This window comes from Rhamphochromis longiceps, linkage group LG19 (assembly GCF_057381845.1).
Source record: "Rhamphochromis longiceps isolate RC_006_pf linkage group LG19, R_longiceps_female_GT1.1, whole genome shotgun sequence".
In the NCBI taxonomy this organism is placed as follows: Eukaryota; Metazoa; Chordata; class Actinopteri; order Cichliformes; family Cichlidae; genus Rhamphochromis; species Rhamphochromis longiceps.
The window spans coordinates 604,752-664,013 of NC_140575.1; the positions used below are offsets into that span (position 1 = coordinate 604,752).

A 59,262-nucleotide genomic window follows, 5' to 3' on the forward strand; every position below is an offset into this window, starting at 1 on the left:
ACACTTCGAATGCTTCAGGAGCTCGACTCTATGAGGGTCAAAGTTTGCAGAACTACGAACGCAGCGGAAATCCATAGCTGTGCATGTTCATGGAGCTTTTTCACCTGCTGGACATCACTCCCAGTCAAGTTTTACTGTCTTCAGTGTTACGGCCGAGCGGGCCAGGCTGTGGGTGTGGACTCAAATGCAGACACAGAGGGAAGAAAAACGGGTGTGAACACAGTGCTTTATTTGCTGTGCCTAGTGAACTTAAAAAGCAGGAAACTATGAATGGTATGAACTGTGGAAGCTATGAACTGAGAACTGTGAGGCCAAACTGTGAACATGAAACTCGGAGTGCTATGACTAGGTGCTAGATTTCACGGATGGATCCGGGGAATGGGAAAAAGGGGCAGCGGCTTGGATGGAGGTACGCAGTCACTATAATGAGAGGAGACAAGTTGTCAGTGGCAGTCTAGTGAATCACAGCTGAAGGATTAGACTATGGTGGTTAGGGCTTACGCGTTGCAGGTTTAAAGTGTCATGCGAGGAGGGGGTGTCCAGAGAGGATCCAGAATATGCTTGGAGTGAGGGGCTTGGCAGGGAGGCAGGCAGGTGTAGTCCGATGATGGAAAGGAAGCAACCAGATGACAGAACCAGCGTCCAGGCGGAGATGTGAGTAATCTAGGTTGGGAAGCGCGACTGCCAGGTGGGTCCTATGACAAAGAAAACACGGTGAGGAGAAAAGCAGTAGTTAAGGGTTCTCACAAGGGCTTGGCGGCCTAGCACTAACATGAGTTAGCAGAAGATCTGGCAGAGGTCTGTTGTGAATGCTGGTCTTATATGCTGGTGACTTGATTGGAACCAGGTGTGGAAGCTGATTGGAGTCTCTGCCTGAAGGTGGAGCCCAGCGGAGTGGAAAAACCCCGTACTCACCTGGACCATGACATTCAGAACATTGCAGAGGCCTTATTGACAGTATTTGGCTCTACATATCTGTGTGAGCAGATTTTCTCTCACACAAAAAGTGTCGTGAGGTAGCCATCTGAATGGTGGACACTCATAGACCTGTGTCGCTGATTGGAAGACCAGAGATCACATTAACATGTTTATCCCTGTATTAACAAACATGCCATATTGGCCCAGTTTATTTCTCTTATCATTGTTGTGAGGAGACCATAAATAGCATTTATATTTTCTTTTGTACAGTTCATTTGCTGTTACTTTTTATCCATAACAAGAACTCTGTATCTTTTTTTGTTTCAAAATAGCTGATAACTATTCGCTGATAGCTGCCAACATCTGCGAACAAATACTGTATAATTCTATTAAGTTGTTCTATATAGTGTGTAACTGTCAATATAGAGCATTGTTAAATTTATTACTAATGCAATCATACAGCACACTGACTTCTGAGGACATTTTAGATGGCACTCATCATCTGAAAGGTTGCCGACCCCTGCTATAAGGCAAACAGGTCCACTGAGAAAGCAATTTCCACTGCCCTCCACTCTGCTCTGCATAACCTGGAGAATGCTGGGACTTCAGTAAGGATGCTCATCATTGATTTCAGCTCAGCCTTTAATAGCATCATCCCAGACATTCTTATAGTCAAGCTGGTAAACTTAGACTTCCCCCTTGCTACATGTGCGTGGTTCAAAAACGTTCTCACAGACCAATCACAAAGAGTCAAGGTGGGCAACCAGAGATCATCCACCCAGCACTGGCTCACCACAAGGATGTGTGTTGTGTCCACTCCTATACACCATCTATACCAGTGACTGCACCCTCACACATCCCTGCAACATCATCATCAAATTTGCAGATGACTCCACTCTGATGGGGCTCATCACCGATGATGACGACACCGCCTACAGAGATGAGATCCAATGTCTGACAGAATGGTGTGACTACAATAACCTAACCATAAACACCAGGAAAACCAAGTAAATGGTCATGGACTTCTGCAAGAAAAAAAACTCATCCCCCTCCCCTATCCATAAAAGGTGACCACATTTCCGAGGACCTATACTGGACAACTAACACATCAGCCCTGGTGAAGAAATGCATGATGCAACCATACTGTTCCAATGCAATGTGTGCACACGTGTGTATGTGTGCACAAGTCTATGTTTGTGATCGGGAATGAAGGATAAAAAGCGCTGCCGTAAAGGCTGGTGTAGAAGCACAGAAATGATGGCTCACTTGACCGCGGTCTGAATTTTAATTGAATTAAAGAAGTCCAGTTGCTTTCATTCCAAGCTCCTTAGGCTACCATGACCTGAATGACTTAGAACCTACACAGCTATAGTTCAGTATTAATATGTGTTTATAGGTAAAATTGTCTTTTTACAGTGCATTCAGCAAAGTATTCACAGCATTTTGTTCGTTCTACATTGTGTAATGATACAGCCTCAGTCTAAAATTCATTGCATTCATTTTTTTCAACTCATAATTCTACGCACAATACCCCATAGTAGCAAAGTAAAAAAGGTTTACTCGAAATTATTGCAAATTTATTAAAAATTAAAAAAAATTATATCATGTACATAAATATTCATAACCTTTCCTCAATTCTTTGTTTAAGCATGTTTGGCTGCAATGGCACCTTCAAGTCCTGTTGAGTACAATGCTACAAGCTTGGCACACCTGTTTTTCTGCAGTTTGTCCCATTCTTCTTTCCTAGACTATTTAAAAGTGGAATGAGAGGCAGAGTGTTGCGACTTTCATCCGTAAATAAAGCTGCAGCCGGCTGAGTTGGTTGTGTCCCTGTGACGCGCCTCCAATAATCCATAGTGAGTCATACTAGTACTTTGCGCATTTATTTTAAGAACAAAACAAGAACAAACATTTGCGCTTTCAATCAATTTCCAACTAGCGCATGGATTAACTGGTGTGCCAAAAAATGACGGTCAACAGAAAAGTTTGCCCACAAACCACTCACCCAACACACCTGCTGCGAACACCGACATCAGGTAAATAGACTGTGACCACACCCACATACCATCACCTGAGACGCAGGTAAAGCTATACACCTGTGCCACCAAAACAAAAAGGAAAAACATAAACATTGACTTTGGCTCTTACACAGAGCCTTCAGTTTTCAAGCCCCTCTTCTGTGGAACCAACTTCCAGGTTGGATTCAGAAGACAGTGCTGTGGAGCAGGCAGGATAAGGGACCCAAATGCAGGACTCAGAAATGGAAAGTTAAACTCAGAGCACAGATTTATTGCTGGGAAAACTCTTCATAGAAATGAACTCAATCAGAAACACGGAAATAGACACTAAAGTGTGCAATGGAACCTAAAACAAGAAAAAAGGAAATGAACCAGAACTAAAAGCAAGTCTGAGCTCTGTCTGGACAGCACCTTTCTTATCTTAGCTGTGTGCTTAGAGTTGTTGCACTGTTGGAAGATAAACCTTCGTCCCAGTCTGAGGTCCAGAGTGTTCTGGAGCAGGTTAGGATTTCAAGGATATCACTATACATTGCAGCATTTATCTTTCCTTCAACAATTACTAGTCTCCCAGTTCCTCCTTCTGAAAGTCATCCCCATAGCATGATTCTATATCACCGTGATTCCCTGTAGCAATGGTGTTGAGCATATAATGCGCCGTGGCTGGTTTCTTCTAGACGCGATGCTTGGCAGTCAGGCCAAAAAGCTCAATCTTCATTTCCTCAGACCAAAGAATTTTGTTACTCATGGTCTGAGAGTCCTTGGTATGCTGTTTAGCAAACTCTTGATCCTTTTACTGAGGAATCTCTTCCATCTGGCCACGCTACCATACAGGTCTGATTGGTGGAGTGCTGCAAAAATGGCTGTCTTTCTGGAAGGTTCTCGTCTCTCCACAAAGCAACCATGGAGCTCTGTTAGATTGAGCATTAGGTTCTTGGTGACCTCTATAAGTAAGGACTTCTAGCCCATTCCTTCAGCTCCCTAACGGTTTGCTGAGCAGCCAGGTTTAGGAAGAGTAATAGTGGTTCTAAACGTCTATTTATGAATAATGCAGGCCGCTGTGCTCATTTGGGATCTTTAGAAATGTTTCTGTTCCAGATCCGTGCCTCAATACAGTCCAGGCTCAAAGGTCTACAAACAATTCCTCCTTATAGCTACATGTTATTTGTTTGTATTTTAATTTTTAATAAATTTGCAAGACTTTAAGGGAAACTCATTTTACTTTGTCATTATAGGGTATTCTGTGTAAAAATTTGAGGTGAAAAATGATTTTAATCCATTTTGGAATAAGGCTCTAATATATGGGCAGAAATCTGTGCCATCAGAAACTGAATTTGAATGAGTTCAATTTGAATTTGAATTGCTCAGATTGAATCTGAATTGTAACTTGAATAAATGCTTTTGAAAACTGAATTTGAATTAGTCTAATTTGAAATTGAATTTATGGTTTGAAAATGAATTGATTTGCTTTGAAACTGCATTTTATCCTTTAAAAATTCAGCTCTCGAATAATTTCAGATTCACTTCTCACCATTCAGTTTCAGTTCTACAATTCAATTTCAGTTCCAAAATTCAGTTTTTTGGAACTTACATCCGGTTCCGGTTCAAGCGCCGATTAATAGAACTACGTTTTACTGGCGGACCGAAAGTGTTACTGACGGGAATCTACAGCGTCTTGAGCTGAATTAAGACTTCAGAAGTCATTCGTCATGTCGAATGACCAGCGGATGAACTCTCAGGTTGGTAATAAATGTATTACATGTATAAGACCTGTCTCTACGTCATTGCCGCCGTTGCCTTCCACGCGGCCGGCCTCCGGACCCGCTCTGTAGCCGCTGCCGTCTTCCACGCGGCCGGCCTCCGGACCCGCTCTGTAGCTGCCGCCGTCTTCCACGCGGCCGGCCTCCGGACCCGCTCTGTAGCAGCCGCCGTCTTCCACGCGGCCGGCCTCCGGACCCGCTCTGTAGCCGCCGCCGTCTTCCACGCGGCCGGCCTCCGGACCCGCTCTGTAGCCGCCGCCGTCTTCCACGCGGCCGGCCTCCGGATCTGTTCTGCCGGCCACTGCCACTTTTTCCGGCCCCGGAACAGCTGAATTGTGAACTTTTGTGCTGTCGCCCCCCAGGTTGACCTTCTGACCTCTTTGGACATTTGCCTCCCTGTTTTGAACTGTTTTTGTGTCTTTGTGGGCTCAGTTTTGGTTCATGCTCCTCGTCTTTGTTTGGTTTTGTTCCCTCCGTCCGGGTCCCCCGCCTCCCGCCCTGGGTGGGTTGTTCTGTTTGTCTTGTGTTTTGGTTCTCGGGTTTGGGCTGTCGGGAGCCGGCCCTTGGGGGGGGGGGGGGGTGATGTCATGATCCTGGGCCATGTTGGCCCAGCAGTCTTAGTATTCATGTCTTTTTGTGTATTGTTCCTTATTTGATTTCCCCTTGTGACTTTTAATATGCAAAACACACTAACATTTTTATTGCAGGATTATAGGTCCAGGGTGGTGCTGCTCCAGGGGAGGAGATGCCCTGCTGTTGCCTGGGACATGATCTGGCTACCCTTTTTCTTTCAGACAGGAATCTGAGTTTGATGAGTTGACGCATGAGAGTGTCCATGCGTCAAGTGGTGGGGTCCAGAATTAACACTAAACAATGTTTACTATTATTGTTGCAGTGAGTTGTGTGATTAACCGTTTATTTACATGTTCAGATGAGGCTTTGATGGCCTATAAGTGAAGTTCACTGAACTAAAGAATGTGGTTTGATGATTGTTGACGTGCTCTCCAAATAGAAGTTTTTCTGAAATACAGGTGCAGCAGTGAGACGCGAGAAACATTCCAGGCATAGCGGACAGCCCAGGCAGTGGTTGAGGTCAAAGGTCAAGCTGGTTGGGGCCCATCATGAGATCAGACCTTGAAGCCACAGCAAGGACCATTTCAACTGCCTGCAAAATAGCGAGAGACCCTCCTGGATTTATCAGAGCCACTGCAAAGAGGTCGAGGTCCCAGGAAACCCCGGCACCCCCAAGACAGCACAATAGAGAAATCTCACACTTGGTTGTTTCAGTGGTGAGGGGGGAGTGCTGATTGAGCCCCCGTAGGGTAAGCTCGCACTTCAACCTCCAGCCTCTGATCAACTCTAGGGCAACCAAGTGCGAGGCGTGACGCACCTGTGTGCAACCATGGGAAGGTGGACCCTCTTGGTTACCTTGACTACGACGCTCACCTTTACAGGACCCCAGCTGGTGCCGGAATCAGCTGAACCAGGAGGAAGGCAGAGAGGATGGACACATGACAACTCTCACCTAAGAGACATGATGCAAGACCACATCCCTCCATGGATGAATAATGCCTGGTACCGTTATATCCACGACAGAACAAAAGCAGAATCGGCAAATACAGACTATTATGTCTGTTCCCATCTACCCAGCACGGCAACATACCCCACACTATATATGTTCCTGGACCAACTCTCAGGGAAGAACTACTCTATGATATTAGCAGAGAAAGGGGACTTTGTGTCCTCTTCAACAACACATGCTGCATTTACATAAAGAAGACGCACATTCATCAAACATGACTGACGCCCTGAATGTTTTGAGACAGATCCAGCAGGCCCAAAATCAGGACTATCCATGACGAAAAGGAGTGCCTGAGAGGATCGTCCACAAGATGGGAGCTGAGGCCAGGAGAGAGACTTCAGGAGGATCAGAGATCATCTTCAGCACAGCAGACATCACACAGAGAGCTGTGCTACTGAGCTTCCAGGAGATCAAGAGGAGACTTCCCACAGCAAGATTTTAAATACAATGAAAGATTCAATGTTGACGCTGAGGAAGACAACTAAGGTGTACGACGTGCTCTGCCTTAAACCTTCAGCAGCGTTGGAAGGAGTCTAAGGATGACATCATGATTCTGTGAAAAGCACAGGAACCAGAAGCTATGGTGGTGATAACAGCAGTTTCCTATGAGGTCTGCAGCTTTGGAAATAGCTGAGACCCATGTTGACAAACAACAAAACTAACTGGTATGTTTGAATGTCTATTCTACATACATTTGGACTCTGGTCCTATGGACAGTGATGGAAACAACTGGAAGAGACATTTATGACACCCTGCAGAACTCAAACCACTCTGCAGAGAGACATGTGATTGCACACCCGGAGGAAGCATCACCAAGATGGGATGTTTTTGAAAATGTTATCTTCTTATTTTCACTATTAAATTAACAATTTCTTTGTTTGTTTGTAGGATGCAGTTTGCCATGAGATGAGATCAATGGGGAATGGGATATCCGCTAATACCTTTGTTAAACTCTGTACTTTTACAGTGATTTAGGGTGATTTGACGTATGCTGAGTATAACAATGTTGGCATTGAAACTGTCAGACATGAGGTATTCATAACTGGAAACTTTTCTAGCATAAAGGTCAATAAAGGGGGGAATGTTAGGTTTTGTATTGTTGATTGTCATTTATGCTTAGAAACATTTACTCATATATGCTTAGAAGTGTATAATCAATTGTAGATTGAAAGAATGTCTCATCCTAGGAGGTCTGTAACAACTCTGTGTAGCATGAAGAGGGGAGTGCGTTCACTCCTCTACAGAGTGTGTTCTGGCATAGATCACACCCCCTAGGAGAGGTTTTATCTTTTCTTGATATATGGTATAGCAAACACATGTATATCTGTTTGAGTGTAAGAGCCTTTTGTTTAGATGGACCTGTTAGACTCCTGGCACCAGCTTTGGGGAGTCTTCACAGGGTCACATCTTGACCTCACACACACAGTATTCTTTGTTCACATGTATACCTATGTAAGATGTTATATGTTAATGACCCAATGCATATTCATGTCACCACAATAAAAGGAGTGCTCTGGGGAGTCTGGCTGAGAGTCTGACGGAGGTCAAGTGGTGGGACGACACTTGGCTCCAGCCAGATCTCCCTCATGCATGAGTGAACCAGAGAACTTTGGTGCCTTGAGTCTTGCTTTTTGCTGCGTAGCAGATTGTCCTTAACGTTCCAGCGAATAGGTTTATGCTACAAACCTATCATTCCCCATCACATTCATCACCTGTTCCTCTGGTGTCTCTGATTGGAGCACGCAGGTGTGTGGAGCAGAGTGAAATCACACACCTAATGCTGTTTTATTCAACCTGGATCTTAGAAGTTTTGATTAACATTAAACATCGTTTAAACTGTATGTGTCTGTATCATGGGATGGATACACCCTTAACAAAACAAAGAAAATATGACAAAACCAAGTTTCCCCTCATGCTGTCGGACGCGCCTCGAGGAACCAGCTCCATTTAAAACATCACAGTCAGCTGTAAAGTGTCGTTTCAGTTTTTATACAACGTCAAAGAGCTTCATGTTTGAACAATCAGCTTATGAACAGGAATAAGAACTGCACGGTCTGGTTCTGGTTGGATGCAAACAAACAGCTGTGTGTTAATCCAGCAGCAGGACATGCTGGAGGATGGAGCTCAGCTGAAACGACCCATGAAGTCCTCACCGACTCTCATGTTTACCATCAGGACCAATCCCTGCAACTGAAATATAATCTACTAAATATCAGAGTTGAGAAGGTTGTGTTAGCGTGTGGTGAGTGCAGGATGGGGAACTCCATCCTAACGACAAATTTCATTTCCTTAAAAAGGCATCAAGAGAAGCTTTGAAGGTAAAATGAAGGTTTTAGTGTGAAACTGTTTTATCACAGCTGCAGGAAGCTGCAGATTTATGAATACACAGAAGGATTTAGTTTCACATATTTCCAGACAAAGCCATAAATGCTTCTTAATCAATGCCAGTAATATACTGCTTCCTGCTTTTAAGCTTGGGCGAGCCGTAGATGCTGAAATATTGCACCGTTCTTACAAATAAAGCAAACAAATGAAGAAATGTATTTCTATGATCTTACTCCATGGCCACATTCATACATGTGAAAGTCTCCATCCTGTGTCCTTCACTTATCTTCATCCCAGGTGTGAATTGTTCACAGGACTTAAAAGGAGGACGTGTCTGTGGAAAAGCCTCCGGTCAACCTAAACTCCTCCCTCATCAGGACACAGAAGAGCCGCTGAGGCAGCGCCTTGGAGTACGCTGCTGGTCGCGGCACACAGGTGCGCAACAAGATCTCCCGGCCTGCTGGAGGAGGGAAGTCTGGTACTCTGCTACTTCCCCCAGTTTGCTTCTTGTCAGATCCCAAGTCCTCATCGACGGGCGCCAGAAGGGCAGCCTAAAAGGGCAAAGGTCAAATGTTAGCAAACAGCAACCGATTCTGAAGAAATGTGCTGTGTGAGGTGGACACGTGGATATTCAGAAGTACTGTAACCGAGTCTCCCACAGAGACCTGATCCAGACTACAGCTCACAAACACAGCTCCTCTACTAACACCTCACTGCAGCTGCACGCTGCTGATCCTGTCTGTGATTAGAAATGATTTCAATAAAGTAAAACAGAGGCTCGTTTTCTATGAGCGTAAACAGGGATCTCTGTTTCAGTCTCAGTGTAACAAACATGTTTACTGAATAAGTCTTTCAGTAAATATGTTTTTGTTAATTCAGTAAAATCTGCAAAGATGACTTGTACTGTTGGCAGCAACAAACAGAGACAGAGTGTGGGACAGACAGGAAGTCAGGACACGTCTATGTGCTTCACAGTGGGACTAGAACATGAACATTTCTACACACACCACAGGCAGCAACTGTGCAAACCTCCACGTCACCAAAAACACCCTGCAGGTCCCATCAGAGCAACGGCAGAGAAAACAGATGAAACATCTGTTAGAGAGAAAAACGCTTCGCTGCTTTCTTACCTGTATGACACTAAAAGGGTTTTGTTTTTTTAATAATAAAGGCTTCATGTTTTACAGTTAAAGCTCATGCAAACATGCAGGCTTATTTGTCTGATCAATGCAAAAGTTCAAACATGTCTCTTTCAAGCCTCATTATCAGCTGAGATCATAGTAAAGACACAGACAGGATCCTGATCCATCTGTTCTTTATATAATTACTGTTTTTACTGTAATGTACAGTGGGGCAAAAAAGTATTTAGTCAGCCACCGATTGTGCAAGTTCCCCCACCTAAAATGATGACAGAGGTCAGTAATTTGCACCAGAGGTACACTTCAACTGTGAGAGACAGAATGTGAAAAAAAAATCCATGAATCCACATGGTAGGATTTGTAAAGAATTTATTCGTAAATTAGGGTGGAAAATAAGTATTTGGTCAATAACAAAAATACAACTCAATACTTTGTAACATAACCTTTGTTGGCAATAACAGAGGTCAAACGTTTACTATAGGTCTTTACCAGGTTTGCACACACAGTAGCTGGTATTTTGGCCCATTCCTCCATGCAGATCTTCTCGAGAGCAGTGATGTTTTGGGGCTGTCGCCGAGCAACACGGACTTTCAACTCCCGCCACAGATTTTCTATGGGGTTGAGGTCTGGAGACTGGCTAGGCCACTCCAGGACTTTCAAATGCTTCTTACGGAGCCACTCCTTTGTTGCCCGGGCGGTGTGTTTTGGATCATTGTCATGTTGGAAGACCCAGCCTCGTTTCATCTTCAAAGTTCTCACTGATGGAAGGAGGTTTTGGCTCAAAATCTCACGATACATGGCCCCATTCATTCTGTCCTTAACACGGATCAGTGGTCCTGTCCCCTTGGCAGAAAAACAGCCCCATAGCATGATGTTCCCACCCCCATGCTTCACAGTAGGTATGGTGTTCTTGGGATGCAACTCAGTATTCTTCTTCCTCCAAACACGACGAGTTGAGTTTATACCAAAAAGTTCTACTTTGGTTTCATCTGACCACATGACATTCTCCCAATCCTCTGCTGTATCATCCATGTGCTCTCTGGCAAACTTCAGACGGGCCTGGACATGCACTGGCTTCAGCAGCGGTACACGTCTGGCACTGCGGGATTTGATTCCCTGCCGTTGTAGTGTGTTACTGATGGTGACCTTTGTTACTTTGGTCCCAGCTCTCTGCAGGTCATTCACCAGGTCCCCCCGTGTGCTTCTGGGATCTTTGCTCACCGTTCTCATGATCATTTTGACCCCACGGGATGAGATCTTGCGTGGAGCCCCAGATCAAGGGAGATTATCAGTGGTCTTGTATGTCTTCCATTTTCTGATGATTGCTCCCACAGTTGATTTTTTCACACCAAGCTGCTTGCCTATTGTAGATTCACTCTTCCCAGTCTGGTGCAGGTCTACAATACTTTTCCTGGTGTCCTTCGAAAGCTCTTTGGTCTTGGCCATGGCGGAGTTTGGAGTCTGACTGTTTGAGGCTGTGGACAGGTGTCTTTTATACAGATGATGAGTTCAAACAGGTGCCATTCATACAGGTAACGAGTGGGGGACAGAAAAGCGTCTTACAGAAGACGTTACAGGTCTGTGATAGCCAGAGATTTTCCATGTTTGAGGTGACCAAATACTTATTTGCCACCCTGATTTACCAATAAATTCTTTACAAATCCTACCATGTGGATTCATGGATTTTCTTTTTCACATTCTGTCTCTCACAGTTGAAGTGTACCTCTGGTGCAAATTACTGACCTCTGTCATCATTTTAATCAGAATCAGAATCAGAATCAGAATACTTTATTGATCCCTGGGGGAAATTATTTTTTGTTACAGTGCTCCATTTTAAACCAACATTAAGACAAGACAGACAATACGCTAACTAAGAATAGTACAATATATACATATATATACATACATACATACATAAGTCACTTATAAATAAATATTTGGAAAAGAAACATGTGTAGCTGTAGCAGCAAACAGTGTGTTAAGTGGATGCGTTGTACAGGGAGATGGCCACAGGCAGGAATGATTTCCTGTGTCGTTCAGTGGTGCTTTTCAGTAATCTCAGTCTCTCACTGAACGAGCTCCTGTGACTGACCAACATGTCATGGAGTGGGTGGGAGGTGTTATCCAACATTGTCTTTATCTTGGACAGCATCCGCCTCTCCGACACCACCTTGAGGGAGTCCAGCTCCATCCCCACAACATTACTGGCCTTACGGATCAGTTTATTAAGTCTGTTGGCATCTGCGACCCTCAGCCTGCTCCCCCAGCATGCAACAGCATAGAGGATCGCACTGGCCACCACAGACTCATAGAAAATCCTCAGCATTTTCTGGCAGATGTTGAAGGACCTCAGTCGCCTCAAAAAATAGAGACGACTCTGGCCCTTCCTGTAAAGTGCTGTGGTGTTTTTAGCCCAGTCCAGTTTATTGTCAATGTGTACTCCAAGGTATTTATAGTCCTCCACAATGTCAACACTGACCCCCTGGATTGAAACAGGGGTCAAGTGTTTCCTGGTCTTCCTGAAGTCCACGATCAGTTCCTTGGTCTTTGCCACGTTGAGCTGCAGATGATTCTGCTCACACCACGTGACAAAGGAGTCGACCACAGCCCGGTACTCTGTCTCATCATCCCTGCTGATGCATCCAACCACCGCAGAGTCATCAGAAAACTTCTGAAGATGGCAGGTCTCTGTGCAGTGGCTGAAGTCTGTGGTGTAGAGGGTGAAGAGGAAGGGGGAGAGGACAGTCCCCTGTGGTGCCCCTGTGTTGCTAATCACCTTGTCAGACACACACTGTGGGAGACGTAAATATTGTGGTCTTCCTGTCAGGTAATCAGGTAATCAGGTAAGTGGGGGAACTTGCACAATCGGTGGCTGACTAAATACTTTTTTGCCCCACTGTAGAATATCATGGACATAATACACAGACTGCAGCCTAAATACTGCTAAAAACAGCCCTTTTTATTTTTAAGGTTTTACGTATTAACCTTTTATTATAAGAGTCACCTGATCCTTAGCAGGTGTGTATACAGAAATACACCAGGTCATTATTTAAGCAAAGCGAAGCCAAACTGCTCCTGTGTGACAGATGAAGTCCACCTTTAAACAGCATTTAGATGCTGCTAATGAAACTCGATTAGTGGCAGCACTGGTCTGTGGGCTGGGGACACTGGTGCCACCAGTACAGCGCGCACTTTTCACAGCGCCATCATGTGGATCAAACTGTATTCTGGGTCAAACCTGATGTTTTATCATTTACACTGAACAAAAATATAAACGCAACACTTTTGTTTTTGCTCCTGTTTTCCATGAGCTCAACTCAAAGATATGAAACATTTTCTACAAACACAAAAGACCCGACACTCGCAAGCAATGTTCCCTCTAAGCTGCGCGCGTGCACAATTGCGCACTGCTGGCACAATTGCGCACTGCTGGCACGGTCTCTGCACAGAAAATCTGCGTTGCGCACAAAAAAAAAAAAAAAAGAAAAATCACCTGAATTGAAATTAAAATGAAAACTTTAACGATTCTGTTTTGCAGTGTTAGTCAGTGACTGGCTGCTCCCGTATGGGATCAGAACGAGGCCACCTTATCCCGTAGTCCAGCCAATCACGCGATTCACATTCGTATATACGCAGCTGATCAACGTGGCTGACAGGCTATGACAGCGTCCTTATGTGCGACACCGGTGTTTTAGCAAAGCGGCTGATGTGGAGTGAAGCCACGTTAATGACAACGTGTACAACCATTGGAGATGTGAGCAGGACAGACGGAACAACTGACGGACAAAGTGTGGACTTTATACCAGTTTTTGAATTGTGTTGATCGGCCACGTAAAACCAGAGTTATGATAAAATATCTGCAATGTTTGGTTTTCTTCCTGAATACTGTCGTTGTTTATATTTACTGCAGGAAGAAACGGTAAAAACGCCGTTTTATAAGGAAAACGCTCGAAAGCCTGTGAGCAAAAACAACACCAAAACAAACCCCCACCAGCCTTTCCTATTGGTGGAAAAATGCACCATGTCGACCAATCAAAAAATGATATGGCAACATGACATTTAGTTGTTTAGGAAGGGGGAAGTTTTAGGAGTGACGGCGTGTTTGAGATGCGATTGCCAAGTTTAGCACAAATCTTGTGTAGTTAGAGTGTAGTTAGTGTGTAGTTAAGAGTGTAGTTAGTGTGTAGTTAGTGTGTAGTGTAGTCAATAGTTTTGTTGTGTGTGTCAGAACAATGGTTTACAGGTGTTGCAGCAGTGACACATCTGCTGCTGTCAGGCCTGCAGGTATCAGGCTGTTGTTCTCCTTCATCTCATAGTGGACAGAAATTATTTTTTGCAGCGGCACAAATAATTTGTGTGGCATCAGATTTGATGCAGAACAGCTGATTGTTCTGCAAATAGTTTGAAATGTTTATTTAAAAAACACCTCGGCTGCATTTTTAGGTAAACAGCTGCAAAAAACTCTGTTTGCAAAACTCAGTTACTTTTTTGAAGAAGTCTTGTTGTGTAAAAGTATTCTTGGATGCTGGTGTGACCACAGTGCACACGTCTGCTGTTGCTCACAGTGGTCCAAGGGACGCTCAGGGAGTTTGTGTGTTCAGACACGTGAAACATTACAGGGAACATTGCTCGCAAACACTGCTCACAAATCTGTCTAAATGTGTGTTAGTGAGAACTTCTCGTTAGCTGAGATAATCCATCCCACCTCACAGGTGTGGCATGTCAAGGTGCTGATTAGACAGCATGAATATTGCACAGGTGTGTCTGAGACTGCCCACAATAAAAGGCCACTCTGAAATATGCCGTACATGTGTAGCACAATGACACACATGTCGCAAAACCAGTCAGGATCCGGTTCAGCTCATGGAAACAAAAGTGTTGTGTTTATATTTGTGTTCAGTGTAACAAATACTGAGACGTGTAATAATGTCGTGTGTTGTTCATCTGAGGACGCTGCAAAGAACCAGATTATTTTTATTATCCTGTTTGTCTGTTATGTGAACCTTTAGAGGATGTACCTTATAATGACTGAGTGTGTTTATCGCACTATGTTAAATGTAACTGTGAGCGACACGAGGCTTACTGCTCATGGTTACCTCATCAGTGGTGAAGTCAGCCAGCTTGATGCAAGAAACAGGAAGAAGAAAAGGATGAAAGAGCAACACACAGATGAAAAACAAAAACAGACTTTCTAACCGACAGAGCTGAAATCTGAACATGTCACCAGCTGCAGGAGGCAACGCTCTGAACCACGTCGTTCCTCCTCCAGATGGAGCTTTCACTGCCTATAGTCTCTTGACATACAATGGTTGGATTCTCCTATGATACTGTATCAGCTGAGCCTCAAATTCTTATTGTAGCCAGATGGGCTACTCGCCTTCCGTTGTTTTTCTTCTCTCATTCTCTCTCTCTCTCGCTCGCTCTACCACCCTCGCTCTCTTTCCACTGCACTCGCTCCTTGTATCAGGTGATCGGGTTAATTGGGAACCCACCTGCACATTGATTGCAGGGTGGCGCTAGCCTGTATAAAGCTAAGCCGATGTCTTGTTGGATTAATTCCTCCCGAGCTTCTGGTACGATACAGCAGTAAATGCTGGCGTACTGCGACGGACTGATCAGCAAGAGCCGATTATACGACAGCTACAGGTATGCTCTCGCTTAACCTTGGATTCCCTCCGAATACTGGAATTGGTGTTAATATCCTTTTCCGGCCTGTTGTAGCGCAGCAGTCTGTTTAATTCTGCCATTGCGGAGAGAGGTGTTCGTGGTATCTCCACCAATGAGAGTATAGTGCCTCCGGTCCTGGGGTAAGCTGTTAGAACTACTTTTATTAGCATTCATAGCTATAAGAGTTTAAGGTTACACTTATCTGTTTCAGGGTTCACTGCTGTACTCACCTCTCCATGGTAAATTGTCCAACCTAAATTGGAAGAGTGGACTGCCTTCTCAGTTGCTGTTGTGAACTCCTCCTTGGTGGAGTCTGCTGTCTTGTCTTGTTTTGTCTTATCTTGTTTTTATTAAGTAGGCTTACCTTTTTTTTGGGTTCGCCTGGTGTTCTATTTTACCCTGGACTGTTGCTCGTACCCACACTTCTGTGATCGGGCTGAAGTGATTCTCTGCCCGAGTGTCGTGCTGGGACTCTAAATCGCCTGGGTGGCCGGTCTCAGCCGGTGGGGAGCCAGACCGGCCTACGCCTGAGAATAATTATTACCAGCACGAGTGGTAGTTTGACCCGTGGGGAATAAGCCTTTCCCGTGTGTGTGTGTGTGTGTGTGTGTGTGATTTCTTTTATTAAAGTTATTAAAGTGTGTTTTAGTCTTTTTATGATTTGTAGCGAGCCTGACGCTCAGTGTCCTTTTATTCTTTTAACATACTTTTCTGTGTTTTATTTCAGTGAAGGAGGACGAGCCAGTGGCCCTGGGACCTCAGGTGGTGGGTCGTTTTCACACTTTCTTTTGTACAGCACTGGGTGGTCTGCAGTGATTCTTTTGGTGTGATTTTCTTTTGGTTCCACGGCTGCTGGTAAGTCCAAGTTCCACGATTGTTTATTTTTACTGTAGGACACTGTCAATAATGACGCTACATCTTGACTTTTAATATTTTATTTATAAAATATTATTTATAATATTTTATTTATTTCTATAAATAAAACTGTTTTAATATTGGAAGCCAACCTGCCTCAGTGTGCATCCTTGAATCTGTGCGGTCTTCTTTTATTCCTTTTATTTATTTTTCTTAAATATATTTCCTGGGGGTGTAATTCCCCTAGGTGGCGTTGTCAAGTTTATTTATTTTGTGCATAACCCCGCCGACCACTTGGTCACATTATGATCTCGAGCTTCTTCAGTCTCAGTGAATCCTTAGTTGGCTCAGATGCATCATCTGGTGTTTGAGTGTAACAAGGTGGTTGTAACACAAAAGGAGTGTAAACAGGTGAGTGTGGTTTGTAGTGTAAACTAAAGCAGCGTGTCTAACTAACCACATCTCCATCGCTCCACAGCTGCTGAGGGAGCTACAACCCTCATTCAGCCTTTCACAGACATACAGCAATGAACTGTATGAACAATAAACTTTATTCATACACACAAATCCCTTTAGGGTTGTGTCAGCGAGGGCAAACGTGCCGCATCAAATACATGGAGCTACAAGCTGTGGTGACCCACTGTCAGTAAGGGAGCTTTATTACACACACACAGCATCACAACAACAGTTACCTCAAGCTGCTTCTATGTTATAAGGCAAAGACCCTGCAGTTACACAGGAAACATTAGGTGACCATCTGTGAGCGACAGTGGGAACCAAAGCCTCTAACATCCATCGATAGATGAGGGGCAGACGGACTGAATGCAGAGAGGTGTACTAACACATGTTGAGTGAAGAAGAAACACCCAGTGCATTATGGGGAACTTAGACCTATAACTTAGACCTGTGCGCCTTAGCATATGCTACTTCCGGCGCATAGCGCTTAGTTTCCGGTGTGATATTCGCTCCTTGTTCAAGGTCGGGTTTTTCAACCAAATGGACGAATCAAGTGGCGATTTACATTTCTCGAGATGTCGAATGTATCTGTAGATGATGTTGATCGACTTGTCGATATTTTTTCCCCCCGCACCTCAGAGAGAGACAGGATTCAAATTTTATACTTCTCAGTATTTGTATACAGCGCTCCCTCGTTTATCGCGGGAGTTACGTTCTAAAAATAACCTGCGATTGGTGAAATCTGAAGTAGCCAACTTTATTTTTTACAATTATTATAGATGTGTTAAGGTAAAACCCGTCACTACACACTTTATACACTCAGACCGACATGAAAATTTTCACACGTTTCTCTCCTGTTTAAGCTCTCAAAGTTCAAACCTTCGTAGACAAATAAGTCCAGTATTACAGAAACCAAAGATCAAACCGTGTTTTCAGGTCCAGCACATGAGAACAGAGCAGCTGAGAGATAATTCAACATCAATGAATCATTAATGAACCAATGAATAAGCGATTCTGTACTGTACAGGAGAGACGGCACGGAGGAGATCAACAATAGTCTGCAGCCAATCAGGACGCAGAACACAAAGCGCTGTGATTCATCCGTGAAGCGCACACCTCTCCAACGTGCCAGACGCCATCGAATGTGAGCATTTGCCCACACAAGTCTGTTACGGCGACGAGCTGGAGTCAGGTCAAGACCCCGATGAGGACGACGGGCATGCAGTTGAGCGTCCCTGAGACGGTTTCTGACAGTTTGTGCAGAAATTGTTTGGTTGTGCAAACCAATTGTTCCAGCAGCTGTCTGGGTGGCTGGTCTCAGACGATCTTGGAGGTGAACCTGCTGGATGTGGAGGTCCTGGGCTGGTGTGGTTACACGAGGTCTGCGGTTGTGAGGCCGGTTGGATGTGCTGCCATATTCTCTGAAACGCCTGTGGAGACGGCTTATGGTTGAGAAATGAACATTCAATGCACGGGCGACAGATCTGGTTGACATTCCTGCTGTCAGCATGCCAATTGCACGCTCCCTCATTGCTTGTGGCATCTGTGGCATTTTGCTGTGAGACAAAACTGCACATTCCAGGGTGGCCTTTTGTTGTGGGCAGTCTGAGGTACACCTGTGCACTACTCATGATGTCAGATCAGCATCCTGATGTGGCACACCTGTGAGGTGGGATGGATTATCTCAATATAGCAGATGTGCCCACTACCACACATTTGGACTGATTTGTGACCACTGTTTGGGAGGGATGGTTATATTGTGTATCTGGAATGAATTTTAGGTCTCTACGTCCATCCCATGGGGAATGGGAGCAGTAACAAAGGTGTTGCGTTTATATTTTTGTTGAGTGTATGTAAGCTCTGCTCCAGTGTAATGCATAGGTACAACAATATGCTTTATCTTTAATATAGTTTGGTCACAAAAGACCAAAACTGAACTCTTTGAAGGCTGTAAACACACCATGTTTGGGTGGCTTCACCCCAAAAACACCACAGCAACACTGAAGTCTGGAGGCGGGAGCATCATGGGGGGGGGGGCTGTTTATTCAGCGTACAGCACTGAGACATTAAACATAACTCCAGGAAGGATGAATGGAGACATTGTTGATTAGAATCTGCTGCCATCTACCAGGATGATGAAGATGAAACAAGGATGGATGTTTCAGCAAGACCATGATCACAAACACAGCCAATGGAAACGGTTGGTTTCAGAGAAATCAAGTAAAGCTGCTGGAACGGCCCAGCCAATCACCTGAGCTGAATCTGTGGGAAGGATCCACGGAGCATTCGGGATTTATAGACTGTTTGTGTGGTGAGTGGGTCAAAGTCATGAGCAATGATGGGACTGGTTTCTCCATACAGACGCTGCCATGAACTGTCATCACCAACATTTGTATAAAGTAATAAATAAATGTCCCTGTGTCACTTTGTATTATTACACAACTTCATCTGTGGTTTGATTCCTTTGCACGTCTGGATTGGAAGTGTTGTTACCGACATCTGGTGATAATTTCACATCAAAGCACCTTTAGAAATATATTTACTTAGAGAACAGCCCGCAGCCCACCGTAGTAATAGTTGAACAGACACACACACAGAGCCAGACGGTAGGTCAGACTGTCACTGGGGGCCGACTTCAGCTGGTGGAAAAGGTTCTACAACGAGGGAAAAGACCATGAAATCAATAAAAATCCTGACAAAGTACTGACAGCACTGAGCCTGTCTTCACTCTGAAACTTATATTGGACCTGACCTGAGTGTAACCTTGAGTGTGCGAGTGGTGAAGAGGCAAACATACATAATCAGAGGTTTTCTCTTGCTCCGATGTCCCACTGGAGTTGGACAGCTGAGTGTTATTCTTACAGTCAGACTTCTCCACAGCAGCATCTGGAAACAGAGACACAAACACAAATAAATAAGTCTGTCATTTAGAAACTCTGTTGTTTTCTAGATGTTAGAAGAATTAAACAAGTGCAGCTCACGTAGTCATCACTTCATGATAAAACACAGGATGCTGATCGCTCAGTGGCAAAAGCAGGATGTGACCAGAAGTAGACAATAAAAATAAGAACGCTGCCTGATATCCTGTTTAAGATGACGCTCTTGTGCTTTACTGAGCTGCTGTCAGATGGGATCAATATCTGTGGCCAGCACTCTAAGACATAAATGCAATTACGGCTGTAGTTTTAAGATTCAAGGCTGTCTTAGCTCGAGCTCGAGCTGCTGAGTGTGACGGGCTCAACAGTAACCAGGAAGGAAAAACTGTTTGTGAAAAGAAGCAGAGGAGCCACATCAGTACGAGTCAAACTACCACACGCTCCGAGGTCTCTGCTGCTCTGAATATCACGCTCACCGTCTCCTAACACGGGATCCACACCTCTTCTGTCAGAATCAGTTTCCTCATAAAATGAGCTGAAACCATTAAAACTCAGTCAAGTATTAGTCAACTCCGACTAGTTAATGCCTTTTAAACAGGTTACATGATTAACTCTTACCAGAAGGACAGAATTGAGTATCTCGGTGTTAAGGGGCGACTCATCGATGCGTCGATGGCGGCGAATGTGCTTCCGGGCACTGTGCACCATGTTGGAGACAGACAGTTTGGAAATGGGCACAGTTGCTGCTGGCTCGGTCAGCTTGGACAAAGCAGAGCTGATATCACTGTTTTCTACAGACGACAAACACATCCAAGAGTTTCTGTTCAATTGCTGAGGCCCGGGTCAGCACAGATGCCCAGATCTCCCAGTAAGCTACGCACGTTTCCAGAATGCAGTATGGTCACTCAACAAGTAAAGCCAGGAACCTGACCTTTGCCCTCATCTTCAGCGTATCCTCTTCCAGGAATCTCCTCTGTACACTCAGTCCTACAGCAGAGTTTAAAGAGCTCTGTCACAGCCTCACCTACAGGGAACACAAACAGTTACTGACCTGATATTTTCTTATTCAAACTTTTCATGAAGCACACGCTTCAGCACAGCGAAGCAGGACAACATCTGTGTAACATTTTCTAAATCATGGACGTGGCAACAAAAGAAAAGTCCACTTTACATCACATGTAAAGTGCTTGGGGCTGTCATGAGAGGCGGGGCACACCCTGGACAGGTCGCCAGTCTGCCGCAGGGCAAACACAGAGACAGACATTCACACCGTGGGAAATTTAGGGCCCCAATGAACCTGTCCCCACTAACTGCATGTCTTTGGACTGTGGGAGGAAGTAGGAGGCCCACACATAGAACAATGAGGAAAAAAAGACACTTTATTTGTCCTTTACTATGTTCTTTCTATCGGTAGCTTGATTACATCCGTCTTATCTGCTGCGTATCATTTGATGCATGAATTTTAGCTTAGAAATAGTTTCCTCTGTGCTTATCTTAATGACCTTGTAGTACCATATCACCCTATTAGAGCACTTCGCTCTCACACTGCAGGCCTACTTGTTGTTCCTAGAGTATTTAAAAGTAGAATGGGAGGCAGAGCCTTCAGTTTTCAGGCCCCTCTTCTGTGGAACCAGCTTCCAGTTTGGATTCAGGAGACAGACACTATCTCTACTTTCAAGATTAGGCTTCAAACTTTCCTATTTGCTAAAGCATATAGTTAGGGCTGGACCAGGTGACCCTGAATCCTCCCTTAGTTATGCTGCAATAGACGCAGGCTGCCGGGGGATTCCCATGATGCATTGAGTGTTTCTTCTTCACTCACTATGTGTTAACAGACCTCTCTGCATTGAATCACATCTGTTATTAATCTCTGTCTCTCTTCCACAGCATGTCTTTATCCTGTCTTCCTTCTCTCACCCCAACCAATCACAGCAGATGGCTCCGCCCCTCCCTGAGCCTGGTTCTGCTGGAGGTTTCTTCCTGTTTAAAGGGAGTTTTTCCTTCCCACTGTCCCCAAAGTGCTTGCTCATAGGGGGTCATATGATTGTTGGGTTTTTCTCTGTATCTATTATTGTACGATCTACTGTGCAATATAAAGCACCTTGAGGCGACTGTTGTTGTGATTTGGTGCTGTATAAATAAAACTGAACTGAACTGAACAGGTAAAAATATGGCGACATCAGGAGTTTCAGACGGTGAGAGAATGAATCTCGCTGCAAAAGAAATGATGTTTTAAACCCTGCATGTCAACGTCTCCCTGCACACCAAGCAAACATTAAATAAACTGTTTTATAGTCACTGTCTCGACTTGTTTCTGTAATTTGATGTCATCCATTTTTTTTATTTTGCCATTTTTATAGGAACAACAGAGCAGCTTTTTCATTTCAGTCGTTTTATTTTGACTCATGATTTTTTTCTTGACGTCGTTTTTTGTTGCTGTGATCTTTTGATGTTAAAGTCTAGTGTTGACCACAGAAAGAGACTTACTGTGATTATACTGTAATCTGTGAAAATCCTCTGTGTGCAGCTGATGGTTAAAAGAAAACATTTCAGTTCATTCAGATCATTTTTATGTTGACAATAGAAAACCATCCTGAATGGTCGGTTTGAATAAGTGCAAATTTAGATCCTATATGGTTGAAAATAACTTAAACATATCGTGATTTATTTCGTGTTTTGTGATATAGCAAAAAAATATTGTGATATTACATTTTCCTCATATCACCCAGCGCCACCATAGATGTCCATACATGACGTCTAACAATGAAGAATGACACGGGGGAAATGTATTGGACAGAAAGAAAGGTGCAAAAAGACACATTTATGAGTAATTACAGAGCAATCCTGCCACTTAGTGCAAATTAATATCAGCCGGTTCAGTCCCAACTATGGCCTCATTAGCCAGGTTTCACACAAGAAGCGTCTCATGATGGGTAAAACCAACAAGCTCTCTCAAGACCTTTGCACACTTAAGACTGATGGCATCGGCTACAGAAGAACTTCTAAGTTACTGAAGGTTCCAGTGAGCACTGTTGGGGCCATAAACCTGGCGTTGCCCCTGCAGGGTTTTTATTTATTTACGATAAACCAGCCACGACCAAGCGCTCCCCACACGATTTCAGACAGACGAGTGAAAAGACTTATCAGAAGAACGACCTGGAACCAGCAGGTACAATCGTTCCACAGGAAACAACAACATGACCTGCATCACACACACGACTCCTAAAAGCCACTGGCAGGGTTTCTGGATGTCAGCCACTTGCTGACATGTATTTAAAAAAATTTTAATAATTTCTTAATAATAATATTACATTTTTCTATTTGTGTATTAATGACATGACATGTACTGCCTACCTGGAGGCTGCTGTGGCCATGAATACTGCTGCCAGTCTTGGAGCACGTAGGTGAAGCGAATGGCGATGTTGACTGGAGGCAGAGGGAACAGGGAACAACCCTGATGACAACAGGAAGACATCAGCTCATGTTTATGGTAACAAGCTGCAGCATTAATCTCTCTGTACAGGCGTGGATTACACCTCGTCATTGTCGGCTGTTTCTGGGAACATACTGAACACATTTAACCCTCATGTGTGGATGATGACAACATCAATCAGGATTTTTATTCTTCTTTAGGAATGAATATAAGATTTTTGAACTTCATTTTTTAAATGTCCACTTAGGTGGACAACATCGGTTTTGACTTATGAAGGGTATGGAGACATCAGTGTGTAGTGTTTCTGTGCAAGTTTACCATCAACACCAACACAAATACAAGAAAACAGCCTTTGAATAGCTGCAGACCACTGTGCATGAAAGGGTTAAACAACGTGATGTCTGGGAATCCATTGTGTTTCCAGGAATAGGAATAAACAAAGTTCAAACAAACTGATCATTAAACCGACATCCACTTCCTAACAGTCTTTATTTTATTCACAAATTAACTCCACAAAAATCCAGAAACCGAATTTACACAGAATTAGACGTCTTCTTCTTCCTCTTCTGTTTTCCCAATGTTCACATAACTAAGCAGTGTGCTGTACTGTTATCAACCTGCTCTTTGACGAACTATTACAAGAATATATTCTTATTATAAGATAAGATGTTTGTGTTATTTTCAAGTTGAATACAGTTTTTGTGTGACTGTCAGAGCACAGCAGGAGGAGGAGGAGGAGGAGAGACTGTACATGAGCAGGAAAAACCAGATGAATAAATGTTTTAGAAAATACATTTACATGCACTTCGTGGATGCTTTTATGATTATTAGTTGCATTTAACAGGATTCACATCGTCCTAAAATCGTCTGGAACAGGATGCTGAGGTGATACTTGTAGAACATGGGTACATGACGCTCTGTGGCTGCACAATTTTAATTTTTCTTTATTAAAAACAAACAAACAACCTTGAAATATGATCCATATAAAGATGTTTGTTCCAGAGCACTTACTATCTTAGATTTGAAGATGTCGAGCAGGCCGGACAGGTGGTTGTACTGCACGGGCGCTCGACGCAGGTGAACGATCTCAAAGTCGGTGCGCACGCCTGGTCCTTTGCACTCTCCGGCATACATCCGCCTCCACTTCTGCTGGATCTGCACAAACATCGGCACCTGACTGAACACAAGATAAACAGCAGAAGGCATTACTAGCAGGATCTCTGGTACACGCCCGACATCCAGCTTCAGTTTCTCTCAACCAGCAACAATCCAGCTAAACTAAACAGTCCGACTGAAACACAGAGCAACAAGCTGCAGAACTGCATTGTACTGGCATGTATGTCAGCACTGTCACTGCACGGACCACTGAGTGCTACACAGACTGGTTTTAATATGTTGTGTTCATTGGCGTAATCTGGGGCTGCAGCAATTCATCACTTCTAAAAAAATCCTCCAAACCCATTCTTTGCTGCGATGCAGCGATGCAGCGATGCAGCGATGCAGCGATGCAGCGATGCAGCGATGCAGCGTGCTCTGTGGCACAGACTTGTTCAACGATGTAAACGTGTGTGAGGGATAGGTCAGTAGGTAGAGTGGCTGCCCCGGGATCAGAAGGTTGGGGGTTTGAATCAAGTGAAAAGCTAAGCTGAGGTACCCCTGAGCAAGGTCCCTACACGTCTGCTACCCACCAGCTCGATAGCTAGCCGGGAGCTCGAGGGTCACTGAAGCCGCAGAGAACGGCACAACTCCCGGCACATCATATTCAGATCACCGCAGACTTTCGCTACTCAGGTTAAACGTGATATATAAGTCACTTAGACAACCTAAAAATGTTATTGTTGGACTTTTTTCAGTGTTTTATTTGTTCGTGAGTAAATCGGTTTGGCTGAGATTAAAGTTATTAGATTAGATAAAATAAAACTTTATTAATCCCCCAGGTGGGTTCCTCCTTGGTTTTCACACAGCTGAATAAACGTCAAACAGAAAACTGATTAAACAGAAGTGTGAGATGGTCGAGAGTTTACTCCAGTGTCCTGTTATATTTTAGACAGCAAGGAGCAGACGGCCGAGTTTATTAAACTCCACCGAGACAGCAGTGACGCTAATCCGAAGGCGAGACCGTCCAATTTAACAGCCGTTTACTTCCGGCCTACCCGACCTTCTCAGGACCCGGCCCACATAGACCGCGAAGGCCGGGTCCTCAGGAGGATGCAGCCCATGAATTTGGACACGACCACTGACATGTTACAAAACAAACTCACATCGCTATCAGCAGCCATGTTGTTGCCTTTGGCTGCCTGATCGGTTCAGGAAATTAGGATGTTTTTCTACGCATGTGCGAAAAGGTGGTCGCTTCCTCTATAGTTCTTTCACAATAAAATAAAACAAACAAATTCTAAATTCATCCATCCATCTTCATCCGCTTTATCCGAGGCCGGGTCGCGGGGGCAGCAGCCTAAGCAAAGAGGCCCAGACCTCCCTCTCCCCAGCCACCTCCTCCAGCTTATCCGGGGGAATACCAAGGCGTTCCCAGGCCAGCCGAGAGATATAATCTCTCCAGCGTGTCCTGGGTCTGCCCCGGGGCCTCCTCCCGGTGGGACATGCCTGGAACACCTCACCCAGGAGGCGCCCAGGAGGCTCCAATCTCTAAGGGAGAGGCCAGCCACCCTTCGGTGGAAGCTCATTTCTGCCGCTTCTATCCGCGATCTCGTTCTTTCGGTCACTACCCACAGCTCGTGGCCATAGGTGAGGGTAGGGACGTAGATCGACCGGTAAATGGAGAGCTTCGCTTTTACACTCAGCTCCCTCTTCACCACGACGGACCGGTGCAGCGTCCGCATTACTGCAGCCCCAATCCGTCTGTCGATCTCCGGCTCCCTTCTCCCATCACTCGCGAACAAGACCCCGAGATACTTGAACTCCTCCACTTGGGGCAGGAACTCATCCCCGACCCGGAGTGGGCACTCCACCCTTTTCCGGCTGAGAACCATGGCCTCAGATTTGGAGGTGCTGATCCTCATTCCCGCTGCTTCACACTCGGCTGCGAAACGTTCCAGTGCGAGCTGGGTGCATTGTGTGCCGGGTGGCGGCCAGGAGCGGAGGCCCTGGCGGACTGACCCCCGGCTGCCAAGACTGGCAATAGGGACAATTCTAAATTCAATTCAATTTTATTTGTGTAGCGCCAAATCACAACAACAGTCGTTGTGCAAAACTCATTCAGGCATTTGATGACAGGTTTCAAGATGTGAAGAATATCCAAAAGGAACTGGAGATGTTTGCTACGCCGTTTAATGTGCAACCATCTGTGCCAGACACTTTCCAAGTGGAAATAATTGGGCTGCAAAACAACTACGAGCTCAAAGCTAAGTATAACAGCCTCTCTCTGCTGGACTTTCACAAACTGTACGTTCATGCTGAGGCTTTTCCCATCCTGGCGAGACATGCCCTGAAATTTGCATCTCTGTTTGGGACAACGTACCACTTTGAACAGGTCTTTTCAAAACTGACTCTTGCAAAGAGGCGCTTCCACTCAAGACTAACTGAATCAAACTTGAAAAAGCAGCTTCGAGTGGCATCATCATCATCACTGCCAGCTGACATCAGACACCTCGCCAAAAAGAAACAGTTCCAGCCATCTCATTAGGTGAGTCTGATGAGCAGAAATGCAGCAGTAACACAGCAGCAGCCCAAGCAGAGAAGCCTCCTCCAGCTTGTCCGGGGAACGCCAACCCATTCTCAGACCAGCCAAGAGATGTTAATATAAGCAATTAGCAGGGTGTGTCAAAGAGTGAACAGAACATCGCCGAGTCAGCTGACAGCTCCATAAAACGTGTTTCCTACAGCAGCAAACAGGCTTCAAGAAGTGACAGTAAGGAGAGGTGTCAAGATCTGTGGGCCAGTCAGCCTCTTGTGTAAAGGACACAGTGATGCTGAAGTCATAGAGGCTGTGGTCAGGTCAGTCAGCCCAGGTTTCAGTATTCCTGACATGCCTGAGATAAAAGGACCTCACTCCCCGTTAGTTAAAGGAAATATTGAAAGCTCATCAAAAAACTGCTGACTTAACTCTTTGTGCTTGCATTGGCTCTCAGGAAGGCATCAGTGCAGCACCGTACCAGTGACAGTGAGGAAAGCTGCTCATCATTGGTTATGGCTCAAGAACTGCTCCAAAATCGAATTACCACCTCATTCCTGAAAAGCAGGCAGTTTATGAAAGATTTTGAGAATATATCAGTGATTCTTGAGATAAGGGACAAAACATGTCCAAAGTTTCTGTCAACACCATCAGATTTTTTAAAAAGTACAAAAAAATAAGGAATTATTGTGGGTAACTTACACTGTGAGGACCCCTTTACCACTTCCTGTTTGATACACATGCCATGAGGTCACTGCTCTGGTGAGTTTTTTTAATTTTTATTTCATTTATTGCATACCTTTCTGATAAAACTCTGTGTCACAACCATAGTGCATCAACACCACAGTAGAGGCCATAAGCAACTGATGAACAACAAGATGGCGTCTGTCAGAAAAACGTGCTATGAGAGAAAGTAGGGTATTTTGTCAGCACCATCAGGATTTTTGCCTGACGGTGTTGACCCTTTTTCTAATGATTTTGGCAAATGTCACAAAAGTGTCCTATTCACTAATTATATTAAGTTATTTTTATTACTATTTCAGTCATATTACTTCCTGTGCATTTTACTGATATTTCTGCTTTACAGATGTGTCGAATATTATGGAATTTGCCTGATCTTGAATCTCATAGTTAATGTATACTTTATTAATCCTGTAGGAAAATGCTTAGTCCTCTGCATTTAACCCATTTACTCAGTGAAGCAGTGGGCAGCTACCAATCCATGACCCGGGGAGCAGTGTGTAGAGACGGTACCTTGCTCAAGGGTATCTCAGGATAGCCGCTGTTTGGTGGATTTGAACCCCCAACAGGGCTCTAGAGTGCGACCAAATTTTTCAGTGGTGCGACTAAAAAAAAATATTTGGTTGCACCTGTGCGACCAACTGTTCGGGTAGCAAAAAAAAAAAAAAAAAAATCTGCAACCTTCCCTGTGGTCAACAACAGACACACATTTTGTCCCTATCGTGGACTAAACCAATCAGAGATAGTAAGGGGCGGGACCTCTCTGATTGGCCGTGGTCCAGTTGAAAGTGCAGGTGGAAGTGGGAGGTGAGTAGCTTGAATAAAGCGATATCAATTCATTAAATCCTGAATCGACTTTTAAATATAACTGTGTTTTGCCAGAAACGCCAGATTCTCAGATTAAAGCTCACAAAACCAGTTCAACAACAACCAAACAGCAAATCAGAGCAGGTACACGGACTCCACACAAAGACGTAAACACAGAGCGGACCCGACCCATCAGAATTAACTTTGTCTTTCTCGGCTTTCTCACCCGACGGCCCGTAGACGGACACGCTGTCGGAGCTTAGCGAATCTGATGCGTCCGGTCCGCGATGTGTTTACGTCTTTTTGCGCTGATTCTGAGCTGCAGGTTTTGTCTCTCTCCAACCAAAATTCACCGAGCTGAATTTTGCTGTTTTGCTTCCACGACTATTAAAATCACATCCATGCACAGCTAGCTCTCTCTCTATCTCTCTCTTTACTTCAAGAACAGTTTCCCGTCTCCAATCTCTGTTTTCTGTATTATTTATTCGCTTATTACCCACCAGTCTACCGTTGTTTACAGTGCTGTCGGCTACTGTCTTTTTCTTCAAGAAAGCCTATTTTTTCTGTTGTTCAATACTGAAGAAATTTAAACTTTATATGCAGAACATTGTAGAATATTTTTAAGGTTATCTGCTATAAAAAGCCAGACCAGGAAAATCTCCTTCATGTTTTTCTGTGTTTTATTCTCAGTTACTTTCACACAAAGGAATCTGCTGTGATGTTCACAATTCTGATGAAGTCAGTACTGATAAATGATCAGAATTATAATATTTCTGACTGTCTGAGGCTAAGTTGAATCGAATCGGGACTTTGAAAACCGGAATCGAATGGATTATAGAAATCAGTGATGATACCCAGCCCTAGTGAGCAGCCTGGGCACGACAGAAGTGGATGTAGCTGTAACAGGAAAAGAACTATTGCTAACTTTTCTGTTAAGGCCTGATCCTTCTGAAATTCATAGCCAGTGCTCTGACACGGTGTCATCAATCTTTGAATGCTGAAAAAGCACAGTGTATCCAGAAAAACACATTATATTATATAAATTATTATAAAACTTGTGTGCGCCTAACTTTTGTGCCGGTACGCGTACGCCCATGGCAAAAAGTTAGTCTAGAGCCCTGCCCAACGATCATGGGGCAAACACTATCTACTGAGCTATCTCTGCCCCGAGAGCTGGTCTTTTAAGTGATGATGTATGAACCCTGCTTTCGGGTCCAAACTACTCTGTGTTTATTAAGGCTGTTGTGTTTTAACATGTTTTTATTCTTTTTTATCTTGTTCTATTTAATCTGAACAAGCCCCTAAAAACAGTCAGTGATCACTGTCAGCCTAACCATCGGGAACCCTCACGTTAACTTTTATCAAGTGGAAAAAAGTTTCACTGTGTTTATGTTACGCTAACATAGCTGTGTTGCTAGCAATCACGTAGCACATCATTATACACCAGCTAGTCCAACATCAGTAACCCTACAAACGCCAGTGCTGTTTAGTTTTGTCTTCATTTATGTTGGAAGTGATAGCAGAGCTGGTGTTAAGGTGGAAACCGGCGAGCTAACTTCTAACTCTGTTAAATTTCATATATTCTGTTTTCATGGATGCCTGGATGTTACACCTGGTAAAACAGCCACACTGATCATTTTATTAAAGATGAAAGAATTTAGACAGTTTGTAACTCTCAGTGATGCCGCAGAGTTCCTTTGACTTTGGGATCTGCAGCGGAGTTTGGACCTGGAAACGGCTAATGACATCAGACTTAAAGACCGGATAGCATTTCTGTTGCTTAATACATATTTGTGTTGTGAATATTCATCCTTAATATGTGTAAATGCATATGCTTCAGAAAAATTATAGCAATTACAAAATGGTACATTTCAGGCTAGAATAGCAAAGAGGAAGCTGTCAGTAGAGGAACAAAAGAGAAGGAACAGGGATGATCAAAAAATAAGTAGAGAAAAAATTAACAGCCAGCCTGAGTTTCTCATAAAGGGAAAGATGGAGAAATAGAGTGAAAGAGGGAAAAATAAAGAACATCAGTGATCTGAAAGGAAGAGAAAAAAAGGCAGAAGAGAAGGTTTTGGAAACAAGCACAGAGAGTCAAAAGGAGAGAAAGTCCAGCAGCGTCTAAACACACAACCACAGAGTACTTTAGGAATCAAGGAGCAGTAGGCAGCTACTTGCTGGTGAACTATTAAGATGTAGAACTTGACATGTGCAAAAACAGAATTGTTATGATGTGTCTTGTGATATTACAAAGGTTGTTAAGGTTTAATGGTCATTTTGAAAGAAATAATATCCTGTTTTCTACTCATGTGTCACCACTTGTCAACTCCATAATATGGATTTTTTGTTTATTTTTCTGTTTTGAAGAACCATATATTTTCCTCCCTCATGATCTTCCAATAAAAATACGTAATTTTCTAAATAAATATGTAATTTTCACGCTGCTAAATATGATCGTTTCTTATGGAGATTAAATACAAGCTTCTGAAAATATGTATGACTGTAACTCTAATAATCCATGCATCCATCCATCCATTCGCTTCCGCTTATCCTTTTCAGGGTCGCGGGGGGCGCTGGAGCCTATCCCAGCTGTCATAGGGCGAAAGGCGGGGTACACCCTGAACAGGTCGCCAGTCTGTCGCAGGGCCAACATACAGGGACAGACAACCATTCACACTCACATTCACTCGCACATTCACACCTAGTGGCAATTTGGATTATCCAATTAACCTATCCCCACAAGCTTCATGTCTTTGGACGGTGGGAGGAAGCCGGAGTACCCGGAGGGAACCCATGCAAACACGGGGAGAACATGCAAACTCCACACAGAAAGACCCCAGCCTGATGTTGGAATTGAACTCAGGACCTTCTTGCTGTGCGGCAACAGTGCTAACCACCGTGCTGCCTAACTCTAATAATAAAAAGCCAAAACAATCTTACTTTTAAATGTGGTATAATTACTTTGAAAACATATGTGCATAAACAGTAGAACAGAGAAGCTGGTAATAGTCAAAATAGCTGAAACAACTTAATTTAAAATATATATTTTTACATTTCTTTGTGTCTGATGGTGTTGACTAAAACCTTGCACTTCTCCAGCAAAAACATGATTAAAAATTGTTACACCTGGCAGATTGTACCAAAACAAGGTGAGACAGCCAAAACTTTGTGTAACAATTATATGTAAATATGTCTTTAAGAGAGTAAAGAGAGGTTAGTTTATTTTGGAGTAGAGCTCCATTTATTAAGAAAAATTAAAAAAGACAGGAACACTCTTTAGAGGTTTGTGGGTGGCTCTCAAAAGAGCCGTTGTGGGGAAGTCACTCAGACTTCAAACAGGCTACTCCTTTGGTTGCCAAGACACGGCTCCCTCCGCCGAGAAGTGGGCCATGAACTTCTCCCCCACCAGGACAGCCTCTCTGGAGGAGTTGTTTGCTGCTACACGACCCAGGCCTTGCAACGGCTCCACCACAGTAGGTGCCACACCCCTCACAGCAGGTGCCACACCCCTCACAGCAGGTGCCACACCCCTCACAGCAGGTGCCCCTCTCTTGTCCAAACAGCACAGAAAATTGTGGAGAACACACGTTGCCTTCACACACTTCTCCGCAATTTCAGGACGGAGCTCCATGGAGCGCAGATACAACCTCTACTGTGAGGGAGAGAGGGAAGTTCCAGCGCTCCTGGAATCCCTCTGCAATGCACCGCCAGTCTTCAGATGGACGTCGCTACCTGGGGGGTGATCTGGCTCACCAAGGACACGCCAACTCGAAAACTGAATGCGATGGTCCTGAAGGAGTCCTCGGTGGCAAGGAACCTGGACAAAATGCTGCAGTTACAAAATACATTATTCAAATTCCAAAATACTTTTGTGATGTCAGATTTAAATTACAAAACATAAATCTTACATAAAACCTTTTGTAATTACAAGGATAATTACATGATATATATTAGATATAATCTAAAACAGTCTGCTGGGATTATATACAAATATTCAACTATCCCAGAATTAAACCAGGTCTAAATAAAAAGAAAGGAGTGAGTATCACTACAAAGATTAACCCACAGTGGTCCTCATACCACAGTTTGATATCAGCAAACAGCGAGAGCATACATTGATATGACACCACAGCCATGCTATCATTCAAACACTGATAACGGCATAAATCGAATTACAGTGGGGCAAAAAAGTATTTAGTCAGCCAACGATTGTGCAAGTTCCCCCACCTAAAATGATGACAGAGGTCAGTAATTTGCACCAGAGGTACACTTCAACTGTGAGAGACAGAATGTGAAAAAAAAATCCATGAATCCACATGGTAGGATTTGTAAAGAATTTATTCGTAAATTAGGGTGGAAAATAAGTATTTGGTCAATAACAAAAATACAACTCAATACTTTGTAACATAACCTTTGTTGGCAATAACAGAGGTCAAACGTTTACTATAGGTCTTTACCAGGTTTGCACACACAGTAGCTGGTATTTTGGCCCATTCCTCCATGCAGATCTTCTCGAGAGCAGTGATGTTTTGGGGCTGTCGCCGAGCAACACGGACTTTCAACTCCCGCCACAGATTTTCTATGGGGTTGAGGTCTGGAGACTGGCTAGGCCACTCCAGGACTTTCAAATGCTTCTTACGGAGCCACTCCTTTGTTGCCCGGGCGGTGTGTTTTGGATCATTGTCATGTTGGAAGACCCAGCCTCGTTTCATCTTCAAAGTTCTCACTGATGGAAGGAGGTTTTGGCTCAAAATCTCACGATACATGGCCCCATTCATTCTGTCCTTAACACAGATCAGTGGTCCTGTCCCCTTGGCAGAAAAACAGCCCCATAGCATGATGTTTCCACCCCCATGCTTCACAGTAGGTATGGTGTTCTTGGGATGCAACTCAGTATTCTTCGTCCTCCAAACACGACGAGTTGAGTTTATACCAAAAAGTTCTACTTTGGTTTCATCTGACCACATGACATTCTCCCAATCCTCTGCTGTATCATCCATGTGCTCTCTGGCAAACTTCAGACGGGCCTGGACATGCACTGGCTTCAGCAGCGGAACACGTCTGGCACTGCGGGATTTGATTCCCTGCCGTTGTAGTGTGTTACTGATGGTGACCTTTGTTACTTTGGTCCCAGCTCTCTGCAGGTCATTCACCAGGTCCCCCCGTGTGGTTCTGGGATCTTTGCTCACCGTTCTCATGATCATTTTGACCCCACGGGATGAGATCTTGCGTGGAGCCCCAGATCGAGGGAGATTATCAGTGGTCTTGTATGTCTTCCATTTTCTGATGATTGCTCCCACAGTTGATTTTTTCACACCAAGCTGCTTGCCTATTGTAGATTCACTCTTCCCAGTCTGGTGCAGGTCTACAATACTTTTCCTGGTGTCCTTCGAAAGCTCTTTGGTCTTGGCCATGGCGGAGTTTGGAGTCTGACTGTTTGAGGCTGTGGACAGGTGTCTTTTATACAGATGATGAGTTCAAACAGGTGCCATTCATACAGGTAACGAGTGGGGGACAGAAAAGCGTCTTACAGAAGACGTTACAGGTCTGTGAGAGCCAGAGATTTTCCATGTTTGAGGTGACCAAATACTTATTTTCCACCCTGATTTACGAATAAATTCTTTACAAATCCTACCATGTGAATTCATGGATTTTTTTTTTCACATTCTGTCTCTCACAGTTGAAGTGTACCTCTGGTGCAAATTACTGACCTCTGTCATCATTTTAAGTGGGGGAACTTGCACAATCGGTGGCTGACTAAATACTTTTTTGCCCCACTGTAAATCGGGACTTGATGAGACCCGAGTATCACTAGAAATATTATAAACAGTCGTCTCCGTACCACAGCTTGCTATCAGTAAACACCGACAGCATTCATTGATAGCATAGCACATCCATGTTAGCACAGGTATCAATAAAGGACTACCGTATTAAACACTTTTACTAACCTTAGGGAGATGGACAGGCGCTCTGCAGGTGGGATTGAGCGTCTGTAGTTGGTGTCAAGGCGGGCAATGCTGGGACCAACGCGGGACAGCAGGTCCTCAAACTGGGCGAGTGAAAGACGGTGGTATTGCTGGAATCTGCCGTCATCCAGGCGCAGCTCCTGGAGCAAATGGTGAAACTCACCAAACTGCTCACGCGTCTGGAGGACCTGATGGACCCAGGTACGGCGAGGACGTCCTTAACGCCGCTGCTCTGCTCCTTTTTGGCTCCTACCTTAAAGCACACTGTGCGCTGTCGATCTTACGTGCTGCACAATAATGTTTAACATTTAGTATTTACTGTTATATTCCCATAGATCATCATGGTGTTGTTTATTTTATTGCTCTAGTCTTCTTCTGCTTGTTTTCTTTTTTCTTTCTCAACAGGTGATCCAGGAAAAAAAAAAAAAAAAGACCCCAACGTATTAGCCAGAGGTCCCTTTACTACGGTTCGGAGCCGCGGACCTGTTTTATCACTGCAAAAAGTGCAGCCTTACCTAATGTGCACCTACTGTTACTCATTTATATTAAGATTTAAACATCTAGTTGGTGTTGGTATGGAGAGTAACCTTCGGTAATAGTAATAAATCACACAGCAATAGGATATTCATGTAGTTGTAAAGTATTCAGAATATGTTACTTCTATTATCTTTGGTGGAATACATTTTAAAATTAACACTGTCAACAGGTTAGCACCTCATACCACAGTGCAGCAAAGCAGTCTCATGAGCGCTGGGAAGGACACTTAAGGACACTTTAAGGAAAACTTAAACTGAAAGCGAGCCTTTATTTGGGCTGATGCAGAAGGGAGTAGACAAAACATAACAGGGACTGAGACTGCAACTAACCAAAAACCTAAACTGGAAAAACACTAACCTGACTGAAAGGCATAACTATGATCACTGTGAACAGAATGCTGTGCAGATGCATGGAAACTGTGAACCAAGTGGCGTGACGAAAGAGACATGAACATGACCTGCACGGAACCTCATCGTGCGGCTGCATGAAAAACAACATAAACCAAATGGCAAACATGAACTGCACAGAATCCTGAAAAACACTTAACTTGACCGGGGGGAGCGACACAGACTGTATGAAACACAGAGACTAAATACACATGAGGGATGATCAGGGGAAGTGGCCACACATGGGAGCACAGCTGACACACATGAACCTAACGACAGGACAGGAGAAATGAAACTGAATACACTGACATTGAATACAGACTTTCAAAGTAAAACAGAAAACATGGAGATTAGATGTGACATGAACTTGACAAACAAAGAAAACTTGGACATGAAACATGGCAGAATGTAACTAGATCAGGGGTGCCCAATCCCGGTCCTCGAGAGCTACCGTCCTGCAGCTTTTAGATGCATCCCTACTCCAACACAGCTGAATCAAATGAATGGCTTGTTATCAGGCCTTTGCCAAACACGATGGCATGCTGAAGAGGTAATCAAACCATTTGATTCAGCTGTGTTGGAGTAGGGATGCATCTAAAAGCTGCAGGACGGTAGCTCTCGAGGACCGGGATTGGGCACCCCTGAACTAGATAAACCGAAATGAAACTAGACTAAAAAGAATAACAAAACACCAAGAAACTCAGAATACTGGGTCACATGACCCAGGGCCATGACAATACGGAGGTGTTATCAGCTCAGTATTGAACAAGAAATATTAATGCTTCAAATTATTTGTCCTAAAGGATGCAAGCTATACAGAGTACTGCACATGTGACTTTGTGAACATACCTCATTAAATATAATTCGGACAGTTTTTTAACCTGAATATTTGCAACAAACAAAAAATATACAGAGTCAGTGCTAAAAAAATAATCAGAGGAAAAAATTAACATTTTAACTTAAGCTGCCAAGCGGAAGTAGTTGGTTTCAGTACATAAGTATCGGGCTTTGCTATTTAATCCGTAGCTATTGACTAATGAGGGGTTACTGAAGTGCCAGATTTTTAAAAGTTGGCGTTAATGTCGTTCCACATGTGGAAAGCGACAGAAAACATGCTGCTGTTTGCACATATTTAATAATCAGCTCTGCACAGGAGCAGAAGCAGAGTCCAGCCTGTTGCTCTTACAGTATAATACTCATAAAGAAAGTACAGTAACCGTGGTTAGTCACTGAGCAGCCCGGTGCGTTTCTCTTGATTTCTTTAGTCAGGGTAAATTCATTCACCTGCACGGGTTAGCTAAACGAACTTTACAAAACAAGTTTCCCCGACAGCCGAGTGCTCACCTAAGGACCTAAGTTACGGATTAGCTTACACACACATTTAACTTACCGAAAATAATACGGTGGGGCCTCAGGTCCTCCTGTCTGGTAGTCCAATTTACTGAAGAACACCTCAGGCTGTCACTTTGAAATAGCCGGTAATGTAAACGCTGGACCTCTCAGCATCTGCCATTCCCGAACAGACACATGCAAGTTTGTCCGTGACTGCAGCCGCGCTGTACATTTATTTCAGTTTCAATATTTTTTTCAGTTTCAATATTTTTTTCGGTTTCATTTCAAGGTGGCATCGTTCTGATCCCATACACACACAAATCCTGATTTACAAGTACAAAATATTTATGACCACAATTTGAGCCCATATACTCTCTCTACCACAGCTGCCTTTGAACTTGCCTGGCCAGGTCTGAGTCCAGCTTTGCTACTCCTGCCAGGTCACATGACACAGGGGTGTGCTCTGATGTCAGCAGGCAGGTCAGTGGAGCCCTCTGGTGGTGGATATATGGCAGTGAAACAGGAGGAGGCCTGAGAACAGACAGCAGGCTTAACTAGCAGGACAAAGTAGCATGTAGTACTTGAAGGAGTCATCACAGCCAATCAGCTCTCAGGAAAATGGAACATCACATAAATATTTCTCTTCTTTGATTTTCATCAATGTATTTCCTTTGATAGATTTTCCGTCAACACTTCTGCTTGATTAGAAGCTCATAGGCAGTTCCTGTCACTCTACAATAAAACAATGTAAAGGCTGCCCTCTCTGCCCTCCCACTAGCTGACACAAGTAAACTGTGCTAAGATGCCCTACATGGACTAAGGTTCTTGGCCACACACATATAGATTTGCTTGGCTGTAGAAATCCATGCCATGAAGCTCCCAGCGCACATTTTTGATGCTTCTGTCTGTGGCAGAGCAGGTTTGGAGCTCTGCAGAGCCTTGGTGACTTTTACTGACTATGCACCCCTACCCATTTATTATGGGTAGGGGTGCATAGTCAACAAAATAGTCAACAAAATATGTAATTTGACATATTTTGTTGTTTTGTGTGTGTGTTTGTCTGTGTGAAGTTTTGATGTGTATGTGAAAAACACAATTTTGAAAACACTGGAAAAAGACCTCAAGACATGTTTTCCTTTACTTTCTATGAAACAAAAATTCCCACCAAGGCTTTTCAGTGTGAAATTTAGTGTATAGAAAATACCTGTGCCAGGTTGTCTCCATCTAGTGGTGAACATGGCCTCACCACTACATCAGGTGAGCTTTTCACTGTGCACAGTGACACAAAAGTCATTTAACAATTTTAAAAAAAGCAATGTTACAGATTCAGTAAGAACTGAAGTTTATCATAATCCTTCAAGTTTCACTCAGTAACAGCAGCTTTTTATTATTGGCTATATTTTAGAGTCACATTTATATGAAATGTCAAACAATCACAGAGTGACACTGAACTAAACAATCAATGCCATGTGAGTTGTTCTTGTTTGTTCTTTATCTCGGATTTATTGTAAGCAGCGGGAGTAAAAGCTAAAGAAAAATAGTAAAGATATGAATGAATCTCTGCTCTTACAGCTTTTATTGTGCCATAATGTCTGCTTTGAAACCGTCCTCTTGCTCGTCTCTTGGATGCTCACCTCTTCTTCACCTGTTCCTTTCACCAAACTGCTGCACTCTCGTTCTCTGCTCTCGCCTCCTCTTCTGATTATAATTAGATGCAGTCAGCATGTGCCAAACAAACTCCCCCCAAATCGATCATGTTTGATATGATGATGACGTTTTTAACATCTTATTTATGCACTTGTTGGGTGGGAAAGAGTAAACAAAGATGGGGCATAGAAGCAGAACTGAGTCCTACGTGTGGAGGGACAGTAACTGTGTGTGTATATGTAAGCATTTAAACACTGCAGAGAGTCAAATTAACAGTAACACTATTTTGTCTAAGTCCGCCATTGTAGAAATTCATTTCACCGAAACAATAACATGGCGCACAATGTGACAATAAACGTATAAAACACAAATTCTTACCTAGCAGGAGAATAAATAATCAGTATTTTAAGGCTACTGCATGTATAGATGTCACTGCTGGCTCACATAAGCTAGCTCTGAGACCCGCCAGAGTTTACGCCACAGTTGACTGTCGCGAAAGAGTCGTAAATCACCGGCATTGTAAAACTTAAAATGATTCCAGGGCATGTTATAAAACACCCAATAGATGTACTGGATATTAAACGGTATCAAACGACTAAATGAACACAGGGTTACAATTACATGCTCACGTCGTCACATCGAGAGTTTATTCATTAATCATCAGAGTTCAACAATGTTACATCCAGTTGAAAACAGCTTCACTAACGCCAGCAAAACAGGCTAACAGTATATAAGAGCACAAAAACAGCCGTGCTTATCGACAGCTCGACATATCCTCAACAACTCACCTCAGTATGTGTAACCCGTTCATGTGTTACGCCTGTTGTTCTTGCGTTGTGTTCTGGCGTGAAAGTAAGAGGCAGGAGACAGTACTGGGTCTTTGGCTCTTTACTGCACATCTGCAACACAGAAACATGTGTCTGATCTGTGTGTGTCACGCGACTGCCAGTACACCTCTCCTCCGGCCATGCTGAAAGCAGCTGTGTCTGCAGCTTCATTAACACTACAATAATATAATGAATCAAATACAACAAATTGTTTTAAAACATTAACTTAAGCTCTCAAAAACAAAAAGCACAAAATAAATAATATGTCACTGAAAAAACATCAAAAACAACTTATAAGAACAATAAACAAAATAATTCAAAAACAAATAAACAGTCAGATAAATACAATTCAATAACCAGGACCCAATATTCTGGTACTTATAGTTCAAACATTATACTTCAGTACAATTATATTAATAACCGCCATCTAACAGGCAGTACAACACTGTACTTATAAAAACAATGACTGAAAGACTGCATCTCCAAAACATAAGAACATCTCCATATCTGCAACACAGAAATATGTGTCTGATCTGTGTGTGTCACGCGACTGCCAGTACACCTCTCCTGACGAAGGAAAAAAGAGTGCATGCTGTTAAAAAAAGACTGCCGCGAGTAGCCGCTAGCAATCAGGCTAACTTAGCATGCTAGCATTTTAGCTGCGTTCTCGGCTAAAACTCATTATAAGTGTATATTAGTGAACTCCGCCCTCCACAAAACTTATCCCGAATGAGTCTCTTAATGACAAACAAAAACGCGGCGGTTTGGCTGTATTCACATTGCAGCTTGGGATCTGAACAAACTTTAATTAGCTGAGAGCAACGTGGCAGTGACTTACCTCCGGCCATGCTGAAAGGAGCTGTGACCGGGGCACACATGCACGCGCCTACGTTACCACGCAGCGCACACACACACATGAACGCACTATACACATATGCAGCATATTTATTTTACTTGGTTTTAGAGTTGGAGTATTTACATATTGATCTGAAATATTTTGCTGCTGAGCAGCAGAGCTCCAAAGCGTCCCCCTGTAACCATGGTTACGCAGATGCGTTCCGACTGTCACGTCACAGAGGAGAACCTGTTTCAAATGTATACCTGGATCAACCTGCAATCAGTTTGAAAAGTTTTCTGCTGAGATCCGCAGCTCGACTTCCTGGCACCCCGGGATAAGATGAGTTGCTGTGTTTTTCACGGAGAAAAAATAATTAACATGGAATAACGTCAGTGTTAGATGAAAAAAAAAAGATGCAAGCAGAAGAGGACAGCAGATTGAGAAGAGATTTCTTCAAACGGTAAGGAGCTTCTAACAAGTGATATCTGATAAGCTTAAATCTTAAATCTAATGTCCAGATTCATGCTAAACTTTTCTGATTACTCCGTGTATCTGCACCGTTAGACTTTTCATCGCCACTTTACGGTAACATACTGGCGTCACTGCTGCCAGCGTCATACCGTGACGCCGTGTTACGCTAGCTTACCTTTCTGCAGGATGATACCGTTTTTTGCTGGTGTGGTATAATACTCTTGGACAAATTATGGTAACGCACCGTAGCCTTTTTTACGGTATCTCACTGGCGACAGTTATGTCAGTGAGATACCGTTATGTCGTTATGTCGTAAATTACGTCAACAAAGTAACATCATACTGTGATTAAGAAATTGGTATACTACCGCTTATTCACGGTATGTCACTGTAAGCCCGCTGCAAGGTAATAAACTGCAATATATTAACCAGTAACTTACCGTTATCACGCATCATCAGTACCAAAAATATTCATCTCTGCTAGAGGATACCGTGTCCCAACAGGCGGTCATTTACTCTTTTAACAGGTCGTAATTTACCGTAATTTCAGTTAACAGTAACATACTGTAAGAGACTGGAGGGTTCCAAAAAAATTGGATGGATGGATAGACACACACACACACACACACAAAATATAATTCATGTGCTTTGCACCACTTTATTTCAATTCTGATTCTTCCCTGCTGAAATACACATTTCCAAAATCAAAAACTGAAAAGAACTGAAAACATATTTTCATTGAGGAAGCACTTGTTTTTACTAAACCATGTAATCCATTATTTTCTCAGATGGTTGTACAAACAATAACGATATTATGTCATATCCATATCATGGCAGACAACACATGCTCAAGTGTTGGGTTTCCTTACTTATATTTTGTAGGGTCTCAAACCTACAATGTGAAGTGCCTTGGCATTCATTTTGTTGGCACCATACAAATAAACTGAATTGTAATGGATATAATATCAAGCCCCACACGTCTGCCTTTATATACACTTTGTCCAAAATACTGGCTCACACGACCAAATCATTGCACAAAACAGGGTCCACAAGGACATGGATGAGCGTGTGTGGTGTGAAGGAACTTGACTGACCTGCACTGAACCCTGATCTTGCTTTGTGGACTGAGTTCATTGATTTGTAGGGTGAGCCAATACATGTGACAATTAAAGTGTAAGTAGCTGAAATAATTTTTAACAAACGGGTAAAAGAAGGTTAGCACTGGTGCTGCACAGCAAGAAGGTCCTGAGTTCAATTCCACCATCAGGTCTTTCTGTGTGGAGTTTGCATGTTCTCCCCGTGTTTGCGTGGGTTCTCTCCGGGTACTCCGGCTTCCTCCCACCGTCCAAAGACATGCAGCTTGTGGGGATAGGTTAATTGGATAATCCAAATTGCCACTAGGTGTGAATGTGCGAGTGAATGTGAGTGTGAATGGTTGTCTGTCCCTATGTGTTGGCCCTGCGACAGACTGGCGACCTGTCCAGGGTGTACCCCGCCTTTCGCCCTATGACAGCTGGGATAGGCTCCAGCGCCCCCCGCGACCCTGAAAAAGGATAAGCGGAAGCGAATGGATGGATGGATGGATGGGTAAAAGAAGGAAAAAAAATCAAAACTGTTGCACTCAAAAAAACCTATTGGACAGAGACAGCGTCTTGCAAGATGGCGAGAGAGCTTGTCTTCATTGTTGCTCGTCTTGTGTAAATGTCCAGAAAGCATGGGCCATGGATCATCTGTGGAGACATGGGTAACAACACATTGGTCACTTAAATTATACAAGAAATTTACTAATTTCCCTAATTTGAAGTTCTCCACTCAAATTCAGTAAGCCACTGGAGGAAAGTTGTGACATGAGGGTTAATGTGAACAACCTTTCGCTTCACAGTGGTCCCAGTCTTCCTGCTTGTCCCAACCTTGGAGGTACATTTTGTTCCCTCTTCAGGGTTTATCCTTACAAAAAACCTTGCACCCGCTGACTCCTGGTATTCCAGGTTCAATACATAGAATGAACCAAAGAAGACTGACATTGCATCAGCACAGGTGTTCTCTTTGTCCAGCTCAACAATTACACGCCCCTCTGCACTCACCATCCAGCAGGTGGCGGTCATTGAACTTTGTCCTTAAATGTATAGGGGCAACATGTTGTCATTATGCAACATAAAATAATTTCAATACTTCACTTCTTCACACTGTCTAGATAGTCATAAAGCAAATAGCTACGTACAGTTAATTATTAATGGCCTTATGTACACAAGTCCATTTTAACATATTATAATTGTACATAATTGGGAATTATTCTGCCCATTAAACACACCTAACAAAGAGTCAGCCCAGTTAAAGTACCGGAGGTGAATCAACTGTATGGTTATTTTGGAGTTTATAGTTTGTGCTGCTGTTAAACTTTACAGTATTGACTTCAGTATTCCTGCTGTTGGTGTAGCTAGACTACTATGTTGATCAGTAATATGTAATGTGAAATTTGATATTGTTACTTTGCTGGATTCACTGAGACACATGTCCAACAACCTTGGTTTATAAAGGAAATTACAGAAATTTGAGCTAACAAAACAGAGACTGGATACCTGTGTCCACGAAAAGCTCCTGTGCCAAACAGAAATTTTAATATGGTCTAATCAGCTCTATGTCATAAATGACTTCTTACCAAGCATAATCAGCCTTGGGGTGCTTGGCAGGCTTTTAACATGCAAGCTGAACAATATAAATTTGTGTGCACTGAAGCCACAAAATTTAGAAATACACAGTTGCAAAAAGTTCAGTGACCAATTACCTTTGCTAAAGGACATATGCAATGCAAAAAATAAGAGTATTGTCAATAGGGACCAATTCCCAGTTTTTACATGATCAAAATTATTCACAAAAGGCTTCAATAAACAGAAAATGTGTGCCAACAAGAGAACAGTGCACAAAAATGAAAAGATATTTGAGCTCGACGCTTTAATGGGTTTAACATGACTTAGTCAGCACTCCGCACCGTACAGGTAGTACAAGCACACCTGAAAACACTGACCAGCTAACAGCTTTAAGCATTTGGGCGCAACCTCGGTAGTTCACCGATTCACCTGTTGCAAACGTCCAAGTTTCTATCAAGTCTCATAAATCCATCGGCAACTATTACCTAACCAGTCTTTTGAGTCTCCACATTCATAGATATTGACATTTTGTCTTTGAATGAAAATATCCTGGTAGGGTAGCTTAAAAGTCAAAACAAACAGTACTAAGAACGCATTTCGGACTTCTCTCGAATAAGTGAAAAAAACACTTACCTTCAGACTGATTAGCTGGTTCCGATCCAACTTTAATGTGTCCCATGTCAGTCCATTTTAGGGAAATAGTGTTAAGTGGTTTCATTTAATTTTGGGATACTCCCGCATGGACGAGCCGCAATTTGGAGTCTAGCAGAGTTATCACGAATAGCATATGATCTTCAGATATAATCCAATCAACCTTGCATTTAATCCCATTGAACATCCAGTTACCTCTGACTACTTCTAAGTTGCACATGTTAACGGTCATGTTAACGGTCTAATCCCTAAAGTCCCTAACTCAATTTAACTGTGTCCAAAAAAGCACAAAGCACCGTTTCAGACGGTGAAGTGGTGAAGCCACTTACCGGTAGTTGTTCTCGACTCCATAAAATGATATTATAATTCAACACATCTTACAGGCACACCTGTCCAGGTGTGCCTGTAAGAAGAAAGGAAGGAGAGGCACACCTGTCCAGGTGTGCCTCTCCTTCCTTTCTTCAAAAACCTTATTACAAATACAAATGAATTACAATATCACAATTTTTTGATGCATTTATTAGTTTATTGACTTGCCCTAAGGTTGGTGAGCCATCTTGCCGAGGACTGCACCGAGGATGGTGCCCGTTGTGGCAAGGCCTAGGCCTAGGCCTAGGATGCGCACAACGTTGGCAACGGAGGTCTGTGCTCCTTCCTCATGCCTCACCTTATGGACATCATTCAAATTCCTTTCAAGGTTGTCCATCTTGGCAATGAGCATTCTATTTTGCTCTATGAGGACGTCAAGACGCTCAGCTATTCTCTCCATTGGCTCACTTTGGAGCTGCTGCGGGGCAATGTCTCTATTTATGGACTCATGTGGCAACTTTAGTGATGTCACTGCTGATGTTGTCACTGTTGGTGTGACCTCATGACTCATTCATGCTATCTGAACTGTGGTGTAATTATGAGGTCACAGGGGGACGTGAATTTATTCATAAAGTTGATAGAGAGTTTGGGTCATAACTCAAAGATGCAATGATGCAGTCAAATAATTTGGAATTAAATATCTCTGAATCTGGTGTCCTTAGGGACTAGTAAAGCGCTATACAAATACAGGCCATTTACCATCTGTAAATTACAACATTTAGAGGGTTCTGACATCACAGTCATCTTTGTGACATCACATCCAGTCTCTCTGTTGTGATGTCAAATATCAATGCCAGATTCGCTTCTCTGTTGACATCACAGCAGAGAGATGAATCTGGCATTGATATTTGACATCACAGCAGAGAGATGAATCTGGCATTGATATTTGACATCACAGCAGAGAGATGAATCTGGCATTGATATTTGACATCACAGCAGAGATATGAATCTGGCATTGTTATTTGACATCACAGCAGAGAGATGAATCTGGCATTGATATTTGACATCACAACAGAGAGATGAATCTGGCATTGATATTTGACATCACAGCAGAGAGATGAATCTGGCATTGATATTTGACATCACAGCAGAGAGATGAATCTGGCATTGATATTTGACATCACAACAGAGAGATGAATCTGGCATTGATATTTGACATCACAGCAGAGAAGCGAGTCTGGCATTGATATTTGACATCACAACAGAGAGACTGGATGTGATGTCAGAAGGATGACTGTGATGTCAGAACCCTCTAAATGTTGTAATTTACAGATAGTAAATGGCCTGTAAAAAAAGAGGCAAAAATTAGTTCGTTTCTTTATTCAACTTTTGAACAGTGGTGCTAACCCTAAGCCTATGATCATAACTCAAAGACGCAATGATGCAGTCAAATCATTTGGAATTAAATATCTCTGTCAGGGCGCCCCAGGGTGGCTGTGGCTACAATGTAGCTTGCCGTCACCGGTGTGTGAATGGGTGGATGACTGGATGTGTAAGGTGCTTTGGGGTCCTTAGGGACTAGTAAAGCGCTATACAATTTATCATCTGTAAATTACAACATTTAGAGGGTTCTGACATCACATCCAGTCTCTCTGCTGTGATGTCAAATATCACTGCCAGACTCGCTTCTCTTTTATGATGTCAAATATCACTGCCAGATTCATCTCTGTTGTGATGTCAAATATTAATGCCAGACTCGACCTCTCTGTTGTGATGTCAAATATTAATGCCAGATTCAGGTACTCCACTCCTTCAGACGTACTCAGACTAGAACTTCTGTCCAAGGAGCTTTAGACCTTTATTTTATTGCTGCAGCCACCAGTGTCGTCCAGTTGGGTGGTCCTTTGCTCTTCTTTCTTCAACCTCAGGGGTTAGACAACCCTTCAGTCGTTGCACAGATCAGGGGATTATTCTGCCCCGATTTCAAACAACAATCTGTGTATCCTCCGGTCCGGTGTATCCTCCAGAAAAAGGAACAGGAACGTGTCCCCCTTTTGCCCAAGAGCCTCTCGAACCTATATTTATCCAAACAGATGGGACCAATAATGCTTCACTGAGTCAGAGACTTTAATGTCTCTTCTATGTAAGAATGTCTCGTGCTGATATACCTGCAAACTTGACAACAAAGGTTTTTCAGACTACATGTAGCTGTCCTCTATGTCAGCTAACACATTTACATTTATGTCACACTTATTTCTGCTTTCCCATTTTATAATTATTACTTACATTTTGATTAGATACCTTGAGTTTGTAAATGATCAGATTACATAATTGGAATACAATGTATCCAATTCAGGGTTGCGGGTGGATGAAGCCTATCCCAGCTGATACAGGACAAAGACAGGCTGCCAGTTTATCGCAGGGCTAACACAACATGTGTAACAGAAAATCCACTTAAATGTTTGATATTTCTTATAATAATCATAATTATGACTATTATTTAAAGGTTTCTTTATAAATACATTTTGATTTTTTTATAACCTCTAAAATATAAACCTGAGCTGTTTCAGATTCTGACCTCTGACCTCACTGCAGCTCCCTCTTGGAAGTATGTCTGCTTCTTGTCCCCAGTGTTGACCGCCTGCCCTTGATATCACGTACTGTACCTGAGGAACAAAAAAGGACAAACACTTGCCTTCATTTAAGAAGTACATTCATACAGAGGTAATCTATGGAAACACACTAGTTCAACCTTTGGGAGAAATCAGTTCCTGTGAAACATTTCTGTAAATGAACATCATGTGGAGAATGAATGAAATGAGTTCTTCAGGTGACTCAGCAGTCCTACACTGACAAATGAAATCTAGTTAAACTATTAAGCATATTTGCTCTTCTGAAATCCGTGTTAAACAACAACAAACATAAATTAGTAACAAAAATACAGCTGAGTAGAGGCTTTACAAACCAGTAGCAGCCATAATGCTAAATTTTAATCTTCAAATGTTTCTGAGCCGTCTTCAACCTGCTTTTAACACATTAAAGTCCCACAGTCAATGCAGCCTGACTCAATCCTAGATGTTCAGCACACAGAGGTGCTGTTTAAAGTTTAGTGATAACCTGAGTCACTGATCATTTGCAGTATTACAGAGTCTGGCAGTCTTTGCATGATTTCCACGTCACTGTAAGTTTCTAGCTGACTCTCAGGTGTGACAGGTGTGCCAGCAGGAAAGAGTAATAATAACCAGCATCCTGAGGTTTGTCATACAGGATTAAATTTACAGTGGCTTTGTTCACACAGCTGGGATTGTATTTTACACTGACCCTGGGTCAGTATAAGTATCATACAGTTTAAACGAAGCAGTGAAACTTGCACATATTTATTACAGATGCACTGAAGCTAATCGAGATATTTGCTGTCAACCTCTTTTTTTTATTAAAACCACCTTATAGAACATCACATCAGTTACAATGTAGAATCAATGTCATTTATAGTTTACAAATGACAAAATGTTTACACAAAATCATGACAGTGTTTACATGATATCACCCACTACTAACATTACTTTATTTACTGTATCTTTTGAAAAAATACAGCAATTTTAACAACACAAGACTTAAGAATATTTAACAGGAGCAGGTTTCATTTTTCCCTGGTTTTATTATCACACTGTTCACCAAACGCAGCAAACCTTCACCATCTTATCCAAAGCTACTTGTAAACTGTGTCATAAAATTGGACATTTTGCTTGTGTCTGCTGCTCATCCAAGACAAGAGATGTACGGGAAGTCCATTTGCCAAAACTCACAGTCCTTTACTTAACAGATCCTTCTCATGCATCAAAAGGATTGCAATGCAGCATAAATGTGAGCACACCTACGTCATCAGCTAAGGACATTGAACTGATTGTGGACACAGGTTCTGCAGTTTCTATCCTGCCTAACCACATCTACGAAGAGCACTTCAGTGGTACGCCACTAAAACCACCTGACCTTCAACTAGCTACTGACTGAGTACCACTGTTCAAAAGTTGAATAAAGAAACAAACTAATTTTTGCCTCTTTTTTTATTAAAACCACCTTATAGAACATCACATCAGTTTTATTATCACACTGTTCACCAAAACGCAGCAAACCTTCACCATCTTATCCAGGAGGGTCACCTCTTCACCCTCACATGGAAGAAGTAATCTGATTGGCATGGTGGTATGTTTGAAGCAGGTCCCTTGTGTAGCGCTGGAACCCAGTCATGATGTGTTTCACCCATTTCATAGGCTGGTTTACTACAATAATGCCAAATAATTAGCAACTCTATAAATAGAAGGTAGTTCTGCAAAATCACTCAGTAGGATGTTTGTTCTAATTTGCTATGAGCTCAGAGCGCATAGAAAATAAAACTAATAGGCTATAAAGAGTGATATGAACATATTTAGAACTTACCGGAATGAAAATGTCAGGAGCATCAACAGATATTTGGAGATGGAAGAGAACTGGATATCAGCTCGTCTCACAGCTGCTATCCAGGCTAGACACCTTCGTTTGGTAACATCAATACACGAGCTGCCTCATGTTGTGCCTCGTGCGATCGAACATTGCAGACGACCACACAGCAAGAACGAACCATGGCTGTTGGTGTGTGCCTGTTGGTGTGTGCCTTCGCTCCCTCTTCACTTGTGCTAGACCCCCAAAATGGCGGATCGGGCCAAAATCCTTTCCAAGCCCACCCCCGTGACATCACGCTCCAAAGCCCTATAACTGTGTCCAGGTGTTAAATTCATCCATGTGATTCAGCAACACTGTAAAATAATATTCATTTCTTCGGTAAGAAGTGTGTGTTTCTAAAAAAAGCTAAACAATTCTCAGTTATCGACTGGGAATGAAGAGATTATAAATATATTCGAGAATGCATATAGAGATGGACCCTATCAAAAAATCATTTACAAATTATATTGTTCACTGATCAATCTACGGGGTCATGATACAAGATATGTTAAAGGAAGATGGGAAACAGAGAGCAATCTATTCTTAACAGGAGAGGAATGGGATGGGATTTGTAGGCAGCAGTGGTCAGTAACAAGCTCCCCCTCGTGGAGGGAATTCAGCTGGAAGAATGTATTTCGTTATTTTATTACCCCAGCCCAAAAATCCAATTATTCTCAGAACACAACATGCTGGAGGCATTGTGGACATGCAACAGCAAATCATTTTCACATTTTTTGGGAAGGTCCCCGTGTGGTTCCATTTTGGAAGGAAATACATAAGGTCATGGAAACAATCTTCCAAAAGAAAATACAATTTCATTTTGCATTATTGTACCTAGGCAACCTAGAGAGTCTTAATCTATGCAAACCGGATAAGTATTTGTTCAGTGTGCTGTCGGTAGCTTGCAAAAAGGCCATAACTCGCCTTTGGATTAAAGAGGATATTCCTACCATAGATGAATGGATTGATGTGATATATAATATTTTTGTTATGGAAAGAATAACTTTTAGGCTAAAGTGCCAGGCGGACTCTTTTGAAGAATATTGGTTGAAATGGTTGAAATATGTACAAAATGGGAGGCCCGATTTTGTATAATGTCATTGTATTTCTTGGTTTGTTTATTCTTGTGTTTTGTTTGGTCTTGTTTTGGTCCGTTTGTCTCTTCTGTTGTTGTTCGGTTTGGTTTTGCTTTCCCCCTCACGGTGATTAAATTGAATTTGTTGTATATGTTGTATAAATAAGAAAACTAATAAAACATAAATAAAATAAAAAAAAGTGTGTGTTTCTGTCGTCATTATTTTACGCGTCGGGAGTGAGAACGGGTTGATTTCACTCACATGTGCTGTACCAGTGTACCTGCACATGTGATGTGACAATAAGTGATTTGATTTGAGAGTTCAAACTCACTGCTGTAATAACTTATAATGATTAATATAATAACTAGAATATTGGCCACATATATTTACACTGACTTTAGTCTCATGAACAACATTAGCTAATTGTTCAGGGCCCTAGAGTGCGACCAATATGGTCTTGTGATAATAACAGAAACAGATGCATCTATGTCATTATCTTTGAGCTTTTAAACTTAGCATAATTATAAAAACATGAGTATAAAAGGTGTTAAAACTCTGATGCCATCTTGGAATACTGCACTTTGTTCATGTCATTACTCATTACAACATTTCTCTCTTTCTAATCATACATCTAGATGTTATGTCAACACACATTTAATCTACATTATAAGAGTGCCTTTGTGATAAATGTGTCTTTCATTCTTGAATTAACTGGTTAAATATTTAATCTAACTAAACCATAAAGATGGAGTCAGAAGACAACAGTCACCTGAAGGGGCTGAAAATTGTAAAGACCCTACAGAACAATCAGTAAATGTGAGTAAATCTGTGATTCTGCCAGTAACACACTGGGTTCAGTTTGGAGGTTGAACTCTTACTCACCAGGATTGACAGCTGTCTGTGCCACAGTTAAACTCATGCAGTGCTAATTTAAAAACTCTCAAATGTTTTGGACAATTTATATTTTTCTATCACAAAAAATACACGTCTTCATTGAAATAAACACACAGAGCAATTAATATATATTTTTAAATATAATTTTTCTTTATTTTAATTAGCAAGTGAGGGCAAAATAAAACTTAACATAAATGAGAGCAGAGTATAGTTATTATGTTATAAGCAGCCAATCAAGGTGGACAGGTAAGCTGCACCGAAGATGGGGCCCATTATGGCAAGACCTAGACCTAGACCTAGACCTAGGTTGCCAAGGGCACTCTGTGGTGCTTTCTCACGCCTCCTTTCCTTTCTGAACTCCCATTCAAGGTTGTCCATCCTAGCACTAATCCTTCTATTTTCCTCTATGAGGAACTCTAAACGCTGAGCTATTCTCTCCATTGGCTCACTTTGGAGCTGCTGCAGGGACAAGGTCCAAAACAGCGATACCTGCTCCACGTCACGGGTTCTATTTATGGACTCACCTGGCAACTTTAGTGATGTCACTGCTTATGTTGTCACTGTTGGTGTGACCTCATGACTCATTCATGCTATCTGAATTGTGGTGTAATTATGAGGTCACAGGGGGACGTGAATTTATTCATAAAGTTGATAGAGAGTTTGGGTCATAACTCAAAGATGCAATGATGCAGTCAAATAATTTGGAATTAAATATCTCTGAATCTGGTGTCCTTAGGGACTAGTAAAGCGCTATACAAATACAGGCCATTTACCATCTGTAAATTACAACATTTAAAGGGTTCTGACATCACAGTCATCTTTGTGACATCACATCCAGGCTCTCTGTTGTGATGTCAAATATCAATGCCAGATTCGCTTCTCTGTTGACATCACAACAGAGAGGTCGAGTCTGGCATTGATATTTGACATCACAGCAGAGAGATGAATCTGGCATTGATATTTGACATCACAGCAGAGAGATGAATCTGGCATTGATATTTGACATCACAGCAGAGAGATGAATCTGGCATTGATATTTGACATCACAGCAGAGATGAATCTGGTGTCCTTAGGGACTAGTAAAGCGCTATACAAATACAGGCCATTTACCATCTGTAAATTACAACATTTAAAGGGTTCTGACATCACAGACATCTTTGTGACATCACATCCAGTCTCTCTGTTGTGATGTCAAATATCAATGCCAGATTCGCTTCTCTGTTGACATCACAGCAGAGAGATGAATCTGGCATTGATATTTGACATCACAGCAGAGAGATGAATCTGGCATTGATATTTGACATCACAGCAGAGATATGAATCTGGCATTGATATTTGACATCACAGCAGAGATGAATCTGGTGTCCTTAGGGACTAGTAAAGCGCTATACAAATACAGGCCATTTACCATCTATAAATTACAACATTTAAAGGGTTCTGACATCACAGTCATCTTTGTGACATCACATCCAGTCTCTCTGTTGTGATGTCAAATATCAATGCCAGATTCGCTTCTCTGTTGACATCACAGCAGAGAGATGAATCTGGCATTGATATTTGACATCACAGCAGAGATGAATCTGGTGTCCTTAGGGACTAGTAAAGCGCTATACAAATACAGGCCATTTACCATCTGTAAATTACAACATTTAAAGGGTTCTGACATCACAGTCATCTTTGTGACATCACATCCAGTCTCTCTGTTGTGATGTCAAATATCAATGCCAGATTCGCTTCTCTGTTGACATCACAGCAGAGAGATGAATCTGGCATTGATATTTGACATCACAGCAGAGAGATGAATCTGGCATTGATACAGATGGTAAATGGCCTGTATTTGTATAGCGCTTTACTAGTCCCTAAGGACACCAGATTCATCTCTGCTGTGATGTCAAATATCAATGCCAGATTCATCTCTCTGCTGTGATGTCAAATATCAATGCCAGATTCATCTCTCTGCTGTGATGTCAAATATCAATGCCAGATTCATCTCTCTGCTGTGATGTCAAATATCAATGCCAGATTCATCTCTCTGCTGTGATGTCAACAGAGAAGCGAATCTGGCATTGATATTTGACATCACAACAGAGAGACTGGATGTGATGTCACAAAGATGACTGTGATGTCAGAACCCTTTAAATGTTGTAATTTACAGATGGTAAATGGCCTGTATTTGTATAGCGCTTTACTAGTCCCTAAGGACACCAGATTCATCTCTGCTGTGATGTCAAATATCAATGCCAGATTCATCTCTCTGCTGTGATGTCAACAGAGAAGCGAATCTGGCATTGATATTTGACATCACAACAGAGAGACTGGATGTGATGTCACAAAGATGACTGTGATGTCAGAACCCTTTAAATGTTGTAATTTACAGATGGTAAATGGCCTGTATTTGTATAGCGCTTTACTAGTCCCTAAGGACACCAGATTCATCTCTGCTGTGATGTCAAATATCAATGCCAGATTCATATCTCTGCTGTGATGTCAAATATCAATGCCAGATTCATCTCTCTGCTGTGATGTCAAATATCAATGCCAGATTCATCTCTCTGCTGTGATGTCAACAGAGAAGCGAATCTGGCATTGATATTTGACATCACAACAGAGAGACTGGATGTGATGTCACAAAGATGACTGTGATGTCAGAACCCTTTAAATGTTGTAATTTACAGATGGTAAATGGCCTGTATTTGTATAGCGCTTTACTAGTCCCTAAGGACACCAGATTCATCTCTGCTGTGATGTCAAATATCAATGCCAGATTCATCTCTCTGTTGTGATGTCAAATATCAATGCCAGATTGATCTCTCTGCTGTGATGTCAAATATCAATGCCAGATTCATCTCTCTGCTGTGATGTCAAATATCAATGCCAGATTCATCTCTCTGTTGTGATGTCAAATATCAATGCCAGATTCATCTCTCTGTTGTGATGTCAAATATCAATGCCAGATTCATCTCTCTGTTGTGATGTCAAATATCAATGCCAGATTCATCTCTCTGCTGTGATGTCAAATATCAATGCCAGATTCATCTCTCTGCTGTGATGTCAAATATCAATGCCAGACTCGACCTCTCTGTTGTGATGTCAACAGAGAAGCGAATCTGGCATTGATATTTGACATCACAACAGAGAGCCTGGATGTGATGTCACAAAGATGACTGTGATGTCAGAACCCTTTAAATGTTGTAATTTACAGATGGTAAATGGCCTGTATTTGTATAGCGCTTTACTAGTCCCTAAGGACACCAGATTCAGAGATATTTAATTCCAAATTATTTGACTGCATCATTGCATCTTTGAGTTATGACCCAAACTCTCTATCAACTTTATGAATAAATTCACGTCCCCCTGTGACCTCATAATTACACCACAATTCAGATAGCATGAATGAGTCATGAGGTCACACCAACAGTGACAACATAAGCAGTGACATCACTAAAGTTGCCAGGTGAGTCCATAAATAGAACCCGTGACGTGGAGCAGGTATCGCTGTTTTGGACCTTGTCCCTGCAGCAGCTCCAAAGTGAGCCAATGGAGAGAATAGCTCAGCGTTTAGAGTTCCTCATAGAGGAAAATAGAAGGATTAGTGCTAGGATGGACAACCTTGAATGGGAGTTCAGAAAGGAAAGGAGGCGTGAGAAAGCACCACAGAGTGCCCTTGGCAACCTAGGTCTAGGTCTAGGTCTAGGTCTAGGTCTTGCCATAATGGGCCCCATCTTCGGTGCAGCTTACCTGTCCACCTTGATTGGCTGCTTATAACATAATAACTATACTCTGCTCTCATTTATGTTAAGTTTTATTTTGCCCTCACTTGCTAATTAAAATAAAGAAAAATTATATTTAAAAATATATATTAATTGCTCTGTGTGTTTATTTCAATGAAGACGTGTATTTTTTGTGATAGAAAAATATAAATTGTCCAAAACATTTGAGAGTTTTTAAATTAGCACTGCATGAGTTTAACTGTGGCACAGACAGCTGTCAATCCTGGTGAGTGAGAGTTCAACCTCCAAACTGAACCCAGTGTGTTACTGGCAGAATCACAGATTTACTCACATTTACTGATTGTTCTGTAGGGTCTTTACAATTTTCAGCCCCTTCAGGTGACTGTTGTCTTCTGACTCCATCTTTATGGTTTAGTTAGATTAAATATTTAACCAGTTAATTCAAGAATGAAAGACACATTTATCACAAAGGCACTCTTATAATGTAGATTAAATGTGTGTTGACATAACATCTAGATGTATGATTAGAAAGAGAGAAATGTTGTAATGAGTAATGACATGAACAAAGTGCAGTATTCCAAGATGGCATCAGAGTTTTAACACCTTTTATACTCATGTTTTTATAATTATGCTAAGTTTAAAAGCTCAAAGATAATGACATAGATGCATCTGTTTCTGTTATTATCACAAGACCATATTGGTCGCACTCTAGGGCCCTGAACAATTAGCTAATGTTGTTCATGAGACTAAAGTCAGTGTAAATATATGTGGCCAATATTCTAGTTATTATATTAATCATTATAAGTTATTACAGCAGTGAGTTTGAACTCTCAAATCAAATCACTTATTGTCACATCACATGTGCAGGTACACTGGTACAGCACATGTGAGTGAAATCAACCCGTTCTCACTCCCGACGCGTAAAATAATGACGACAGAAACACACACTTTTTTTTATTTTATTTATGTTTTATTAGTTTTCTTATTTATACAACATATACAACAAATTCAATTTAATCACCGTGAGGGGGAAAGCAAAACCAAACCGAACAACAACAGAAGAGACAAACGGACCAAAACAAGACCAAACAAAACACAAGAATAAACAAACCAAGAAATACAATGACATTATACAAAATCGGGCCTCCCATTTTGTACATATTTCAACCATTTCAACCAATATTCTTCAAAAGAGTCCGCCTGGCACTTTAGCCTAAAAGTTATTCTTTCCATAACAAAAATATTATATATCACATCAATCCATTCATCTATGGTAGGAATATCCTCTTTAATCCAAAGGCGAGTTATGGCCTTTTTGCAAGCTACCGACAGCACACTGAACAAATACTTATCCGGTTTGCATAGATTAAGACTCTCTAGGTTGCCTAGGTACAATAATGCAAAATGAAATTGTATTTTCTTTTGGAAGATTGTTTCCATGACCTTATGTATTTCCTTCCAAAATGGAACCACACGGGGACCTTCCCAAAAAATGTGAAAATGATTTGCTGTTGCATGTCCACAATGCCTCCAGCATGTTGTGTTCTGAGAATAATTGGATTTTTGGGCTGGGGTAATAAAATAACGAAATACATTCTTCCAGCTGAATTCCCTCCACGAGGGGGAGCTTGTTACTGACCACTGCTGCCTACAAATCCCATCCCATTCCTCTCCTGTTAAGAATAGATTGCTCTCTGTTTCCCATCTTCCTTTAACATATCTTGTATCATGACCCCGTAGATTGATCAGTGAACAATATAATTTGTAAATGATTTTTTGATAGGGTCCATCTCTATATGCATTCTCGAATATATTTATAATCTCTTCATTCCCAGTCGATAACTGAGAATTGTTTAGCTTTTTTTAGAAACACACACTTCTTACCGAAGAAATGAATATTATTTTACAGTGTTGCTGAATCACATGGATGAATTTAACACCTGGACACAGTTATAGGGCTTTGGAGCGTGATGTCACGGGGGTGGGCTTGGAAAGGATTTTGGCCCGATCCGCCATTTTGGGGGTCTAGCACAAGTGAAGAGGGAGCGAAGGCACACACCAACAGGCACACACCAACAGCCATGGTTCGTTCTTGCTGTGTGGTCGTCTGCAATGTTCGATCGCACGAGGCACAACATGAGGCAGCTCGTGTATTGATGTTACCAAACGAAGGTGTCTAGCCTGGATAGCAGCTGTGAGACGAGCTGATATCCAGTTCTCTTCCATCTCCAAATATCTGTTGATGCTCCTGACATTTTCATTCCGGTAAGTTCTAAATATGTTCATATCACTCTTTATAGCCTATTAGTTTTATTTTCTATGCGCTCTGAGCTCATAGCAAATTAGAACAAACATCCTACTGAGTGATTTTGCAGAACTACCTTCTATTTATAGAGTTGCTAATTATTTGGCATTATTGTAGTAAACCAGCCTATGAAATGGGTGAAACACATCATGACTGGGTTCCAGCGCTACACAAGGGACCTGCTTCAAACATACCACCATGCCAATCAGATTACTTCTTCCATGTGAGGGTGAAGAGGTGACCCTCCTGGATAAGATGGTGAAGGTTTGCTGCGTTTTGGTGAACAGTGTGATAATAAAACTGATGTGATGTTCTATAAGGTGGTTTTAATAAAAAAAGAGGCAAAAATTAGTTTGTTTCTTTATTCAACTTTTGAACAGTGGTACTCAGTCAGTAGCTAGTTGAAGGTCAGGTGGTTTTAGTGGCGTACCACTGAAGTGCTCTTCGTAGATGTGGTTAGGCAGGATAGAAACTGCAGAACCTGTGTCCACAATCAGTTCAATGTCCTTAGCTGATGACGTAGGTGTGCTCACATTTATGCTGCATTGCAATCCTTTTGATGCATGAGAAGGATCTGTTAAGTAAAGGACTGTGAGTTTTGGCAAATGGACTTCCCGTACATCTCTTGTCTTGGATGAGCAGCAGACACAAGCAAAATGTCCAATTTTATGACACAGTTTACAAGTAGCTTTGGATAAGATGGTGAAGGTTTGCTGCGTTTGGTGAACAGTGTGATAATAAAACCAGGGAAAAATGAAACCTGCTCCTGTTAAATATTCTTAAGTCTTGTGTTGTTAAAATTGCTGTATTTTTTCAAAAGATACAGTAAATAAAGTAATGTTAGTAGTGGGTGATATCATGTAAACACTGTCATGATTTTGTGTAAACATTTTGTCATTTGTAAACTATAAATGACATTGATTCTACATTGTAACTGATGTGATGTTCTATAAGGTGGTTTTAATAAAAAAAGAGGTTGACAGCGAATATCTCGATTAGCTTCAGTGCATCTGTAATAAATATGTGCAAGTTTCACTGCTTCGTTTAAACTGTATGATACTTATACTGACCCAGGGTCAGTGTAAAATACAATCCCAGCTGTGTGAACAAAGCCACTGTAAATTTAATCCTGTATGACAAACCTCAGGATGCTGGTTATTATTACTCTTTCCTGCTGGCACACCTGTCACACCTGAGAGTCAGCTAGAAACTTACAGTGACGTGGAAATCATGCAAAGACTGCCAGACTCTGTAATACTGCAAATGATCAGTGACTCAGGTTATCACTAAACTTTAAACAGCACCTCTGTGTGCTGAACATCTAGGATTGAGTCAGGCTGCATTGACTGTGGGACTTTAATGTGTTAAAAGCAGGTTGAAGACGGCTCAGAAACATTTGAAGATTAAAATTTAGCATTATGGCTGCTACTGGTTTGTAAAGCCTCTACTCAGCTGTATTTTTGTTACTAATTTATGTTTGTTGTTGTTTAACACGGATTTCAGAAGAGCAAATATGCTTAATAGTTTAACTAGATTTCATTTGTCAGTGTAGGACTGCTGAGTCACCTGAAGAACTCATTTCATTCATTCTCCACATGATGTTCATTTACAGAAATGTTTCACAGGAACTGATTTCTCCCAAAGGTTGAACTAGTGTGTTTCCATAGATTACCTCTGTATGAATGTACTTCTTAAATGAAGGCAAGTGTTTGTCCTTTTTTGTTCCTCAGGTACAGTACGTGATATCAAGGGCAGGCGGTCAACACTGGGGACAAGAAGCAGACATACTTCCAAGAGGGAGCTGCAGTGAGGTCAGAGGTCAGAATCTGAAACAGCTCAGGTTTATATTTTAGAGGTTATAAAAAAATCAAAATGTATTTATAAAGAAACCTTTAAATAATAGTCATAATTATGATTATTATAAGAAATATCAAACATTTAAGTGGATTTTCTGTTACACATGTTGTGTTAGCCCTGCGATAAACTGGCAGCCTGTCTTTGTCCTGTATCAGCTGGGATAGGCTTCATCCACCCGCAACCCTGAATTGGATACATTGTATTCCAATTATGTAATCTGATCATTTACAAACTCAAGGTATCTAATCAAAATGTAAGTAATAATTATAAAATGGGAAAGCAGAAATAAGTGTGACATAAATGTAAATGTGTTAGCTGACATAGAGGACAGCTACATGTAGTCTGAAAAACCTTTGTTGTCAAGTTTGCAGGTATATCAGCACGAGACATTCTTACATAGAAGAGACATTAAAGTCTCTGACTCAGTGAAGCATTATTGGTCCCATCTGTTTGGATAAATATAGGTTCGAGAGGCTCTTGGGCAAAAGGGGGACACGTTCCTGTTCCTTTTTCTGGAGGATACACCGGACCGGAGGATACACAGATTGTTGTTTGAAATCGGGGCAGAATAATCCCCTGATCTGTGCAACGACTGAAGGGTTGTCTAACCCCTGAGGTTGAAGAAAGAAGAGCAAAGGACCACCCAACTGGACGACACTGGTGGCTGCAGCAATAAAATAAAGGTCTAAAGCTCCTTGGACAGAAGTTCTAGTCTGAGTACGTCTGAAGGAGTGGAGTACCTGAATCTGGCATTAATATTTGACATCACAACAGAGAGGTCGAGTCTGGCATTAATATTTGACATCACAACAGAGATGAATCTGGCAGTGATATTTGACATCATAAAAGAGAAGCGAGTCTGGCAGTGATATTTGACATCACAGCAGAGAGACTGGATGTGATGTCAGAACCCTCTAAATGTTGTAATTTACAGATGATAAATTGTATAGCGCTTTACTAGTCCCTAAGGACCCCAAAGCACCTTACACATCCAGTCATCCACCCATTCACACACCGGTGACGGCAAGCTACATTGTAGCCACAGCCACCCTGGGGCGCCCTGACAGAGATATTTAATTCCAAATGATTTGACTGCATCATTGC

At 42.3% G+C, this 59,262-nt stretch overlaps 1 protein-coding gene across 6 annotated transcripts; it reads right to left on the minus strand.

The window, feature by feature from the left end:
• Positions 1 to 8,585: 8,585 nt before the first annotated feature.
• LOC146645970 (rab3 GTPase-activating protein catalytic subunit-like) lies at positions 8,586 to 36,599 on the minus strand. 6 transcript variants are annotated; one of them, XR_014908782.1, is made up of 8 exons: positions 36,485 to 36,599; positions 24,038 to 24,203; positions 22,948 to 23,047; positions 20,525 to 20,617; positions 20,212 to 20,384; positions 19,515 to 19,603; positions 19,284 to 19,371; positions 8,586 to 9,151 (listed from the first exon to the last, which is right to left on the minus strand). XR_014908782.1 is itself a non-coding variant. In XM_085391449.1 (7 exons), exons 2-7 carry the CDS (start codon positions 24,191 to 24,193, stop codon positions 19,353 to 19,355), a joined length of 630 nt encoding a protein of 209 aa, XP_085247575.1. In that variant the 5' UTR covers positions 24,194 to 24,203; positions 36,485 to 36,599; the 3' UTR covers positions 18,181 to 19,352. The 6 variants fall into 6 exon arrangements, 3 of the variants coding, with proteins under 3 accessions (XP_085247575.1, XP_085247577.1, XP_085247578.1); XR_014908781.1 differs by having other exon boundaries at positions 19,261 to 19,371; XR_014908783.1 differs by lacking the exon at positions 8,586 to 9,151 and adding an exon at positions 17,057 to 18,147.
• Positions 36,600 to 59,262: the final 22,663 nt, after the last annotated feature.

What these genes read in the sequence shown, in the direction of transcription:
- LOC146645970 (XM_085391449.1), bottom strand. Translation starts at nt 24,193, where the DNA reads ATGTTTGTGCAGATCCAGCAGAAGTGGAGGCGGATGTATGCCGGAGAG. An exon ending in CGCTGAAGATGAGGGCAAAG is followed by an intron (nt 20,385 to 20,524) that starts GTCAGGTTCCTG and finishes TGTCGTCTGTAG; the next exon opens with AAAACAGTGATATCAGCTCT. An exon ending in TACTCAATTCTGTCCTTCTG is followed by an intron (nt 19,604 to 20,211) that starts GTAAGAGTTAAT and finishes CTCTGTTTCCAG; the next exon opens with ATGCTGCTGTGGAGAAGTCT.